The sequence below is a fragment of the Triturus cristatus genome, chromosome 2_1 (genome assembly GCF_964204655.1).
Source record: "Triturus cristatus chromosome 2_1, aTriCri1.1, whole genome shotgun sequence".
NCBI lineage: Eukaryota > Metazoa > Chordata > Amphibia > Caudata > Salamandridae > Triturus > Triturus cristatus.
Window position 1 is genome coordinate 1,006,554,129 of NC_140581.1, and position 72,089 is coordinate 1,006,626,217.

A 72,089-nucleotide genomic window follows, 5' to 3' on the forward strand; every position below is an offset into this window, starting at 1 on the left:
ACTTTTACGCCTAAAAGGTATAATGCGTTCTATAAGTATAAATATATACAAATACAAACTATCTTGTGCCTTTTCTACACCACTTCTGGGGAATGTAGAACAGAATACCGAATAAGGTGCCAGATGCTCTAGGCATTTTATAGGTCACAGACTCTGTAGATCATCGTTTGTGGCCGTAAAGATGCTTTTTCTTATGCACGAATTCCATTTTAGGAGTTGAAAATGTTTTTTCCGACTACTAAAATGGGATTTTGAATGGATACTGATTCTGTATGTGGAAGGGTAGTGTTGTAGCATCTCTTTTTAAATACCAAATCAGTATCTTATGTATCAATGTTTTCCAACCGAAAGCTGGTCACAAAATAATGATATTTTGTCGTCACCTCATAGGAGGTAGCGATGCATTCTAAAAAGGGAAGGGGTTTCCTTGGTGCCCCTTCCCTTTTGTGAATGTAAAAAAACCGTATGTTAATGGGTAGACAGGGGTTACTTTTCTTTTTAAACGCAATCCCTTATCCTTTAAAAAAATGGACTACAGCTAAAAAAAAGGTTTGCTTTATTAAGAAGCAATCACAGACATGGGGGTCTGCTGACCCCAGCAGGCCACCATCCCTATGAGGTCCTGCAATCGTAGTGAGTCGCAATTTTGAACCCACCTCTTTAAGATTCATGAGGTTGGTCAGATTCTGAGCCACTATGATTCGCAAGTTTACGAACCAACCTTTGAGTACATAGGCTAGTCCTTAAAATTCTTTACGGGTTGCAAATTGCGACCAGTAGTTTTGTGACCAGGAAATAGTACATCTGGCTCATGCATCAGAATGCAGCACGCATAGAAAAAGGAAAAACGAGGAGAAATGAAGATATCTCTCCTCGTTGTGCCTCCCTTACGCCTCCCTTGGGGAGGTGTACGTTTTTGGCGCTGCCTCAGAGTTACGATTTCTCGTAAATCTGGGGCAGTGTCAAAAAGCCATGTATGTTGCTGGGAACACCCCCAGCAACACCCACTGCTTACCCCTTTACAGTGGTGGTGCGTCCATTAGGGCGTTGGGGCGTTGACCCACAAGCCGCGCACGCTGACTCCCGAGGCAGTAATTTAGCAGAGGCTCAGCTCCCTCAGTGGCTCTGTCTGAAGGGGGTGGGCGGGGCAGCCAGCAGGTTGACTCCGAGCGTCATGCTGACTAACATGTCATTGTCAGACTCAGCAGACCAGGGGTTGGCGCGGAGTGCACAGCAGGCAGCAGTGCGCATGTTGGGTTTGGGCCGGAAATTTTTTCTGACCAGCCCAGTCATGCACGCTAGTGTTTGCGGTGGCTGGCGGCTGCGCATTAGGAGAGCGAGGATTGATCTCCTAATAGGCGGCGAGCATCCCTGCTAAGCCAATCCTGGCGCTGCTGGAGCAGCGTCTGTATTGGCTGAGAGGGGTTGCCACACTTGCTCCAGCGCCAGCAGCATCAGGATTGGTGTATAGTTGCCGCCGGCGGGAAACGCAAGTACACAGCTCTGGGCCGGGACTGCAGCAGGCAGCGCTGGGGCTTAAAGATCAAGGCTGGTTGACATGGAGCCTTTGGGTCAAAAGAAAGGACTTGGATTCCCTACAAATTCCTTCATTGCCATGAGCCCGAGAGTCTCGACGCGGGTTTGGAGTTTCTGGAGGACCTGATTCCAAGGTGAGGGGGCATTTCTATATAACACTGACAGCTGTGACCATTACGCTAACAACCCTTGTCAGGCAGGCTGCAGAGAGAGTCCTCGAGATCCAGGCATAGTGCATGGGGATTGTGTATGGATAGGACCAGAGTAGGAGCTGCACACATTCACACAGTGCGTGTGTTAAAAAACTGCTTTGTGCTAGTATATTCCATGCAAGCACTTCTATCTCCATACTTTCTCTCTCTTGTCTATTACACTCGTATAGACACTCTTACGCCACACCACTTTAAAATGTCACCAGCCGTCATTGCCCATTTAAAACAGAAAACTGAGTTAAAGGGAATAATATGTACAAGGCAGCATTAAGCAAAAAAAAGTGGTTTAGTGCTGCCTGGTAAATATGGAGCAGGCTTCGGAAAAAGTGATGCACCGGCGGCACAAGGGGCTTATAAATAAGCCCCTATGTTCTTTGTGGGCTACTAATCTACCAAGGTGAAACGTGAGCAAAGTAATTTAGAGTGTAAGAGGTACCGCTGACAATCTGGAAGTGGCAACTTGTGGCTAAACTTCAACCTATTTTATTCACAAGTCTTGAAGCATATATGTGCCACTGTTATAACTTCCCAGTATAAACTCAAAAGTAATCTTATTGCCCATTGGCCAGGGAGCATGCAGGCAAAGAACTGCTGCAGTGAACCAAGCGTGGAGCAATCGCCTGCTATTTTAGGGAGTTGCTAGGAGGCCAAATAGTGCAGGTCCCCCAATCCAATATTACTTTCGTATAGGCACTCTTATGCCCCCACCTCTTTAAAATGTCACCAGCCGCCACTGTTACAGAGGTGTAAGAATTCTCATCCCACGTACTTATGTGTTGCCATCATGAAGAACAGAGAGGGGACCAGGAAAAAACACATGGCCACCATAACAGGTGAGTGTGAGCGTCAAGGGAAATTTAGTGCTCTGTGTGTATATGTGTGTGTGTGTGTGTGTGTGTGCACACGTGCATGTGTGTACATGTGACTGAGAGTGCCTGGTATACGGTATGACGGCCATCCATTGTATTTGGTGGTCAATTCTCATATCTGATGGCATCTTCTGGTACATGACGGGAAATGTCTTGTTTCTGGTCATTAGTCTATGTATAGGGGGCTTCCGTGGCTTGATACAGAAACCTCTGATATCTAATGGTCATCTCTGACCTCTGATGTGCATTCATAGTATAGGGTGCCACCCTAGGTCTGTCGGTCTCCTTGGTATCTGATACCATCCCTTCCGCATTTGGAGGTCATCTATGTCTTATGGGCATATTAGTCAGTGCCTATTTATATTTTGCAGGACTGAAGGTCTGCACTCAATGAAAATGACTAGTTGATATTTACATAAAAATTGTGTCTTTATTCAAAATGAAAAGTTGGTATTTGTGGACAAAGGAGTGTTTTTCCAGACGTTTTTCTTTGGGATAGGTTGATATTGTTTAGCAAAGAATAAGAGCTTATATTTGAGTGCAAAATTAGATTAGTGCATTTTAAATGAAATGCTACGTTTTTATTTTGGGTTGGTGAGGTGAGGGTTTTATTTTTTCAAAAAATAAAAAAGTTTTATTTAAGGACAAAATGGGTTTTTCTTGTAAAAAATTCATGCTTTCATTTGGAGAGGTATTATTTGTTTAACCAAAAATAAAAAGAGGAGTTGCAGTCCTTTATTAGATGGAGGTCAGACAAGAGGCCGCATGGGCTATGCTGAATGATTTCTGCATTCACTAAATAATAAAAATAAAATGATTGTGTCAAAATGTGTTTATCTTCAGAATATGGTGTCTAAGTGAAACTCTATTTCAGATAAAATTAAATACGGTGTATTTGAGGGACAAATTCGAGTATTTTCAGAACATGATACACTAATATTTCGGGGTACATTTACTTCTTGTCAAAAATAGATTTAAAGCTGACTGATATTTGAGTGACAATTTAATGATGATTTGTGACTGTTCACTGTTGATGTTATTTCCCTGGTCCCAGAGGGTACTGGTTGTGATGGTTTTAATTTAACGACTCATGTGAATGCCAAACATTACCTATATTGAAAGCTTTAATGATATCATCACCACTGATATGTGAGACCACACCATTTAAGACTGATGTAAACTAAATGTGGTAACTCTTCTGTTTGGGCTTGTAAGGCCTATGAAATTCAAAGAATAGCTCTGCTTTCTAGAGCTTTATATTGTGAATTCTGAGTAGTGTTTGATTTTGGTATCCTACCATTTTCAAGTAGATTCATAGGGCCTGATTACGACTGCCGCACTCGCGGTGGCGGTCCACGTCTGCCGTATTATGACTTTGAAAGTTGTTGCGGCGGAAGATCGCCAGCTGCACATATGAACAGTCATTCCCTGGCGGTGGCGGAGCTGCACGACAATGTAAGATGATCAACTGAGCATACTACGAGTTCCCCCACCGCCAGCCCTTTCATGGCGGCCGGCGGTAGTGCAACAAAGGGAGACCTACAGAGCGGTGGCGGTGCCTGTTTCTAAGGCACCGCCATGGGAAATGCGAAACACTGTCCGCCATACACTAGTTCAACTTGCAATACGGCGGGAAGTCCTTGCTGCTTCCTACAACTGCGCCAAAGTCGAAATCAGGCCCTTAGTTAGTCATATCTGAGATTCTACCTGGAAGAAAATCTAAAAAGAATTTGAAAGTGGAAGTGAAGGAAGATGTAATTTGAAAAATTAAAGAACACCATGTGAATTTGCAAACCCAGGCAATTTGTACCATCCCTAATCCCTATGGCTTTTAAGCAGTTTATGGAAATTGAACTGAAATTGCAGTTTTTCACAAATCACCCCAGAGGTGAGCAAGCTAGATTTGTACATCATTAAAGTATTGCAAATTTTCATGTGTCCAATCAAGCTTATTGTCCATTTAATTTGCAAATGATGATGTAAACTGTAGGATCTGGTCTTATGTTTGCAAATGTTTTGTAAAAGAATAGCACCTTTAAGGAACCATTGAAGTTGCCAGGCTCCCCTGCAATTCAGGAAGGCCATTTTTGCTCCACGAAATATGAACGCCAAAGCACCACCGTTGTAAACTGGATCCAGTGACTGAATGTATTTTTAACACATTTTTAAATCATTAAAAAACACAGGAATGTGTCCCCTGACACCAAAGAAATACCCGCTTATGTCCAAGGTCACGTGACTGTCAAACACACCCGACTCAGATCGAGGATTCTTCGTCTTTTCTGCCCAGTGTGCTTCCAACATTTCCATGTGATTGTGGCGTGTCTCCAGCTAGCAAGGGCAAGCAATGTTGAACTGCTTTTCCCTGTTTGTTTCTGTAATGGAATATGGCCACAAGTAAAATGTCACTCTGATCCCGCAAATTTAGCTCGCTGCATCCCTCGCCCCCTCCCAAGTGGCTCACTGAATCGAGAGGCTTCTGGCCTTACATTAGAAGGTGTATTATCACCCATGCATAATTAATCGCTTCTCTTAATGGAAAGTGAGTGTCTGTGTTTATGCATATAATGCGTAAGGAGTCACTTTTCAGTGGGAGCTAGAGGGCCTGGGTAAACTGTAAATGGGATTGAGAATGATAGCAAAGTGGAGTAAGTGAGAATGTTTTTATGCATTGTGTGCTTTGTGCTTGTGGTAGGGTTGGATGGACAAGGGGTGTTTCTTCTGGTGATTCTAGCAGGACTCACTTTAACATGACTTCTTAAATCCTTGTTAAAATCAGTAGAATCTGGTAATTCTTTCTGGTGGAAACCTATGTACCAAGAGCCTGCTCTGTATTCACCTTGTGATCCTGCTCTGTAGAGCATGTGCTAAGTTTGCATAGGGTTTGTTTGATAGGGACATGCTTGTAAGCCCATCACTTACATACCATGGATATTGCCGCCCCCTTTTTAGGAGGGAAACTAATTTGCAGTGAATGCTGCAGTCAGTAATTTCTGCCAAAGATATAGGAGGCAACTCTTTACAAGCCATTCGGCCAAATTATAAAAGCGCCACATAATTCAGGAAAGGTCAGTGCCTCATGTTATTTCACTGGCAGTACGCCCTACTTAGGAAATGCCAGTAACATGGCGCTGGAGAGAGCTCTGCAGTGGGGCCGCCAGTCTGTATTTCTTTGCAGAAGGCCACAGGCCATCGAGAGGGGCCATGAAGGGCACCTTAAGGGTGGGTTCAGTAGCAGTTGCACCCAAACTGCTGAGGCACTCATAACCCCCTACAGGGTGTAAGGATGTGCCTGTAAAGACACTGATAGCACTGCCTAACACACCCCTTCGCTGCCTTTGGGTGAGGGTTGGTAGCCCACATGGAGTAAGGAGTGCGGTTACACATGCGAGGTAGATCCTTGGACACCTATGCAGTCTCCCAAAGTGACTCAGAACTACCACTTCAGTGCTGCACATTAAGGATATCTCCTGAGAACCCTTTTAACCCTTTCCACAGGAGCAATATTACTCCAGACATTTACAGGCTTTCAGGTGTCCCTGGCAGGGCCGGACTGGCCATAGCGGGCACCGGGCAATCCCCCGGTGCGCCGCATGGGTGGGGGCCGGTTTTGGGCCCCTGGGGGCCGTTTTTGTTACAGGGCCGTTTTTGCAGCAAAACTAAATCGGCCGAAAACCGGCCCTGGCAAAGAGCTCGGCAGAACACCCAAACCCCCGGTGGGGGGCGGCCGAGCACTTTGCCATGGCCGGTTTTGGTTCCCAGTCCGGCCCTGGTCCCTGGGATTGCAAATTCAGGACCCAGCAATCCTTGACCGGGAGAGCAGCAAAGGCCCAACCCCGGCCCCAGCTCTACCCTCTAGTCTTGGTCTCCCCACGCCCTCCACCAACACCATGAGCTAAAACATTTCCCACTTACTTCAAGGAGGTGTTATATGGATACTGACTTTCGATCATTTTAGTAGCATGTTATTCCCCATTCTGGGGAAAATAACTGGTACTCCCCATATTTTGTTGCTGGGATATCAGCCAGTATCAGAGATTCTGGCCTCCAGTATTTCTGGGAACTTTTAATAAGGGCCCTAAAGATGAGGTCTTTTATTGTACTGCAAACCAAATGAGAAAGCCATGTTGACTGTTGGTAAGCACAAGGGAGAAGAATGCCCATAGCAGAGGTGGTGCGTCAATAAGAGCAGAGGCACCCACCTCCCTTTTTCAAGCATGATGAGTGTCTATCAGACTGAGCAAAGGTAAACCTGACTGACACACATGATGTTCTAGTCAGGTAGTCAGGTACTTTAAATGTGCTAACGCATGGGTGCCTGGTATCCTGAGCCAAGCTTTGCCAGGCTGAAGATTTCACATCCTTGAGGGTGCGACTTATCGGCCCAGCAAAGTCGAGTGCATCCCCTCATGACACACACCCATGCACAGTGTTGTCATTAATGATGTAATGTCAGCTGTTACAGTAATTTTATCAGTGATGTTATAGAACATCGTACTCACTAGAGGGTAACTGTTCCTATAAAAAGAAGATAGGCAACCAATTGTGGTTTGATAGTAGTGTCAGTGTGGTCTCCAAACAAGCAGCCAGTTGGGTCACGGGTGTCTTTTCCTGATTTCCTTTTCCTTCTTTCACTTCACAGTCCTGACGAAGCGCACTAGGATCCATTAGGGACCCACATGATGCGCGAAACATGCTGACCTAACTTGCACTTTTCCACTCACTTTTTTGGATTAAGAGCAGCAGGAACACACTCATCCCTCCGCTATATTTACTTACAGGAGGGGCTCCTATCCACTGTTTTTAAACCTTATCTTCCGGACCCCTGAATTAAACTTATTTCTGGGTACCGTGAGGGTAATTTTTATTCACCAATTCACCTTTTTAGGCCCACACACCCACATGCACAACTGCGGCACCTCCGATCTCCGATAAAGAGCCCTCTTGTAGGGCCCGTGGGGGACAGCAGCACCACCCCCACGAGGAGCTAAGCCCAATGATGAAGCATGACACTCGTATGGTGTGTGAGGGCACTATTTCCAAAAGGAGTAATTTCCCCACTTTCATCTAGACCCAACTGGCTGCTTGTTTGGAGACCACACTGACACTACTATCCAACCAGAATTGGTTGCATATCTTTTTTTTATAGGAACGGTTACCATCTAGTAAGTACAACCTGAATCCTTGGGAGCATCGGTACTGGACCTACTCTTTTCTAATTAGCTCCCCGTCCCCCCCTCTCTACGTTTTGTTGCGATGTTATAGAACATGTCATGAGTGAAGTAATATGTGAGGTCATAAGCAGTGCATGGTGAGGGCACAAGTTATAGTTACTTTAGGGCACAAGTTATAGTTACTTGAGCTAACTGTAATTGGTGATTCTCAGTGGTTTTGTTAGTTTAAAATGGTATGTTTTAACTGACATTTTCACCTAACTATAATGTCTCTTCAAGCTTTGTTTTTTTCAGTGAATTTCTATGTTATCTTTAAAGCAAAGTAACATAATATTACCATACCTAACTATAACGTAACTTTAACCTTTGTTTTTTTCAGTGAATTTTTGATTTTTTTAACTTAAAGTAAGATGTTTATTGCTGTGTGTGGTGTTGAATGCAGGTTTCACAATCAACTGATCTGTGATGTCAGAGCCCCTTGTGCTCTGCACACTCTCTGTAATTCTTGCTATTAAAAAGAGACCCTTTACCAGACTTGACAACTCATTTTATTCCATAGGTTAGGAATATTTGCCTTTTAGGGGACCACTTCTGTACCTCTACTGAGAACCAGTACAACTTCAGGGAACCTGGAGTATTCATCCACCAGCAGAAACAAATCCAATGCACCTGCGAGGTCATATAAAACTGATGGTAACTTTCTCTCATACTCCATGTGACATTTAAAGCAGTTCTTTCTTGAGCTCTTGACAGATATGACAGCCCTCTGACATACTCTCATTGGGATGATCCAGGAGAGGAAACCACACTATCTGGTTTACATCCTTTTTGTGGCCATGTTGCCTTTAGTGGCCTTTATAAGCCAGTTCAATCACTGTCCTATGTAGGACTTTGGGAATGATCGGGTTATACCCCACAGGAGTATTTCAATGTGATGAGTTTCTAACTTACCATGGGTATTGCGGTAAGCTTTGATTTCCTTGAGGGTGCAGTGTTTGTGCAACTTCTTGTTACATGCTACATCCATCCATCCTTGCTGTTCAAGTGTTCTGTCACTGTGATATTTGTGTGTACATTTTGGGTAGCTTTTAAAATATAATTCTTGCTCACGGCATCAGTCTATAAATATTCCCCTAGAATCAAGTGTTGGGCGATGCATTTTTCTAGGAGGAAACACCAAAATAAATCTCGTATGTATACTCATTTTCGGTTTATTATACAAAAATTGTGGTTCTGCAGATGCAACCTACTTTGTTCAATTCTAGGTGACATCTTTGCCTTAGGATTTAAAAATATGGTCATGTGAGCTTCATGTTTAGTGATGATTGTGATTTTTTTCTTTATATTAACAAGTGAAAATGTTCGCACACCAATACCACCAACAGGGTCTCCATCTGAGGTTGTGAATAGGCAGTTTCATGCTTTGTCAGAGTTGACCTGGTATGTCCATTGATCTTGGCAGGAACTTCATGATCATGGTTTGATTGAGTGAAGATGACGGATATCCCCACTGAGCCGGCACCCACTTCAATTTCAGTGCACAGATTATGGCTCAAGGTAGACTTCAGTAGTTCATGTGTGAATTTCCTCAAATCTAGCTTGACACTGCCATGACCATTGAAAATCTCTACCTTTCTTGGTACTTTTCATGGTGGTGCACTTGTGGAGTCAAAGTCTTGGATAGTATTTGCCCAGACACGTTTTTAGGTGCTGGCACTGAGGTGAGAACAACCTTATCTGGATCAGGTTTCATTGCTAGTTTTGAAAAGTTGTGTGGTCTGTCTCACATTTGAGTTAGAAATGCATCTACAAATGCTTGACGGACTTCCATGGATTCATGGTTTCATCATGATAGTGCTGATCTTTGTCTAAGTCCAAGAAATCTGTACTGTAAGTCAAGCAGGTGGTAACACCTGGGATCACTTTTCATATTCATTCGTGAAAAACCCCAGCCACGGACAATATTCCAAGTCGTAGACATTTGAACTGAAAGCAGCAATTACGCTAATCAGGTTGGCTGGCCATTACTTGTGTGGTGCAGCTTGAGTCGTATGGCACACAACCCTGGCACCCACATCTAGGGATACCCATCATACTTAGATTGTCTCACTGAGAAAAACAATAGTGATGAGCAGAATGCTTGACTTAATTGTAGCCATTGGTAGTTGCTCTGGGCTGTAAACCAGTCCATCATTTTTTTCTAATTGTGTCTCTCCAGACATGGAACAAGGCTATGCAAATCAGCCTTGGTCCTGCTCCAAAAAGATCAGTGAGGCTGAATTAGACTAAAGGCAACGCACATCAGGTTTTACTTCTTTGGGCCTCATCAGTGAGATTCAGCCTGAGTCCTTTTTAGGTCTCGCCTCCAAACAGTGCCAGCTGCCTGTTGGCAAACAGACTTTTTGTATCCAATATAGGCTTAGATCGGGCTCTGTCTGCCTTGCTCATGGTTTACTGTCTGTCTCAGTTCACGGCTCATGATTAGATAGATTTCCAGCCTACTCTTATGTTTGTCACTCATGGGGCATTTAAGTCCCACCATCAACTGCTGGAGAATTTTGAGAATCAGAAAAGCAACAAGTTACAAGATAAAATCTTTTATCAGTGTGGCCCCCTAGGCTTACCAAACCCTGCTCTATCATGGTCACACAATCAGTCTGAAATCGCGCCTAGGTCCTGCTTTGCTATATTTAGTCATTCTGTTGCGCTTTGTGTTTTTGTTGATTTTTATCTTAAGATTAAAAAAAACTTTACTCAAGTTCCCCTTATCCATTTTATTTTTACCTTTTGCTTATTAATTCTTTTTTTGTTTTTCTAAATTGATATGGAAATGTTTATAAACAATGTTATTGTGTTGTATTCTCAAATGTAGTATTGTTTGCTTCTGCTTGAACCTAGCATACATTACTCTGAGGAATTTGCTGCTGCTTGTGCCATAGCTACCACAGGTTAAGAAAATATTCACTGAAAATGATTTTCTGGCACAACCATGAAGTACTTGACATAGGTACTCCCTCCTGAATTAATGATCAACTTTCTGACAATCTCACTCCTTCACCCATTACTGGTGTGGCCTGGAGTCTGTGTTGAGTGTCATTTGCTAAAATAGGGCGTGTTTCAATAAGTCCTCAACACATTGTGTACAGTGCATTACAACATGTGTTGATTTATCCCAGTTTTTATGATTTTCTTTAGAGTTCTTGTGAACTTTTCCACTAGTATTTTGGGATTTGTAAGGTGTAAATGTGGCCCCTGGGAATGTGACCCATTGTCAGTCTTCACCTCTTCTATAATGCAATATGTGGGACACGTCTTTTCAGTCTTGGTGACGATATTCTTTACTGATGCTGTGACAGGACGAACTCCGCAGTAAGGTATTTCACACATGCGTGGTCACTACCAGCACTTACCACCTATCAGTGACGCTACAGAAATCCTTTCAATGTTCTCCAATGAGACATCGATTTCCTCCTCCATTATGTTAGGAGATAGCAGTGATTAATTTGTAAAAACAAACAAGTGGCAGGGCTCTCTTCAGGAGGCAACTGCAGCTGCACCACACATTGCCCCTGCCATGTTGCTAATGATATTAACAATACAACTACTAACCATCAAGCACCTTATAAGTGTGAAAATTCTGACTATTTCATGCCTCCAAAGCTTTGAGAATGCAGTGGCAGCTGCTTCTGAATGGAGGTGGTGGGGCGGGGAGTGGGGGTGGGTATGGCAGGTGAAAAAATAAATAAAAAATAAACGTGCCTTCTCTGCCACCGCAGCAGCCGCTGCACTCCTCTCCCGCTGCCGCACGCCTCTCCTCTGTCTTCTGGCAGCATCGTAAGCACCCAGGCTTTCGGACTCTACCATCCAATCACGACGCTGCCTGAGCAGCGTTGTGATTGGTCTAAGTGGCCTGTTTGGCTGCTCAGGCAGTGCCTGGGGAGGCTGGGCATGTTCTCAACGGGGCTGTGCAACACAGCCCAATGAAGAACATGCCAAGTGTACATGCCAGTTTGGCCGGCCCTAGAGGGCCGGCCAAGCCATCATGTGCACATAGGGAGGGAATGCAAACCCCTCCTGCTCCCTCTGCAGCAAGCCAGTCCCGCCCGCCTGACCTGGCTGGAGCAAAGAAAAATAAAATGAAAATAACTTCTTGTTATTAACATTTTCTTTTTCTTTTGCACTGCTCAAGGAGCAGTGGGGCGACGCTCCTCCGCATTAGAGAATGGCTTGAGTGGTAGGTAATAGTAATTTTTAATGTATATTGAATTAATAATTACCTGTTGTTGTGGTCATCTCTAAATTAGCCAGACAGTGCCACCATGTGGCAGACTGTCACAAGTGCTGGTGTTGACAATTGAAAGTGCTGGTGCAGATTACCGAAAACCTCCAGCTCAAATTAAGCACTGGGAGATAGTGGATCAGTGGGCCACATTGCCTGACACATCCGGCACGTAATCACTATCTCCTCTACTTTGGCATCTAGCTGAGGAAACCACACATTTTCCCTGAATCTAGCCTTGGTGCTGACCATGGCTTGATGGCCTTGCTGTGCAAAGTGAAGTGTTCTTTCTACTAAACAAGCAGGTATTACTATGTGCTCCCCATCTCAGCACAATCCCACTGTTGACAATGCACATTCTTTCTTGGTTTTCCACATGACCGTCGCTGCTTCCTGCGCTTTCTGGCTCCTGGGGTGATTTACTTAAAAAAACTGTTCTATTATTGGCATATGGCCACTTCACATGTCACTTATGGACTCTCTTCTGTTTGAGTGGAGTCCTGTATGTGTCTCAAGAGGTGGCCAGTGGGACTGTTGACACAAGGTAGGTAGCCGAAGGTGAGAAACCTACGCTTGCAACTGCCACACCAATTGCTTGATCTGTGGTGCAGTATTAAAATACAGAAATAGGAGTTTGTGACTCGTGATTACATCAAATTGGTTTCCATACAGGTGCAGGTAAAAATAGTGGCATCCTAATTAAATGCCTAATACATCTTTTTCAATTTGCAAATATCTAGTCTCAGTTTTAGTGAGAGTTTGGCTGGTAAACTTGATGGGTGCTGATGAGCCCTTCGCCTGTGCTTGTAGGAGCACAACGCCCACCCCACAGAGGCTGGCATCCACAGCCAGTTCAATGCCCTGTCTGGAATGAAATGCTCCATAGTGGCTTCCCGTGGAAGAGCGTCCTTGAAGAACATCAAGAGGATTTCTGGCTGTGGTTTTTTTGATCTAAGGATTTTCAAATTCAAATGTATAACTTTATTCGACAATAAGTCATAAAAGTATCACAAGAATAGATAAAACATAATACAAGTCATAAAACAATTTGATAAATAATTAAAATTGATAAAAAACAATTAAACTCACATAATTAGTGTCAAATAGGTTTCTTAAAAAGGGGATGTACATAAGGTGATCGTAGTTCAATGATTAGTAACTAGTGCGAATCTCCATCTTAAGATTTTTCGGATTTCCTATACCTAGCAATCTTCGTTGGCTCTTATTACCCATGCCCATTTCAAGAATTTTGCCATAGCCAGTACAATTGGGAGGCTGGGATCAGAACGTAATATTCGTAATGCCTCGTCATGTTTCCGAACCCCAATAAGACGACATATTGGTATGAACCATTTATTTCTTGGGGCTGCATACAATGGACAGAAAAACAAGAAATGGCTCAACGTCTCTTCCTTATCCTTGCATTTACGACATTTATCACCATCTATCCCCACCCAGCTAGACGTAAATGCCCTGATAGGGAGGGATCCAATCCTAAATTGGAAGTAAAGCTTCCGATCTAATGGTTTCTCTATTGAGTCCCAATAGGGTTCCAATAATGGGTGGGATTTGAATTCGAAAAAGCGTTCTGTGAGATGGGCAGAAGCATTTACATAACACTTTTCGGAAAAAATCATTTCCCAATAGATTTTCTTCATTTCTGCCTTAGAGGGAAAAACAGTATTAGTAGGATCATCCCACAGTTCCCTCAACCCCATTCTCCCTAAAAGAGAACCAATTGATTTCAGCCACTTAATTTTATGGAAGCTATCCTTCTCAATAACATCCTTAAGACCCCTAGCATAATGATGCAATTCCTCCGTTGTCCACAACCTACGCCAGTATAATACTGGTCGCAACATGGCAAGATCAGTCACAGACTTCTTGCCGGGGTCATAAAACAGGGGAATTAGGGGGGTACTTTGTGGGACAGAGGTAACTTTCCTAAGGAACTCGTTTTCTAGGGTGGCCAAGTGCTTCAAGTTGGAAAATCCCCACAACTCGGCGCCATAAAGAACTGAACCCAAAACTTTCATCCCATAGATCTCTAAAACAGGCCTAATTGGTTTGGTGAAGGAAGTCTTAAATCTTTTGAGTAAAGCGCCTGCTTGTTGCTTAAACCTCAGTGCACTTGTATCTAACTGCCTATTCCAGCTCATATCGCACTGAAGGTTAACACCTAAATAGGTGAAGGCATTGACCCGCTCTAGCCGGCAATTGCCCATACATATGCTTCCTTTGAACCGTTTGATTTGTTTTAGACGACTCGGTTCAGTAAGTACCATAAATTTTGTTTTAGCGCTATTAATTTAGAGCCCTCGCATATCGCAAAAGTCCATAAAGCGCTGGAGTGCCTTCTGAAGACCACTTGGAGTTTTGGCAAGTATTAGGGTGTCGTCCGCAAACATAAGGACTGGGACTCACTCACCTGCCAACACAGGGGCATCAGTTGGAACCAGGGAGAGGTATTTAGCCACTCCATTTATAAAGAGCGAGAACAGGGTAGGCGCCATAACGCATCCCTGTCTCACTCCCCTCTCTACCGGAAAAGCATCTGTGGTCTCCCCCTGCCTACCCCATCTAACATTTGCATAGGTATCCTCATGAAGGCAAACAATCAAAGATAACAATTCCCGTGGCATTTCCAAATCCTCCAATACCTGCCAAAGCTTCCCTCGCGGGACAAGATCGAATGCTGCCTTCAGGTCCACAAAAACAGCATATAATGTGCCTTTGCCCAATACCACAACACGCCAGTACAAAAGAATAAATCTAAAGACCTGATCAATCGTACTAGTCCTTGAGCGAAACCCGGCTTGCAACGGGCTGAGGATATTCCCCTCCAGTCCTGTAACTTACCCAGGACCAGACGACCCATTAGTTTTTGTAAGGAGTCAATCAAGCTGATAGGCCTGTAGTTACTCGCTAAAGACTTATCACCTTTTTTGTAGATGGGCACAATTTCTGCTCCTTTCCAGGTATGAGGAACGGCCATCCCCTGGGCAATGGCGTTAGCTAAATAACTAATATAAACTCTCCATCTCACTTTGTCACTGAGGAATAAATCCACGGGTATGCGATCCATCCCTGGAGCTCGCCCTGCATTAACAGCATTCAATGCCTTGTCAACATCCCCTAAGCTAAAGAAATTTCCTTCATAAAATTTAAGGGCAAGAGTCATCCCGCAACAATTGCCTTCAGCATTAGCATACTGCGGCTTAAAATATTCAACCCAAGAATTTTGGGGTACATTGTTTTGTGGGCTGGCCACAAGTCCACCGCCTTCCCATTTATAAATGTCCCAAAAAAGTGCCTGATTCTTTGTTGAGCATGCATCGTTAAGGTTCAGCCACACTTGGTTGTCCCACTCTCTTTTTGCCCTACTGGTAATCACACTATAATTACGACGGGCTGCTCTAATTGCCTCTAGATTCCTGGATTTTAATGCTAGACTCAGACCAGCCTGAGCATCCCTACAGGACTTATTATACCATCTATCAGGCTTTTTGCTCACCATGGGCTTGGTAGCAGCAATTTTAGAGAACTTGGCTTTGAGGTTAGTAAATAATTCATTATGATCATACTCAAAACGGCGGAACTTCAACCCAGAATACGCACCATCACCCATCTTATCTAGTACCTTATCAAGCTGGGCGTTAATAGCAATTAGTGTATCAGCTTGTTTGCTCACTATAGACCATTTAAGATGCCGCTCATCATTTGATAAAGTAGTCTGGGGGATAGGTAAATCTTCACTAAGGGAAGCACTACCCTCCAACCCCAGCCTAAATAATGCGGCAAGAGGGTTATGGTCACTTTCCACACGAGACTTGACTTCCATGTCCACCAGAGTGTGCCACAGCTTCAGATGGACAAGTAGATAGTCAATGTTACTAGACCTTAACCCGTTATCATAAGTTTTTGCTCGCTTCTTGTCAGACAAAGTCCGACCATTTGCGGCTCTTAGTTGGTTGCCTAAACAGAATCCATTCAAACACAACGCCGCCTCAGTCCATTTGACTGATGGCCCTGCCTCCAATTCGGGGACACCCCATCTACTGTCCTCCTTTTCCAGTAAGTTTGCACTTCCCAGACCTAGCGGTTCAAAAGTTGAATTAAAATCACCCACAATTAGTGGTAATACCCCATCTGGCTGTGATTCAATCAGAGATTCTAAGGCCAAGAAAACTTCAGATTTTTTCCCTCCTGGAACGCCTCGGGCGTACACATTAATAATAACAATTTTTGGGTAACCCAACACATCAAGCCTAACAGCCAGAATATCACAATGCCCCGACGGGATAGATTGAATACCACAACTAATATGCTGTTTGATCCAAATAATCAATCCTCCCATAGGGCGTCCCCTAGGTCCTCTCACAGCGGGGGCATGAAAATTTAAATAACCTAGTTTATAAACAGGATCAACGGACCAAGTCTCTTGAAAGAGACAAATATCAAAATCGTTTATAAATTCAGACCAACACGGAGAAGCAACCTTAGGCCCAATGACAGCGAGATTCCACGATAACATAGAGGTCAATCCATGTGTAATCTGCTTGCCTTCGTTAATTACAGTCCTATCCACAGTGGGACACGGGACTATCGACAAATATGCAGCAATAGTGAGTGGTTCCTTGCTAGGGGCATTTCGGCCAAAGGTAAGGCGCGGGTATGTCATTGAGCATTCACCTGTGATTTTGGGATCCTCAGAAGGTACATCCCTAGTGAGGATAGTACTACAGTCAAGCAACACGTTCTTAACCATAAATGATAAATTAGCTACCCCGTGTAGGCGTGGGTCTAAGGGGGGGTCTGAACCTAGGCATATAATAGAACTATTATGAACATTTGCACCAGGACTTGGCCCTCCCCAGCTGTAACTAAATCAACAGACAATAGATCCTCACCTAACAATGGAAATAACTCTAAAGAACTATATAAGCTGCTAGGACTAGTAGACTCACCCCCAGCCTCCTTTTGCTGTCAGTCACAATCCTCCAATCCGGATAGGGCCGAGAACCGGTTAAATAAGCTTAAATTCCGTACAACCGGGTGACTAGGACAAACATTCCATAGGGACATTTTTCCACATAAATCTTGCATGAAGGCATAAAAACAGGTCAAGGGAAGTGATTGAATCCGAGATCTAGAATCAGTTTGTGGCCAGTTACAGATGTATTCAACACATCGCCTGTCTCTAAAATTGACAATCACACAATCCCCCTCAACTGTTTTTATACTTCTACCTAACCAATTTACTCTTCTGACGGACAAAATCTCGGCCCTGTTATACGCGGGCAACGGCCTGTTTGCATTTAACCGAAATGAGCACTTATTTTTGAGCTCTGTATGTGTCTCCCTTTTACCCGGTCCCAATGAAGGCACACCTGCCAGTATAACCACATAAGGGACAGATTCAGGGGGGAGATCTACGGTAGGTAGATTAGATGATGCAAACTCTGCGGGTTTAGTTGGTATAGTAGCTGCAATAGATGCCAATTTGCTTTGCCCCACATTTTTACCCTTAGCTCCCTGCTCAGTTTGGCTGGCCTCAGCCACTTTGTCAGGAGGGATAAGAGAAGGGATAGGAGCACCAGAAGACACCGGCTCATTAACAGCAAGAATGCTACCACTATTTGACAACCCATTTCGAGTTTTACCCACATCTTTTTGGCAGTGGGATGACTTCAAAATACTTTGTTGCTCGCTAGTCCGATTACTCAAGGTCTGCTGGACTGATACTAGCGAAAGTTCAAGACTTGAGAGTCTAGACTCAATACGATCCAGTCTTCCGTGAAATGGATGAATCGTCTTTTTAAGCAAGTCTTCCATTTTTTTCCAAAACAAAATTCCCAGCTCCTCTAAAGAGTCTCTGTCAGTACCCATCTTAGGGGAAATTTCTTTATTTGCTACGTATGGTGGACCAGAGCAATCTTTATTTATAATACTTTTCTTAGTTAAAGCATCATTTCCCAACTTCCTTTTTTTACACTTGGGTTTCGTTTGGATAGGTGTTTTATTGCCCGCACTTTTGTTTTCCACAGACATGCCCTTAGCTTGAGTCATCATACCCTTTTTGGCTATGAGTGCTGATCTGGTTTTAATTACGGGAGACATCAAAGGATTCTGAGAAGGGGTCTTTGTATTCTTCCCCAGCGTAGCAGTAACCTGTTTGGACGGAACCGCAATAAGATCCTTAGTAGAGACAAGTGGGCTTTTTGTAGCTTCATCCAAGGAACATAAAGAGTCATCTGGCTCGGTGTCAAGACAGACAGGAGATTTAGCCCCTGCCAGGCTTCCCATAGATGACCGTTTAGCAAATACAGGGTCTAGGGATAGCCTTTTTTCTGACAATTCAATGTCTTTAGCCAGAGCTGACGACACCCGTATGAGGAAATTGTCCAAAGTACCCAACATTGAGCCAGCACTGGTCACACTACTGTCTCGTTGGGTTGTTGTGGTAACAGATGTCATAATTGGTGCTTTCAGCCACTACAATATGCAAAATAAGTCTTATCAAGTTATCCGGGAGGATTTTAACACAGACAGTATAAAAGGGCACAATAATAGTAATGATGATGTTCCTTACTTTAAATGGGGCGTAAGAGGGATGGTCCTTCCCGTCCTTGTCCGGTCTTGAACGGGCTTAAACGGGCCCGCCCTTGGCCCGGGCTTCGCCCGGAGCGCGACCCGCGCGCGTCCCGCGATGCGGGCCTCCGCGATGCTTTTAATGCGCCTCCGGGCGCTGGCTTGACGTTAGCAAAGCGCGCCGCCGCTGAGAATGACGGGAATTGCAGTCCCGTGGCGGCGGCGCTGTTGGCGGTAAGTAATGACTCCTGGCAGTGTCGGCGTGTATGCATTGATGACCCCCGCTCCGCCGGCCTTCGCGATGCTTTTAATGCGCCTCCGGGCGCTGGCGTGACGTTAGCAAAGCGCGCCGCCGCTGAGAATGACGGGAATTGCAGTCCCGTGGCGGCGGCGCTGTTGGCGGTAAGTAATGACTCCTGGCAGTGTCGGCGTGTATGCAGTGATGACCCCCAAGGATTTTCTTTGTCACGAAACACACAATGTGGAGGAAGTGAATTTAATCCCATAGACATATTAAAGTGCTGTTTTAAGTAAGCTTCTGATGCAGTTCTAGCTGCAGCTATTGTCTCCTTTTCATAACATTGTCAAATGCTCCATTTTTAATGAGGCAGACCACCTCTAGAACACACATCATGCTTTCGTGCTTGAATTGGAATGATTTGGGGCTTTTGTCCCCTACACAAACCATATCAGGAATATATGTTTGTCTTCTTACACATGTTCACTCCTTTGCTGTTACTATTACTTTTAGAAGCTAGGATTTTCCCTGTGTTTTTCCTCCATTTGCTGAACTTGCTGCAATACATATTAATTCCTATTTGTAAAGCGCTAACATATCACCCCCTAAGGTTTTCAAGGCGCTGGGGAGTTTAAGTGAGCTATTGCCCAGAATCACATGATGCTGAGCTGAGCTGCCGCCAGCGATCGAACTGATACCCCCGCGCTCCGGAGTCAGCTGCTCTGGTTGCTGCGCCACACCTCACCCCTTCACATAGCATTCATAGTAAGTATGTAACGGGATGTTAAAAAGAGAGCCCAACACATCCATCCCTTTTTCATTATTGTTCTTATTTCAAGTGATGAGTTTCTGAAAAAGTGAAAAAGTTCTTTGTTGGAATAATGTGATAACAAATATCTCTTGATTCTGTCTGACTCTCTGATTAACTTAAAAAATACATCCGCGGCCTGTCAACGTTTTCCATCTGTGGGCTGCAGAGGAAGTGGCTGCTAGTTAACTAAATAGGTGGATCAATTATGATTCAACACTGACTGTTTTTAGATATTGGTTGTCCTCTCTTTTCAGTGCACACTGACTCATTTTGTTTCTCCCACACATTTGCTCCCTCAGCGGTTGTCTTTCTTACTCGTGTCATTTCTGGGATTCAATCCCTCCTTGCCACTGTTTGATCCTGCTCTTGGACCCAGGGTGGGTGTGGCTCAGTGCTTAATTTTTTTAAATAATATATGCTGGAGCCTAAGCTATTGCTGAGAACCTGCCTCTAGTGCTGCAGAAGGTTGTGGTGCTGAATACCAACGCTGAGTAAACTTGCATCTTTAATCCATCACCAGACACTCCCTGCCTCTCAAACTCACTCCTACACATTCTTTTTAGTACTTGCTTTCTCCCTTTGTCACCCTTTTTCCGCCATTCTCTTTCTCCTTTTCCCCCCTTTTGTAATTTTCTCCCTTTGTTTTGGTTGAGAAAAAATAAGTAGCAGTGACCACAAAAAGGTACCGCTGGCCTCTCCTGCACCCACCGGCTCAAATTAAGAACTGTGTGGCCTAGACGCTGTGATATGTGCCAGTTGCTAAAGCATGCATAAATAGTAGGCCTCTTACTTAGCTAACCGGTTCAGAAATGCGTATGATGCTCACCCGAATCCCTTTTATTTAGGCCCAGCTGCAAATGAACAAGCTACTTACTGGTAATTTTCATTACTCTGACCCATAGCCCTCCCCGTCACTGTGCCTACTGTGTGAGGCCGACCCCTCCTCCCTCAAGGTAGATTAGTTGTAAGCTGTGAGACATGTTTTCAATTTTAATGAAAATATCTTCCTTTTTGGTCGCAAATGGCCAATCCCGCCTCTATCTCCTCTTGCTAAATTGCCAAGCCATATTGAGTGATAAAGAAAGTTTGGATGGAACAAGCGAGGCAAGTAGGACTGTGACAAGGAGGACTAAGGATCAGAATGGTGACACTAGACCCGCCTGCCTCCAGACTGGGGCCTCTTCTGGACCTGTTGTGTCCCTTCTATGCTCTTCCCACTCAGCCACCTCAACAGTACCTTGACCGAGGAGGATCTCCAATGGTAAGCCAGAGGAAGGAAAGCAGAGAAGGCGACAAGCAGTGAGGGACTGCCAAGGAACAGTAAGGGCCGCCTCCTCCGCCTACTGTCCACTCTCAGGGGCTTCCCCCACCTCACAGGCTGCTGCAGGGACTGGGCACCACACTTCTAGGCTGCTGGGGTTTTGTGTAGCACGATGGACGCTTCCCACCTACAGTCCCATGCAGCGCACTTTGTCAGGTCATTCTGCCAGGAGCCCTCTCCCACGTGGTGCTGCCAGTGGGCTCCCCATGGGGTCAGGAGCTTGTCGTGTGTGGATCTCTCGGAGACAGTCCACCCATCAGGGAGTGCCGCCCTCCATCTTACTTTTTCCACTCTGTGGCTGGACAGCAAAAACCAACCTCCTCAGGATTCAGGCCGCCGGCCGTCTGGTACTGGTCACCTTGTCAACCGACCACGCCAGCAGCTGAGGCCCTGGTGACCCAAGCATTCCCCAGGGACACAGGAATGCACCGACCTGCGGAGTCAGCCAACTCCCTCCATTTTGGCAGCGTAGTGCGGCCGACTAGCTCGTCCTGTGAGTTGCAGCTGCGCCCCTCGGCCCAACCGCGGGGTGTCACTGCTTTGCTTCTCGTCCTCAAGTGTTGCAGCTCCAAGTCCGGCTGTCGATGGCACTGGACCAGGTGTGATTAGGGGTGGATTAGGGAAGGATGCAGGAGCCCCACAGCTACGCATCCACCATGCACGGGTGTTGGCCATGCCACCCCCACGTTGTGTATCCGAAAAACCACTTCCTCGATGGAAACACCACATAATTACAATAATCAATAACAGCAAAATGAAGAAATAAGCCTAACCAATACTCCGGGAAACGCTCCAAGGAGACGGGCCAAAACAGGAGGGGTGGGGAAGTGGCCATTTATAACCTTAGGGGAGCAGTTTTTTATTAAAATAGAAAAGTTACTTCACAAAGCTTGCAGTTAAGCTGTCTTTATTGGGCAGGGTTGCCTCACATGGTGAAGACTGTGACGGAGAGGACGGGTAAAGGGGTAATGACCGTGTTTCTGTGTCATGTGTATCATATGTCAGATGACTATGGTGACTCAAGCACAACACACTCCAGCAGTTGTTTTGGGAACAATGATATTCAACTTTTATTTTTTCATATGTCAAAATAAATGGTACTTACATGGTACTTTATTCTTTATTTGGTTTTTTTACAACCATAAAGCATGACACTAAGAATTATTAAAATATAAATTGAAAACAGTTTCACAATAAAGTGCATCATTATGTCTGGGTATATACAAGATTTTCCAACTCATTAGTAACCGTATTCGCAGGTTCAATGTCCGCTTATTTTAAAAGTGAGTCAATCAGAGTTAAAAACTTTACCCCTCGACAAACTAAGATGTTTGATGATGCCCCCGCCCAGCGGGTAATAGTCTGCCTACAGGTACGGATGTTAAGTTCTTTCAAAATTGGTTTTAAAAGCGTCCTTCTAGCTTCGTTGACTATGGGACAGACACACATCATGTGGCATAGGGATTCATTATGATATCCACATAGTCGACAAGTTGCGTTTTGAAATTTCCCTTTCCAAGTTGGTTGCAAATCCTTGGTTTCGTGTGCTCCAAACTGATACAGTATATACTTCTTTTTTAGTAACAATCTGAAGTGAGCTGCTAGGTAATCTTGCGGTTTGAGTTTTACATAACACTATCACTATCCAAGAATGTCGCCGTTTTGCCACTGTATTTTTATCGTCTAAAAAAGATAATTTCTTTGTGGCTCCATTGCACACTCTGTTGAACGCCACCCTCTCCATTTTACCGTCCCATGCCTCTTGGATGTCCAGTTTCACCAGTGCTGATCTTAGATGTTCTCCCCATGAATGCAGGGTTTTTTGATCAAACTGGGCCTTTTTTCTGTCCAGCATAGATTGTTCAAGGTGCCGGGTTCCGAGGAGAGATGTTTCCAGCATAGTTTCACAAAAACAGATTGTCTCTGGAATTTCTGTTTTGAAGTCCAAATTCCAGGCCGATCTGTGCTGGTGACACTGCTCTGGGAAGGCTAAAAACAGCTTTATACACCTTTGTCTGTAAATCATTTAAAATTCCAAATTCCCGGTCATGCCATATTTCCAATCCGTATGCCAGCGCTGAGAGTAATTGTGCTGCCATTGTTTTTAAAAGATGGCTATATACAGGGCAGCTCAATTTCAATTGTAGCTGTTTGTATGCATAGGTTAGGGTTTGAGCCTTTGCTCTTATTGCACATTTTTGATCAGTAAAGGACATGCATCGCCCTAAATTGATGCCCAAATACTTATAAGAGCCAACTTCCTCTATTTGTTTGCCCTTGGTGAACCACCTGAATATTTGGGGTCTTGGGCCCACTAGTCGCACCACCTTTGTTTTTTTCCTGTTTATCTCCAGCCCTTGATGGTCGAAGTAGTTTGTCAGGTGGTCAATAACTCTTTGTAAGCCAATTGGGGTTTGGTTCAAGAACACTATGTCAACCACGTATTGCAGATACTGTATGTGGTCTTCTGCCAATTTCGGAGGATGGCCGTTTACTTTTGACAAATGGATGTGCAGGTCAGCAAGGTACAATTTAAAAAGGCTTGGAGCCAGAACGCACCCCTGTTTCAGTCCATTATTTATATTGATCTTAGATGATACTATGCTGCCATCTCCCAGCTTCACCCGAGCCCAGGTTTTGCTATGGAGGGCTACTATGGAGTTAATTAGTTGTTGTGGTACACCCCATACTTTCAATTTTGTCCAAAGTCGATCATGTGGGACTGTGTCGAAAGCCGATTTTAAATCGATATAACATGCAACTAGACCTGATTTCTTTGAAATTGCTTTTTCCGTAAGGATTGCTATTGTTGCCAAGTTCGTACTTGTACCCATTCCTTGCCTAAAACTGGTTTGATATTTGGGAATTATACCTTTCTCCTCCATCCATTCTTGTAGATCTAATAATAAACAGGAAGCATCAAGTTTTGCATCAACGTCCGTCAGGGCTATAAGCCTGTAATTACTAGGCTCATTACGATTACCGTCAAAATAAATGATCCAATCCAATCCAATCCCAGCATTTGTATAGCGCACTACTCACCCGGAAGGGTCTCAAGGCGCTGGGGGGAGGGGTCCGCTACTGCTCGAATAGCCAGATCTTGAGTTGCTTCCTGAAGGAGAGATGGTCCTGGGTCAGTCGAAGGCGGATGGGGAGGGAGTTCCATGTCAATGATATGAGGCAATGCTCTCTTCTTCATATGTAAATGTTAGGGTCCTACAGCTTCTGAGTCAGAGGTCCCCATTAAAAACCTTGCAGTAGCATAAACAAAGATGGCTGCTTTGCTAACGTACAGAGGTGTAGTTTCTCCTTATGATGATGGGCCGGGAACGAATTTCGGGAATGTGTTGCAGACTTCTTATGTGCAGAGTAGACAGCTTTATCTGTGCGGTCAGGAACAGCAAAGGCATGGCTTCTGTTGTTGTGCCCACTGCCTTTACGCATGACTGCCGTGGTTCTGTAGCACAACATAAAACCTGCTTCGTTTGCATAAATATACTCCAGTAAAACTGAATCCTGAACACGTCACCTTTCTGCATAATATTTGACGCTGAGTTTAAGGGCCTTAGGAAAACTAAACTTCTTCTTTTTTTTTTTTTTTTGGATGAGCACCGACCTTTTTTTAAAACCGTTTGGAACTCAAAAAATATGCCTGACGGTGCAAATTGTTACATTTGTAGACGCATTGAACAAAAAAAAAATGAAAACAAAATTCAGGTTAACCAACCTAAAGGAAGCCAGCCTCTGTTGAGGCATGCTGCTATCATTCTCTGTAATGAAATGCCATGGATGTGTTAATGCACTCCTGCTTGGTAGCCAAGCATAATTATGCTCCTTTCATCTGTCACAACACATATATAATTGGCATGAACCACCTCGAACGGTTTTTTCCTTTTGCATAAAGATCACATTTTCAGAGAGGATGCTAGCAGACACCCATACACAGACGGCTTTTGGCACCGCATCGCGAGGCTGCCTGGTCGCGAGCCAGGCAGCCACCGGGGCAGCTGAACGCCGGCTGCACGCGCGTTCGCTCTCCACATGTTGACAACGTGATGGCGGATTAAGTGCCACTAATTTAATAAAGCAACTCATACAAGGATATTGATCGATTGGGGAAAGGAAGGAAAAAAGACACTTGGACTGCCTAGAGCAAGGCTGAAAAAAACACAGAGCCACTATTGATCGCGTGAGGTGCAGTTATTTTTAGTCACATGACTCAAGCTCATCCAATCTTTACCAATATTCATCTGAGACCGCATAATGAGCATACGCATTGATTGGCGCGAGGGCCCGCAGCCTGGGAGATGTCCACACGGTGCTCCTTTGCAGTGATAGGTCTCCGTTGAGAATGCATGTGTCCCTCTAACATGACTTATCATGTTCTAGGCCCTGACATTGATTTTGTTTGGGGGGAGAAAACACAACGTTGCTCCCTTGACCTTTCAGCTCAGTCCTTTTGCAGCTGAAAAGACATTTTCATGACAGGGCAAGCGCTAAAACCCATCGTTAAGTGAAAAAGTGTGCAGCAGGTCAGTGTGGGCGGTCGTACGTCATAATAACGCGGTGAAAATATCGACCTACAGCCATATGTTGACTATAATATTGGCTATCCATATATTGTTAAGGTAACTGAACATCTACTATGTCGGTTGCCAGATTATTGTTATGACAATATTGTGTGGTATAAGTATTGTGTCTTTAATATTGTCTACAAATATATTGCCCACTGGAATTTATATTAAAAAAAACCTGCACCCACTGGGGCGATATCTTTGCTAAAAGTATTTGTTTCAGACACTTTTTCTGTACATCTGACAGACAACTGATTTACCATTAATAACTTCATTACGAAGATTTGTTTGGCGTATTCAATGTTACGGTCAAACTTTGTATATATGTGCATCTTTCAACCACATAATTGTGGTAAAACGCAATGTACTTCGAATAGAATACAAACATGGGGTCTTCTGCAGGGGTAGGATCGAATAGTGTGGGTAGGTGGTCGACGCGGTCCAAACATGCCTTAGATGAGGCCTCTGCATTGTTGAAGAAATCCACGGCGTGCACACTCACCAAGAGGCCGCATAATTGGCCTGGGAGTCTGCTATGCTGTGCCCAGATGCGCTGCGGGAATAAAATGTCAAATTGGTGTGCACCATTGCAATGTTCTTTTATGTTTTCCTGGTCTAAGGGGGATGACACTGCTGTACTGCTTGAATATTTAAATCAGAAAGCTTCATCTGTGTGGGGAATGGGGCTCTAATTAGGAGCCGTGACAGACTTGCACATTAGGCCATCAAAGCATAATTTTTTTTTTTTCTGGGAATCTCCTAGATCCTAAATGTTTAGCCATTTCCTCCGGTGCCACCCGTGCCTTAAATGGGAAAAAAATACGTGCAGGTACTCATTAAAATAGAGGTGTGGCAAGTGGGCGGGGCTGGGGGCGGGGCTCAGGGCAAGATATGACTTCTGTACCAGTTGCAGCACATATCAAAACACACGAGAAATGGAGGAGGAGCCTAGCGCGCAACCAAGATGGCCGCGTAGGTGCGAGGCTCCCGAGGACCTCCGCGACCTCCTGAATTAATCCTGGCGATATCCTGTCCTTGTTGAGGGGACTGTGTTGGGGAACCGGAGCTGAGGCGCCACCCGTTTTTTGGGCTCGAATCGGACCCCGGACGCCGGTGGGAGCATCGATCGAAGGTTGTGGCCTTCTCCTCGCCGGCCCCCCGGATTGGAGTAGTGGGGCGATCCGGGGACAAAGTGAATAACAGCGGCGAACGGGGCTGGGCGACTGGCGTACCCCGCACTTTCACTTTCGCTTTTGCGCCCTCCTAGCTCTCAAGCGGGGTCGGACTGCGGAGCGGGGTGTGGTGGTGTGGCCTTGTCCAGGAGCCCGGCTGACCCGCCGGCGGTGGGTTGACCCGCGGTTCGGTGGTCGCCCCTGCCCCCCCCTGGCACCCGTGACTTGGTATAGCGGCCCGTTTGGGGTGCTTGGCACGACGGTGGAAGAGCCAGCATGTCCACCAAACAAGATGGCGACCGGGCGAAGGTGAAGACGACCCGCCGTGGCACGGCACACCAGGCCAACAGTATGGACCGCTACACGCTCCAGAAGGGTTCTCCGGAGACATCGCGTGCATCCCCGGTGGGCCCGACGGAGGCACCCGCTCATCCGGTGGATCTGACCCTCCGGGACGTCATGGGCGCCATCGCAGAGATGAAGGCCTCGGTGGACCAGCGTTTCGACACCTTAGCGCAAAAAATAGACTCGGTCCTGGTGGATGTGAGCCTTGTGAGGGCAGACTTGTCCAAAACAAACGACCGAGTCGACTCCCTGGCCCACACCACAACGAGCCTCACGACAGACGTGGTGGCCCTCCAGAAGGAGGTGCGCCGGCTTGGCCAGGCGAGCGCCCTGATGGACCGGCGACTGGAGGACTCCGAGGGTCGGGCCCGGAGGAATAATGTCCGTATTGTGGGGGTGCCGGAGGGACGAGAGGCGGAGGCGGCGGATCTTTTCGTGGAAGAGTTGATCCTGACCCATCTCCAGCCCCGGGGGCTGAGTAAGCTTTTTGCGGTGGAGCGTGCTCACCGGGTCCCCGGGGGCAGACCTAAGACTGGTGCCCCGCCGCGGCCTCTCATTGCCCGGATTTTTAATTTCCGGGACAGAGATGCTATCCTCCAGACCTCCAGACAACAGGGACCGGTCAAGCTTGACAACATGGAGGTACATTTCTACCCAGACTTTACCCCGGCGGTCCAGAAGCAGCGGCAGAGCTTTCTTGGTGTTAAACGTCGCCTAAGGGACCTGAACCTCAAGTACTCAATGCTCTTTCCAGCTAAGCTGAGGGTAGAGGTGGATGGTCGCACGCACTTCTTCGACCGGCCCGAGGCGGCTGGGGACTGGCTGGACACTCTGCCTGGAGATCGGGGCCGGGGGGGCGGGGGGGGCGCGGCTGGCGAGGAGGGCCCGCCGGAGCAGAATTGAGGGGTGACTGCATAGGCCGTGCTCTGGACGTTGTTCCTTCACCATTTATTGATTGCATATTTTCCCCTCCTATGGAGGTCGTGCGGGGTCTGTTGGGGGCTTCCCTCCTCCTCTGGGGGACTAGTTAGTATTTTAGCTATGGGGCGACAGGCACACTGCACTTTGGGGGGGCTGTCTGGGCTCATGCAGGGGTGCAGGGAGGGGGGAGTTTTGTTGGGACCGGGGGGTGGGGGGGGTGTGTTGTTTGTTAGCACCGCAGGGCAAACCCGCTACTATGTTGTTGTTTTTAGGATGCTCGATGGGGGACGAGCGATTGTTTCGACGTATGATGGGGGGTAGGGATTTGGCTGTGTTGTCATGGAATGTTAACGGCCTGGGGGATAGGATTAAGCGTGGTGTGGTCCTGCAGTACTTAAAACGTATTTCACCAGATGTTGTCTTCCTGCAGGAGACGCACCTTATAGGTAACTCCTTTCATGCAATGAACCGGCGGGGATATCGTTTGGCGGCCCATTCTGGCTTCACCTCGGGCTCGCGGGGGGTGGGTATTATGATCAAGAACTCGCTCCCGTTGGAGATTGATGAGGTGCGCCATGATGAGAGGGGACGTTACACGGTTCTGGTGGGAAGAATGGAGGGTAGAGTGTTTATCTTTATATCAGTGTACGTCCCGCCTGGGTTACAAGCCACCACATTTGCTGACCTGGGGCGCCTCCTTCTGGACCTTCCGAGTGGCCTGCTGGTGGTTGGAGGGGATTTTAATGCGGTAGCCTCTGGGTCTATGGATCGCCATCCCCCTAGGGACCTCCCCCGGGCACAGGCGTGGCTGCCCGGCCTTCTGGACACGCTGGGCCTGGTGGATTGCTGGCGATTAAAGCATCCTGCATTGCGACAGTACACCTTCCACTCGGGTGCCCATGGTAGCCTCTCGCGGCTTGATTACATCCTTGTCCCGGCGGCCCACGCAGGGAGGGTGGGGGAGGTGCGCCATCTGGCGCGGGGTATCTCAGACCACTCCCCATTGTTGTTGCATCTCGATGTCTTCCCGAGGGGGGATGGCAGGGTGGCCCCAATCAATGCATGGTATTTGCGCGACCCCACCATTCGTGCTGATTTGATCAAATCCCTACAGCGATATTTCGATGAGAATGTGGGGTCGGTCTCTTCGGCCATCTCCCTGTGGGAGGCTTTCAAGGTAGTCCTTAGAGGGGAGGCCCTCTCCTTTATCTCCCATGCCCGGCGGCGCGAGCGGGAGGAGGTGACCCGGGTAGAGGCCGAGATTGCAGAACTGGAGGGTGACCTGGGAAGCGGGGTAACAGACGACAAGTTGCATGTTCTACACCTAAAGCAGGCGGCCTATCGGGCCCTCGTCACGGAGGCGGCCAGGGGCCTCAGTAGAGAGCAGCAGGGGCGATTGTATGATGTGGGTGATAAGGCTGGCAAATTGATTGCGTGGTTGGATAAGAGGGAGAGAGCGAGCCGTGTGGTGCCTTTGATTGAGAGTGTTGATGGTGCGTGTGTCACTGAGCCGGAAGCCATTGTCTCCTGCTTCGCGGATTATTTCCGCGAAGTTTACTCCCCGGTTTCTCCCTGCTCGGAGGCAGACTCCCATGCCCTGCTTCGGGACATCGCACTGCCCTCCCTAACGGTGGAGGACAGGGATTCGCTGGACGCCCCTCCCACCTCGGACGAAATTGCCTTGGCTATTCGCTCGGTTGCATCCGGCAAGGCCATGGGCCCCAATGGTATTCCCATCGAGCTCTACAAGCTACGCCCGGATGTGTTGGCGCCCCACCTGCGCGCGATGTTCCTGGCGGCCCACTCGCGGGGTTCCCTCCCGCCGGACCAGCGTCTAGCCACAATTGTGGTGATCCACAAGGAGGGGAGGCCCCGTGAACGGGTCACATCCTATAGGCCGATTTCGCTTTTGAACGCGGAGCCCAAAATCCTCGCCAAGGTGTTGGCCAACAGGTTGGTTGGCGTGGTGGGCGATTTGGTCCACCAAGACCAATCTGGCTTTATACCGCACCGCAACACGGCGCTCAATCTGCGGCGCTTGCACGGGGTGCTCGCGCGTGTCCCATTTGTGCGGGAGCCGGCCATCTTGGCGTCCTTGGACGCCACCATGGCGTTTGATACGCTTGAATGGCCATACATCTGGGCGATGCTGGCAAAATTCGGGTTTGGCCCGGGTTTCATTAGCTGGGTCAAATTGCTATATTCGGGCCCATTGGCGCAGGTGGTAGTGAATGGGCGAGTCTCGGCCCCATTCGCGCTGGGGAGGGGTACGCGACAGGGCTGCCCCCTGTCGCCTCTCCTGTTTGCCCTGGCCCTGGAGCCCCTGGCGGAGTGGCTGCGGTGGCACCCTTCTATCCGTGGTCTCCGCTGGACCCCCGAGCATGAGGACCGTGTGTCCCTCTATGCTGACGATATCCTTCTGTATCTCGCCTCCCCGCGTAAATCACTGATCGTCCTGGTTGATGTTTTGCGTTCATTCGGTCGCAACTCAGGCCTGGTCATCAACTGGGCGAAATCCTGTGTATATGTGCTTTCCGGGGAGGCTCCGGCCCTACCACGGGACTGTCCGATCCAGATTGCCTCCCAAGGTTTTCGGTACCTGGGTATCTATATCACTCTTGACCCGGAGGCCCGCTACGAGCGGAATTTGTTACCCCCCCTCCGGCGTTTGAGGGAGGACGTGGTGCGCTGGCGGCGTCTGCCGCTCTCGCCGCTCGGCCGAGCGGCCTTGTTTAAAATGATGTCCCTGCCACGCTTCCTCTACGCCCTCCAGAATACTATGGACTTGGTCCCGGCACGCTATTTCCGTGAGGTAGAGGGCCTCCAGCGGCGCCTGTTCTGGGACGGGAGGCCGCGCATTGCTCTGGCTAAATTGACGCTCCCGTGGTATGATGGGGGGGTCGCCCTCCCTGACATTAAACGGTATTACTGGGCCTCCCAACTAGCTGCAATTAATCATGGCCTTTACGGGCCCGCCTTGAACCCGGCATTCGAGATGGATAAGATGCTCCTGCCCGGTGGCGATTACAATCGAGCGCTCTACGCTGGCGCGCCCGACTCCCGTTTGACGGGACCGACGCGTGTCATGGTGCGTGTCTGGCACGCGGCTAATGCAGCTATGGGGTGGTAGGACCGTTTGACCCGGGCGTCACCGCTGTATGCGTCTGAGAGGTTGGGCTCCCTGTGGACGTCGAAGGGCTTCGAGAAGTGGGACACGATCGGAATCAGCACGGTGGGAGATCTCTGGACGAGGGGGGGATTCAAAACTTTTGAGACGCTGCAAGCGGAGTTCCAGCTGCAGGGCAGTGAGTACTTTCGGTACTTACAGGTCCGCCATGCGCTGGGCTCCGTCTTCCCGGATGTCGCATCCATTCCGGAGTCTTCCCCCCTGGAGGACAGAGTCCTAGATGGCCATGTCCCGGACAGCACGATCTCCCTCATATACAAAAAACTGATCAACGATAGATCGTGCCTGCTGACTAGTCTCCGCGAGGCTTGGGTTGCCGACGGGCTGGAGCTGGACGATGAGGATTGGATTTCCGCGGTGGCCTCTCCGAAAGAGGTGGCCATCCCGGCTCGCCTTCGTTTCGTCCAGCTCAAGATCCTTCACCGGGTTTACGTGACGGGGCCAAGGCTTCTGCGTATGGGTTTTGCTGGTGACGGAATGTGTAAGCGTGGCTGTGGTGCGTTGGCGACTTTCATGCATATACTGTGGGAGTGCCCGAAGGTGGAGCGATTCTGGCGTGGTGTGCATGAGGTCCTGCGTGTGGTGACGCGTGTTGCGCTGCTGCCTGAAGCGAGGAGATGCTTGCTGAATGTATGGGAACCGAATGACTATTCGGTCCCGCAGACGCGGTGGGTGACTCTGGGATACATGATAGCCAAGCGCGACATTGCTCAATTGTGGGGATCCCAGAGGCCCCCTGCGGTGTCGGCCTGGAAAGAGCATATGGATTGGTGTATGTTTCGTGAAAAGGTGGTGTATGTGGCGAGAGGTAAGCCTGGGGCGTGGGTGAAAATCTGGGGCCCCTGGAACGCCTACCGCGGGGGTATTTGTGAGCCACCACTGCTACCGGCTGCCTCGCCTGCTCCGTCTCCCTAGACGGCCCCCCTCCCTCAGCCGCGGGCGCGCGGTCCCCCAGTCCCTGATCTATTCCCATTCCCCTCTCCAGAGTTCTGCTGCTGGTTTGGATCCCCCACTTATGGAGCACGTGCTGTTATTTTGGATCGCGGGTTGCCTTGCGGGTGTGGTTTTTTGGTGTTGTTTTGTTTCAAGAAAAGGGAACCGTACTGTGGGCTTGGAGCTGTGTGGCCTGCACCATTGATTACTCCTGTTTCACTGCTCTACACTGCCTAGAGACTTTTACTGTATGTGTGCAATATGTTTTTGTCATTCTAGCGGCCGGCCGGATGGTTGTAGGCCCATACCTGTAACTTTTACGAACTGCAATAAACGGTTTCAAAAAAAAAAAAAAAAAAAAAAAACACACGAGAAATGCCTTTATGTCAATAAAACAGATGACCTCATTACACATAATGAAAGACATGATGGCACTTTCACCCGAATGGTCGCTGCGCACCTGGTTGACAGTGCAGGGTCTGTCTAGAGACGCTGTGCTGATGATCACAGCGTGACACAAGCCCTCTCAAACCCCTGCAGTTTGTGGAAATTCAAATGGGCGCTGCAGGAATCTTCACCAGCAGCTCTGTAAAAGGCTAATTCACAGCTCGGTCAATTACATGCTCCTCGGAAGCAGAGTGGCATCTGCCCTGCACTGGAGGAGAAACCTAACCTGCGCGTGCCGTGCCGTGGATCAGGGTACTGGTACTCTCCCTGGCTACAGAGAAGTGCCGGTACTGACGGCAAAAAAATTCGGAAGTGCCGGTACTCAGTACCAGTGAGTACCGGCCCATTTAAAGCACTGGGTGCCACCAGTGTTTAACTATACTAGGCTATTTATTATCCTCCAAACTAATTAAACAGGGAAGAATTAAGGGAACCTTACAGTTAATTGTAGCTACACCTGCAAAAATGGAGCAATGCACACCCTCTCTTTTCTGTCTGTAGTGTTTTTTAAGCACGAGTGATTGAGCACACCTTAGTTTAATAGAATATTGATGACCATTCTCATTTATTCTATCTCGATAGTCGCACATTTTTGCAACACCACTGATTTTCTTACCAAAGGGTTTCTGGAAGCTAAAGGCTAGAAGAAATGAAATACAGATACCCTAAGAATGTGGTAACATTTCTTCTGCAAACTTTTGTAGGATCCTACGAGTGGCGGTGAAACAGAAAACTTTGATGTTAGGAGAGACATAGTTGCTGTCTTCACGGGTTTGAATCCCTCTCTCTGGCTAGGAAAAAAGAGCAATTGACAATCAAGTAGGCATGGGCGGAGTTCGCAGAGTTCTGCTATCGAAGTGACCAAAAAACTCTGCCGCACTATGCGGAACTCCGCATAAGGTCCGACTGTTCACGCTGATTTTTAGCGCCGGGTGTTTATCCCGCACTGGCAAATCAGCGCAAATGGCACCATGCGCAGCCCAAAGGTGCTTTTTTTCTGCCACTCGAGTAGCTGTTTTACTCGAGCGGCAGCTTCCTCAATGCAAACAGATGGTTTCTCAATGTGAGTGGTTGCGACCATTAGTGACCACCCACATTGACAAATCTCACTGGGAGGTTGTCTAGCGTTGGATTTTCCTCACTCGTGCTCGCCAATTTAACGTTGACAAGCACGAGCGAGGGAAAAACTCCCTTCTATGGAACTCTAAGTGCTCCGCGGAGTGTAAAAAACTCAGCAAACTTCGCAAATGGAGCAGAGTTCACCGCCTAGGCCTATAATCAAGGAAGATGTGCTGCTGAAGGGTTGGCAATAATCTTTGTTCTACTCGGGGGCCGATTCCGATAGCCGGTCGGACAGCTGTCCGTAGCCTTACCGTGCGACCGACACGTACCCGGAGCCGGTCCGTCCTGTAGAGTAAGTACGATGCGCATCACTGCCAAAAACACGACCGACACGTAGGCTGTGAATCAAGCCTCATTCTCCGTCCGAGCCGTAACTCCCAAAGAGGAACCGTGTTGCCCGGAAGCAGTATCCATAGCAGTTTCCGGCATGACAAGTACGATACGTACTTCCAACGCAAAGGACGGGTCGTCACGTACGGCACGTCACAGCATCCAGAAAACAAGCATATCAGCTACGATTCGCACCACAAATCAATACACGGCTACGAGACGGACCAGCTTGCAGCGGGTACAAGACGGAGCAGCAAGCAGCGTGTACGACACAAACACATCATGAATCCCATCGTGCAGGTCATACCAGTACTCTACATCTATGACCGGCTCAGGGACCGACGCCGACAGCGCAGGTTGTAAGTCAGACACCTACCACATAAACAAACGACACGTACCCACAAAATGGCACACACACACAGGGGATCCATATCCTGGCCACTAACAACAGCCCACCATAGGGCTTGCATTGCCAGCACCACTAACACCCCCACCCATAGGGGGCCTGTTGCCCATCACTACTGCCACCCCCACCCCCACCCATAGGGACTATGTTGCCCATCACCCCTGCCACCCCCACTCACAGGGGACCTGTTGCACATCACCCCTGCCACCCCCACTCACAGGAGACCTGTTGCTCATCACCCCTGCCACCCCCACCCATAGGGACGATGTTGCCCATCACCCCTGCCACCCCCACTCACAGGGGACCTGTTGCACATCACCCCTGCCACCCACACCCATAGGGGACCTGTTGCTCATCACCCCTGCCACCCCCACCCATAGGGACTATGTTGCACATCACCCCTGCCACCCCCACTCACAGGGGGCCTGTTGCCCATCACTACTGCCACCCCACCCATAGGGACTATGTTGCCCATCACCCATGCCACCCCCACTCACAGGGGACCTGTTGCACATCACCCCTGCCACCCCCACCCACAGGGGACCTGTTGCTCATCACCCCTGACACCCCCACCCATAGGGACTATGTTTCCCATCACCCCTGCCACCCCCACTCACAGGGGACCTGTTGCACATCACCCCTGCCACCCCCACTCACAGGGGGCCTGTTGCCCATCACTACTGCCACCCCCACCCATAGGGACTATGTTTCCCATCACCCCTGCCACCCTCACTCACAGGGGACCTGTTGCACATCACCCCTGCCACCCCCACTCACAGGGGGCCTGTTGCCCATCACTACTGCCACCCCCACCCATAGGGACTATGTTGCTCGTCACCCCTGCCACTCCTACCCATAGGGACTATGTTGCCCATCACCCCTGCCACCCCCACCCATAGGGACTATGTTGCCCATCACCCCTGCCACCCCCACTCACAGGGGACCTGTTGCACATCAACCCTGCCACCCCCACTCACAGGGGACCTTTTGCTCATCACCCCTGCCACCCCCACCCATAGGGACTATGTTGCCCATCACCCCTGCCACCCACACCCCTAGTGCTTATGTTGCCCATCACCCCTGCCACCCCCACTCACAGGGCTTATGTTGCCCATCATCCCTGCCACACCCACTCACAGGGCTTATGTTGCCCATCACCCCTGCCACCCCCACTCACAGGGGACCTGTCGCCCATCACTCCTGCCACCCCCACTCACAGGGGACCTGTCGCCCATCACCCCTGCCACCCCCACTCACTTGGGACCTGTTGCTCATCACCCCTGCCACCCCCACCCATAGGGACTATGTTGCCTATCACCCCTGCCACCCACACCCCTAGTGCTTATGTTGCCCATCACCCCTGCCACCCACACCCATAGGATGGGTGATGCGCAACACATCCAGCATACGCAAACATCAGGTATGACTGCAAAATACATCCCCCATGACATCATGACAACAGTGTGTAGTCTGTGACAAATGCCCACAACAATGATTATGGCTACGAGCATACAATGTATGTAACAGCACATGTGTGACCAACACATGAGTGTGACATACACAAGGCAACCATCACCATAGCACTGTGGCAATGAAAAAAGAACACCCCCTCACTGTGTAGAACAAAAGTTAAGTGTGGGCTTCAAAACTGCAGCAGATGTTGAGCATTGTGGTGATGGGGTCTTAACACCCTCCTCACAGTGACCAAAAGGTAAGTGTCATCATGGTCAAAGCTGCAAATAACAAACAGCATGTATGAACCCTGCTCCCAACACAGTAAACACTTCTGGGGTGAAGTAGTGTTTGTGTCCCATTCCTACAGAGATGTGGTGAGGCTAACAGTGCTGTGAAAACATAACACACTCTCGGCCATGTGCAGACAGACAGACACATGGGGGCTGACAATGCATACAGTGTACAATGACACAAGAGCAGAAGTGACTATCACAAAGCATACACACATCTCGAAAATAGACACACTAATCAAAACAACCTGTGTAGACTGTAGGTGTCAGCTCACAAACTCCCATTCCATGCCAGCAGTGGCACCTAACAACCAGAATGAATGTGCACAATGATGTGATATGACTCACAGGGAGAGCAGGGAAAATCACAGAAACAGCATCCAGACAAAGGTCCTCAGCAGCAATACCAATGCACTGGTGCAGATGTAGGGATGTGGACACACACACATGCACATACAACACACACCATGGGCCCAGGCCATGTCACTGGACAACACACTAACTTGAGGGGACACAACTCCTGTGGGAGCCCAGCTGTGCCAAACATATTCACCTCAAATCCCACTCATGTCTGCATAACACTTGGTCAGTCAGCCATCAGTTACCACACAATGAAGGCTCTGGTCACAACAGCCTGGGTATGGGAGTCTCCCCTAACTCAGCTGCACATACCCAAAACATATGTCTAGCAAGTTGCACAGAGGACTCAGTTGCTACTATTACAATGATGCCCACACCTGTAGGGCCTGTAGTGATGAGCTCGAAGTATGTGGAAGTGACAATTTGGACAATGGGAAGCACATCATATGTGCAGGGGTGAAAGCCACAGATGTGACCATGCCAATGAAATGCTCACAGAGAGATGTACACAAATAGTTGATCCAGACACACCCAGGTAGCTGCAAAGGATGACATGGATACCCACCAGAATAGGATACATATCTCATGGACCACAGGGAGTATCTCACATCAACACATCAGTATGCAACATTGTAAACCAAGCATTACAGGTGCAAGGGCATGTAAAACAACATCAACATGATGTACAGCTAAATCAAGTTCACAGGGACAAAGTAAAAAGCTTTATTCAGCATATGAAAAGTGAAACGTCTGTTCCAACAAAAGGCCAATGGCCAGTCCATGTCCAAATGGCAAGGAGTTAACTAGAGTGACAAATTCAGTATATGAAATTCTAAACGTCTGTGCAACCAAAAGGCCAATGGCCAGTTAATGTCCAAATGGCAAGGAGTGAACTAGAGTGACAAATTCAGTACATGAAATGCTAAACGTCTGTGCAACCAAAAGGCCAATGGCCAGTCCATGTCAAAATGCCAAGGAGTGAACTAGAGTGACAACTGTCACATCTTGCTTGCCTGCACTGCTAAGGACCGGGGTCATCCCCTCGGAGGGGCATACATGGGGGCAGGCCAGGCACTGCAGGGACAGGATCAGGGCGCAGCAGAAGGAGGCAGTGAAGAGGTGGGGGATGCAGGCGAGACACTTGCAACTGCAGTGGAGCTGACTGAAGTGGTGGGTGCTGTCACAATTGTGGCGCACAAGTCAGATGGGGTGGGTGCCGGCACAACTCCAGTGGGCAGGTCAGATGGAGTGGGTTGGCTCACCACTGCAGTGCCCAAGTCAGACGGGGTGGTCGTGGACTCCAAAGCAGTGCCTACATCCATGGTAGCGGAATGGGGGACAGGTGAGGTTGGCAGGGCGGGGGGGGGACACGGTCCCCACATCAGTGGCACCAACTGTCTGACCAGGTGTGGAGGAGCAAGTGCTGGGGGGGATGGCCTTAGCATTTTGGGGATGGTGTATCTGTGTGTGGGGGAACCCGGGGCAGGGAGTGGCGGGGGAACCTCTGGAGTGGTGGCCTGGGGGATGGAGGATGGAGACTTTGCCTTGGAGCTGCGTGGTGGCGGGGTTCTTGCTCTTCTTGCGCCGGGGGGACTTGCGGGTGGGCGTCTCGGTCTGACTGCGCCTGGGGGAGGGTGTCCGGGTGTGAGGGGCACTCCCTTCTGTGTGTGGGGGCTTCCTCTTTCCCTTGCAATCAGGATCTGCAGCGTCAGTGGGGAAGAAGCCAAGGTCACAGAGGAAGAGCTTCTGGCGGATGGAGTTGCAGGTGAGGCAAGGGAAGGGGGCTGGGAGGGAGAGGTCTCGGAGGACTGTGGAGTTGTTGTGGATGACTGTGTGTGTGTCAGCAAACCAGCCCCTGTGAGTGTGGAATCAGTCCCCTGCGCTTGCTTGTGTGCACGTCTAGCCCTTGGTTTGGGGGTTTCTGTGCTTGGGACAGGTAGGGTGCTTGGAATCGTGGGTGGTGCAGGGGTAGGAGGGGTGTGGGACTGTTGGAGGAGGGACACTGCTGCCGTCAGGGAGGAGGCCACGGACTGGTTGGTCCTCTGTAGGGCAGAAATGCCAGAGGAAATGCCCTCCATGAATGACACCAGTTGTGTCAACAGACCTGTGTGTGCATGGAGGACCTTCAGCATCGACGTCTGCCCTACATGGATCTGTCTAAGTAAGTCCACAGACTCCTCACTCAGGGCAGCAGGGGACACAGGGGCAGGGGGTGCGCTGCCTGGCACAAAGGAGACATGCTCACGAACACGGGAGCCCACAGGGACCTCTGGGATGGGAGCCGATGGGAGGGGGGTGGTGGTGGTGGCGGAGACACCCTCAGTAGCTGGTGTTTGGTGGCTGCTGACACCCGCCTGCACAGGGGAGTCATCCTCAGAGCTGCTGTGGCCTTCAGCTGGGGGGGATGGTTCTGACGACTCCTCTGTGTGGCTCAACTCGCCCTCCATGCCACTGGGTCCACCTTAAGGCTCTGTGGCTCCTCCTGGTCCATGGAGCTGTCCCCTCCTGTGGCCGTGGATGTATCTGGATAGGAATAGGAAGTAACAGAACAACATCAGTCACCTGCACCAACTGCACACACCACAGTGAGTACATCACATCACAGGGCAAGCCCTGGCATCATCAGCTGAACACAGCTCAAAGAGCCAACACTGTTTAGGATGAGACAAATGTCATTCTCAACATCAACAATGGCACACATATCCCTCCTTGACTTTCACACATATTTCCGTTGCATGTTGGATGCTAACACACCAATGTGCCAACATGCACCACCCACACATTAGTTGTACATGCAAGTGAACATGTAGGAGTATGTCACTAGACACACAGCACATCTCTTGCTACTGACTCAGTACAGGTGTCCGGATGAAGGGATGGGCAGAGACTAATTTCACATGCTTGGGATGCATGCCAGCAACACACACTATGATGTACTCATGTCCTGATGGGCAAGGCCACAATGGGGTGCATGGTGCACACTTGAACACAACGCAGGCTCACTCATAGCAAGTTCAATGCCATGGCACTGGGATGCCCTGAAAGTCAGTCAACACTGTCTCCTGTCACAGGGGCAGGGCATCCAGACAACAACAATATGCACTGACTCACAATCCTAGCTCAGGGGTAAAGCTGACTCTGCAGATGACCGGCGCACTTGCCCATCCCATGCAAACAACATATCCAGGACCCAGAAGACCCCACATCATGCAAATCATTCATATGAGTCTCAGCAAACACAAATCCCTGTACATTAACACATCATAGTCTGCCATGCATGTAACCCAGCTGCATGAGGGACACAGTTGCATACACCATTGTGTGCTGTCAGATGATCACACACATATATGTCACACAGGTCTTGTCTCCAACAGTCACATTGCAGATGTCATGCTGACCCTCTGAATCATGGACACCCCAGTTGTACGTAGCAACAAGCCACACCCTAATGACACAGAGGCAGACACCTGAGGGCACATGTCACTAAGCACAACCTGCAATTTCATACACAGGAGTGGGATTACAGAGTGTTTCTGAATGCCCTTGAGGGGGCATGACTGGGCAGGACTAAGTGAAACAGTGTTATGCCCCGGACAGTAGTCAGTTGGCTAAGCAATTGTGACATACTTGATATACATACTCCTGATGCCCAAAAATTGGAGTCCCCAGCTGCATGGTTTTGTTTTGTATATCCCAGAAACATGTTGCGAGTCAGACCAGCAATTGGTACACATCTCAAGGGCATACACAGTGCACATGTCAGATCTCAGGCATTGTGTAAACAATTGAACCACCCATGAAACATACAACAGAGTCACGGGAACTGATGCTGACTGGTACCTGAAACATAACTGACTGCAGGGACACAGTGCCTTAGTGACACAAGCAACAGACTGTAGGGGCCACACCTGTGGAACAGATGAGGAGGGTGTATCACACAGATGAGGGACCTGATTTTGGGACTACAAGACCTACGTAATGTGGAAGTGTGACCCGGACAAAAGACTGCTATTTGCATGTCAGACATAGTACACAGATCAGGCATGGACTTACCCCCTTCCTGCTGCTGTCTGGCCTTCAGCTACCTATCCAGGTCCGGGAAGACCACCGCCAGTATCCGGAGCATGTGGGGAGTCAGGGTCCGATGTCCGCCCCTCCTGCATGGAGGTGACAGCTGCAGCTGGACTCTAGCTATCCTCTGGGTCCAGCCCAGAAGGTCCTGCCACCTCTTCTGGCAGTTGCGGATGCGGCGCTTGTAGACCCCCACAGAACGAACAGCCCGGGCGATGGTCAGCCAGATCTCCTGCTTCTGGTGGGCATCAACCTGTGAGGATGAAAAAGTGAAAAGTACATTAACACACATGCCCCACATTTGTGCAGCACACAATTGGATATACATGTCATCATCACCAAGGGAAATAAATTACACAGGTAGTGCAACCATGGGGAATGAAATCTCACATGCATGTCTGACATGTTAACAATGCCTGGATAGTTTAAGCTTGCAACAATGCACTTTAGCAGCAGGAAAACTATTCATTACATGTACCTACACACTTTGGTGGATTAAAGTAGTCAGTGAGAATGCTTGCCACTGGTGTACACACTGCTAGTACTGCTAATCAGACAACATGCATAATTAGGAAGGCAGTGGACAGCACACTCACCTGCTCCCCTGGTGTCCCATAGAGCTTTCTGTACTCTGGAAAGAGCCCGTCCAGCAGGGCCTGGATCTTCTCTTCAGTGAAGGCTGGGGCCCTCTCCAGTGTACGTGCCATAGCAGGAGCCAGAGGATGCATAGACAGAAGCAGTGGTAGCAGGGATGTGGTCCATAGCATGTAGTGCAGGCAAGTGAGCTCCCTGGGGGCCAGCCAGCCTTATATCTGTGCTGCAGAGGCAGACTCTGTGCCATGTGTCCCAAGTCATAGGTCCAACACGGTTGCATCCTATGAATCTGGCCAATCCATTTAAAAGTACAACTCATTCACACCTTCCGCATCGTTCAAATCTTCACCTTCATGGAACACTTGAAATTGCAACATTGTTGTAGGCATCCAACTGAATTTCCAGTGCACAACTCGTACAAGTTTTGAATCCGCATCTGTCTCCATGACAGTCCTGAGCCAATGGGTGCGCCCGGCTCGTTCAACTGACTGTACAACGCGTATTTTGAATATACACATGCACCCGTCTCCATACGATTCAATGGCCAAGGCGTACGCCTGTCTCAGACCATGCCTGTCCAACGCGTATGCATGATAGTCACCCGCGTCGGACCTCATTGCATTCAATGACAAGGCACACGCACGGCTCGGTCATGACCCGTGCAATGCGTACGCATTGTCACCCGCGTCGGACCTCATTGCATTCAATGACAAGGCGTACGCACGGCTTGGTCATGACCCGTACAATGCGTACGCATTGTCACCCACGTCGGACCTCATTGCATTCAATGACAAGGCGTACGCACGGCTCGGTCATGACCCGTGCAATGCGTACGCATTGTCACCCGCGTCGGACCTCATTGCATTCAATGACAAGGCGTACGCACGGCTCGGTCATGACCCGTGCAATGAGTACGCATTGTCACCCGCGTCGAACCCCATTGCATTCAATGACAAGGCGTACGCACGGCTCGGTCATGACCCGTGCTATGCGTACGCGTTGTCACCCGCGTCGGACCCCATTGCATTCAATGACAAGGCGTACGCACGGCTCGGTCATGACCCGTGCAATGCGTACGCATTGTCATCCGCGTCGGACCCCATTGCATTCAATGACAAGGCATACGCACGGCTCGGTCATGACCCGTGCAATGCGTACGCATTGTCACCCGCGTCGGACCTCATTAGTGTGACTATTAGACGGATGCAACACACATATACTGGCCATGGACGCATGCACACACCTGCCACACTATAGCATTGGTTACACAGTGTCCCATGGCATGTGAGGCTGCATTCCCTGGGTGTTTGAGGGCGCCACATCTGTTTTTTTGTCTGGCACTTTGTGCAGCCATTCCCAGGCTGTTATCTTGTACATGGGGGCAGTGTCCTTTGTGTGTTGTGCACATTAGCACTGTGATGTGCAATTGGACAGTAATGGGCATGAGTGAAGGCCACAGTGTCACGTTGGATATGTTTAAGAAATGTCACATACACCCTGAGTCCTGGGGGTGATGGCATGTGCGTCACAGTGAGACCTGTAGCCCCAATACTGCAATACTGATGTGCACCCACAGTCTGTGTGCATGTTGTGTCTCAGATGTGTCTGATCACATGTTACCAATGGGTGACAGTCTCCACATCCATGTGGTATATGCATCAACCTTGATGGGGTGTGTGTCTAAGAGACGTACATGTAGGGCCGGCATGAACAACAGTGGCCACTACCTGTGGGACTTACGCTTGTCTTGTGGTGTGTACGTGCTACGCCGTGTCCATTGCTGTGTTGATGTGGCAATACAGGGAGCCTGGGTTTCTGTATGGCAAAGATCTGTGATGCCTGGGAGACATGATTCCTCATTTGTCACTGGGGTGGATTTTTTGAACATTGCAGCAGCACATAGGTTGGGTGACACAGCCAGATGATTAGCCCATTGCACTACATGGCACTCATGTGGACATGTGGAATTGAGATGTGAGGTGGTGGTCTTGTATGTGACATATGTGTCCATGCCCAACAGCACACACCTCAGTACATTGTGTAATGTCATGAACTAGCATGTGATAGTGATCGTGGTCATGGCCACATGGGTGGATGTACTGACAATCTTCCTTTGTGCATCTCTGTACTGCAGGGCACCAGCTGTCCATCGGCCGTTCCCAGACCTTGCAACCATGCAGGAACGCGACAGCATCAGACGGTACCGCTTCACCAGGCCACTGATTGAGGAGTTGGCGGAGCAGTTGTCGCCACATCTGCTACCTGGCCGAACACACCCTACAGCACTGACCCCAGAGGTGAAGGTGATGGCAGCCCTGCACTTTGCTACGGGTACCTTCCAGTACACTGTGGCTACTGCTGGTGGTATGTCGTGCTACGCGATGTCTTGGAGGGGATGTTGCAATTCCTCAACCTGTATATCAAGTTCCCGAGCCAAGATGAACTCCCTGAAATTAAGGATGCCTTTTATACACTGGGGAGGATGCAAAACGTAATTGGATCCATTGAGAGGACACATGTTGTCCTGATACCACCACAGGCACATGAGCAGGAATACCGGAACAGGAAGCACTACCATTTGATCAATGCTCTGGTGGTCTGTCTTGCTGACATGTTGATCACACATGTGTGTGCACGGTTCCCTGGTTCAGCGCACGATGCCTACATTATGAGGAGTAGTCACATTGCAAGGCTGATGTCACAGATGCCAGCTCGGCGTGCCTGGTTTGTCGGTGTGTACTGGCTGTTTCTCATTGTGTGTGTTTGTCAGTGTTGTATTCCGCACTCCTACAAAACTCAGCTACCTGTTCATTTTTGTGTGTGTAGGTGACTCTGGATACCCCAACATGCCGTGGTTGCTGACACCCCTCCGGAACCCTGTGACACCAGCCGAACTGCGCTACAATGAGGCACATGGTCGGAGCAGGAGGGTGATTGAGGCGACATTTGGCCTCCTGAAAAGCCGCTTTCACTGCCTGGACAAGACCGGAGGGGCCCTCCCATATGAGCCTGCAAAGGTGTGCAAAATAATACTGGTCTGCTGCATGCTACACAACATGGCGGTGCGGAAGGAGGTGCCTCTCATCCAGGATGACGATGACGACGCCCAACGTCCGGCACCTGTGGAGGATCCCGGCCTGGGCCAAGATGCCAGTGATGATGAAGATGATGGTGACGTCCGCTCCCAGCTCATCAACAACTTCTTCACCTGAATGTGAGTTTCAGTGTTGTAATGTGAATGTATGGAGGTAGCCTGGAATGTGTTGTGGCAGCTCTGTTGCTGTCTGAGTGTGTCTGTGTGCCACTTGACTGGATGCGTGCTGTGATGTGTCCATTCAGGTGGTGTGTACTCCACAATAGGGTAGTACTGCTAACTAGTGTTTGTGTAGGTGTTTTGCAACATGTTTTGTGCATGTGTATTGCATTTCTCTCCTGTTCGTCTGTGCTTTTGACTGTATCTTGTCTGTCCTTCCCAGGGTCCTTTGCCTGTTGTGTGTTCAACACTGACCCCCAACACCCAGAAGCCAACACCAGTGTGGAAGTTGACAATTCCCATCAACTGATATTCCACACATCCCTGGACTTCCATTCTCCAACACATTGTGAGCTTGTGTCCACTGTTACGTAGAATTACCGTGCAACTAGTGTGGAATAAACGTGTTGCTGATGTGTAATGAACCTGTGCTACGCTTTGTTATGTGCGCTGTCTGTCTTCCCACATCTGAGTGACATCTGCTTACTCACCTGTGGACTTGTTACCACTGACTGGGGTTGGTGTTGTGTCTGTGCATGCCAATGTGTTTTAGGTCAACATCATTGTGTGTGATGAGTAACATGGCCATGGTGAGTATGTTTTGTGTTGCCATAGTGGTGTGTCTCCCTCACATGTGTCACATCCCCATGACTCACCTTACGTTGGTCACATTGTTGCAGTATTTGGCATGCACTGTGTTGTGTAGCAGATCGACTTCGCCCTGAACATGACAAGTTGGAATCACAACAGAGGCAAGTATGGTGTACTGGTGAGTTTATTTACAAACATGTGGGAGTGAAGTGCACAGGATGGTGGGTGCTGTACAGTGGTTTGGGAATCCAAAGTTCACATTGGAGTTGGAAGTGCTGGTAGATGAAATGTCCACAGTAAAGTCCACAGTCGTCTGCTACATTGGCCCAACATGAACCCTCCATGTAATGTGGGCGAGTTGTGTGCGATTGGACAAGGTGAACGGGTTGCGCACAAAGAACATTGTCCAGAACAGGTTTGTAGGCCCTGGGGGATGTGCTGGGACATTTGCCTCTCACATGTCCTTCTTCGGACGACCCCTTTTCTTCCGGGGAGGGGGATCCTCATGTGCAGGCCTCTGCGGTACAGGGGACTCTCCGCCAAAGTCCTCCTCCCTCCCTGTGGCGCTGGCAGATGGTGTTGCGACAGATGTTGTGGGCACACAGGGGGGTGGGGACAGGTTGGTGTTGATCTGGCGGAGGCATTGTAGTATGTCCCGATGCACCGCAGTTAGGGCATCCCACTTTGCCTCCATGCGGGCATGGTGGGCGACCTACTCGTGTTGCATGTCCTTGAGGATCCCCACTACCTGGCCAAATCCTCCGGTGCTATCCTGGTATGCATCTAAGATGCTTGCCAGTTGGGGGTCATCTTGCAGTCCAGACCCCTCTGCAAGGCGTGCCCTGTGCCTCCCACCCCTCCCAGCACCCCTCTCCACACGGGCAGGACCAGCGACGGTACGCACAGGTGACATTGGTACCCCTTGGGTGGTGTTGCTGGTGGTGTTGGCTGTAGCTTCTGGGGGGTCCTGTGTCCCTGTGCTGTGGGTGTTGATTGTCCTTGGTCTGTCCGGGTTGGTGGGGGTGCCCTGTCGGTGTCCAGATGCTGGAGGCGTGGGTACGGGGGGGGGCAGATGTTGCTGCTGCTGGTGCTGCATGATGGCTCGCACCGGGGGGGGGGGCAGGTTGGTCGTCGTCATCCGAAGAGGACAGTGAGAGAGTCAGACCAGAGAGCTCAGTGTCCACCAGAGTCTGGGACTGGGTATCCACGTCATTTTGCACTGGGTGCCCAGCACGACCTGTGTTTGGAAGAGACACACAATGTGATTTATGTTTCTACATGCATCGTTGGTTCACAAACATGACATTTTCTACTTTTCATACAGATGCCTGCCTCTGCACTGCATTTTCCCAGCTTGTCACAGACAGAGTTTGACCTTGTTGTTGGCCATTTGCAAGCATGGCCTTGTGCTCCTCACAACAGAGCCCAGTGTCAGACATCTTGTCAGTCCCTTCCCACTCCCTGTGAGGCGAGTATGGTTCAGGTTGATCTTGCAGGGCCATGTGGGTGGGTGTAGGTTGTCTGTGACTGCGAGGAGTACCATCATACTCTTGGCTACACCCCCTTCCCAGCATGCCCATGCTTCCTCCCTCTTGACTCTGCTTCCCTGTGAGGGGGTGTGACATCAATGGCAAGATGGCTGACTGTGAAATCCTGGTGTTTGTTTGGCTACCAGTCCCAGCATGGCCTTGTGCTCCCCACAACAGAGCCCAGTGTCAGACATCTTGTCAGTCTCTTCCCACTCCCTGTGAGGCGAGTATGGTTCAGGTTGATCTTGCAGGGCCATGTGGGTGGGTGTAGGTTGTCTGTGACTGCGAGTCCCATCATACTCTTGGCTACACCCCCCTTCCCAGCATGCCCTTGCTTCCTCCCTCTTGACTCTGCTTTCCTGTGAGGGGGTGTGACATCAATGGCAAGATGGCTGAATGTGAAATCCTGGTGTTTGTTTGGCTACAAGTCCCAAGTGAGCCCCTGTGTTTCACACAGCAGCACCCAGTACGGGGTATCGTTTGCTGATATTTCAATGAGGTGTGTGTCAATGCATTGTACCCAGTGAGTTGTGTGTAGTTTGTGTTGGGGGGGTGTCTCCCCATGCTGATTAGTATGGTCAGGGCTGTCAGTCCTCCTTCCCATCATGAAACGTGCTTCCATTGTAGGGCGTGCAAGTTGTCTTTCAGGATGTCAGTCAGTGGTGTCCTGCTTCTGATTTGCACACAAGGCCTAGCAGGGCCTTGTGCTCCCCACAGCAGGAGCCAGTGTCAGACATCTTGTCAGTCATTTTCCACTCCCTGTGATGTGGGCATGTTTCAGAGGGGTCTTGATGGGCCAATCAGGAGGGGGAGCATTATCTGTGACTACAGGCCCCATCATGCTTTTGGATACACTCACTTCACCTGCACCCCCACTATTCCTTCCTGCCAGTCAGCTGCACTGTGAGGTGGTGTGTTTGTGGTGGCAAACTGTCTGGCTGGGTGTATTTGGCTTAGTGCCACTGGCTTGCTCTATTTGTTTGTAGGTTGGTGCATGTCATGACACAGTCCCCAGTCACTATGAGATGGCAGGTATTGTGTTTGTGTGACTGGCATACACATCTTGGGTTGATTATCTATTGGTTAGTGTAGCTTCGCTTGGGGTGCATGTCAAGGCGTGATCTTTCTCGATGAGTTTCTTGACCCTCCTGCGCACGTCATACCACCGGTTCTGGATATCATCCTTTGTGCGCAACGTTGGTGCTTGTGCGTTCACCTATGTCCACAATCCTCGCCCACATCTTAGTTTTCTGTGAGATGGGGGTCCTTTGAACCAGTGTACCAAACAAATGTGTCTCTACTCTGATGATCTCAAGCAAAGCTACACTAACCAATAGATTATCAACCCACGATGTGTATGCCAGTCAGACAAACACAATACCTGCCATCTCATAGTGACTTGCAACTGTGTCATGACATGCACCGACCTACAAAAAAATAGAGCAAAATGAGTGTATCCAAAAGCATGATGGGGCCTGTAGTCACAGATAATGCCCCCTCTCCTGATTGGCCCATCAAGACCTCTCTGAAACATGCCCACATCACAGGGAGTGGAAAATGACTTACAAGATGGCTGACACTGGCTCCTGCTGTGGGGAGCACAAGGCCCTGCTAAGGGTTGTGTGCAAATTAGAAGCAGGACACCACTGACTGACATCTTGAAAGACAACTTGCACGCCCTACAATGGAAGCACGTTTCATGATGGGAAGGAGGACTGATAGCCCTGAGCATACTTACCAGCATGTGGAGACCCCCCCCCAACACAAACTCCACACAACTCACTGGGTAGAATGCATTGACACACACCTCAGTGAAATATCAGCAAAAGATACCCCATACTGGGTGCTGCTGTGTGAAGCACAGGGGCTCTCTTTGGACTTGTAGCCAAACAAACACCAGGATTTCACAGTCAGCCATCTTGCCATTGCTGTCACACTCCCTCACAGGGAAGCAGAGTCAAGAGGAAGGAAGTATGTGCATGCTGGGAAGGGGGGTGTAGCCAAGAGTATTATTGGAGTTGCAGTCACAGACAATCTACACCTACCCACATGGCCCAGGAAGCTCACACTGAACCATACTTGCCCCACAGGGAGTGGGAAGGGACTGACAGGATGTCTGACACTGGGCTCTGTTGTGGGGAGCACACGGCCCTGCTGGGAAATGGGCAACAACAAACACCAGGACTTCACAGTCAGCCATCTTGCCATTGCTTTCACACCCCCTCACAGGGAAGCAGAGTCAAGAGGAAGGATGTATGGGAATGCTGGGAAGGGGGGTGTAGCCAAGAGGAAGGATGGGAGTTGCAGTCACAGACAGTCTACACCCACCCACATGGGCCAGCAAGTTCTAACTGAACCATACTTGCCCCACAGGGAGTGTGAAGGGACTGACAAGATGTCTGACACTGGGCTCTGCTGTGGGGAGCACAAGGCCATGCTGGGAAATGGCCAACAACAATATCGAACTCTGTCCGTGACAAGCTGGGAAAAAGCCATGTACAGGCAGGCTTCTGTTTGAAAAGTAGAAAATGTCATGTTTGTGAACCATCGATGCATGTAGAAACATAACTCCCATCGTGTGTCTCTTCCAAACACAGGTGGTGCTGGGCACCCACCACCAAATGATGAGGATTCCCAGTCCCAGACTCTGGCGGACACTGAGCTCTCTGGTCTGACTCTGTTTCTGTCCTCTCCGGATGACGACGACCAACCTGGCCCTTCCGGTGTGAGGCTTCATGCAGCACCAGCAGCATCAACATCCCCTGTACCCACACCTCCAGCATCTGGAAACCAACAGGGCACCCCTCCAACATGGACAGACCAAGGCCAATGAACACCCACAGCACAGGGACACAGGAGCCCCCGGAAGCTACAGCAAACACCACCAGCAACACCACCCAAGGGGTCTCAGTGTCACCTGTGCGTCCCGCCACTGGTCCTGCCCATGCGGATAGGGGTGCCGGGAGGGGTGGGAGGAAGAGGGCACGCCTTGCAGAGGGGTCTGGACTGCATGATGACCCCCATGTGGCACGCATCATAGATGCGTACCAGGATAGCACCGGAGAATTTGGCCAGGTAGTGGGGATCCTTAAGGACATGCAACAGGAGCAGGTCGCCCACCATGCCCGCATGGAGGCCAAGTGGGATGCCCTTACTGCGGTGCATCGGGACATACTCCAATGCCTTCGCCAGATCAACACAAACCTGTCCACACCTCCCTGTGTGGCCACAACATCTGTCGCAACACCATCTGCCAGCGCCACAGGGCGGGAGGAGGACTCTGGCGGAGAGTCCCCTGCACTGCAGAGGCCTGCACCTGAGGATCCCCCTTGGAAGAAGAGGGGTCGTCCGAAGAAGGACATGTGAGAGGCAGATGTCCCAGCACATCCCCCAGGGCCTCTAAACCTGTTCTGGACAATGTTCTTTGTGCACAACCCGTTCACCTTGTCCAATTGCACACAACTCACCCACATGACACGGAGGGTTCATGGTGGGCCAATGTAGCAGATGACTGTGGACTTTACATCTACCAGCACTTCCAACTCAACTGTGAACTTTGGATTCCAAAACCAATGTACAGCACCCACCGTCCTGTGCACTTCCCTCACACATGTTTGAAAATAAACTCACCAGTACACCACACTTGCCTCTGTTGTGATTCCAACTTGTCATGTGTCAGGGAGATGTTGATCTGCTACACAACACAGTGCATGCCAAATACTGCAACAATGTGACCAACGTAAGGTGAGTCATGGTGATGTGAAGGAGACACACCACTATGGCACCACAACACATACTCACCATGGCCATGTTACTCATCCCACACAATGATGTTGACCTGAGACACATTGGCATGCACAGACACAACACCAACCCCAGTCAGTGGTAACAAGTCCACAGGTGAGGTAAGCAGATGTCAGTCAGATGTGGGAAGACAGACAACGCACATTACAAGGCGTAGCACAGGTTCATTAAACATCAGCAACACGTTTATTCCACAATAGTTGCACGGTAATTCTACGTAACAGTGGACACACGCTCACAAAGTTTTGGAGAATTGATGTCCAGGGATGTGTAGTACATCAGTTGATGGGAATTGACAACTTCCACACTGGTGTTGGATTCTGGGTGTTGGGGGTTAGTGTTGACCAAACAACAGGCAAAGTACCCTGGGAAGGACAGACACAAGACACAGTCAAAAGCACAGCAGAACAGGAGAGAAATGCAATACACATGTACAAAACATGTTGCAAGAAACCTACACAAAAACAAGTTAGCAGTACTACACTAATGTGGAGTACACACCACATGAATGGACACATCACTGCACGCATCCAGTCAAGTGGCACACAGACACACTCAGACAGCAACAGAGCTGCCACAACACATTCCAGGCTACCTCCATACATTGACATAACAACCCTTGAAACTCACATTCAGGTGAAGAAGTTGTTGATGAGCTGTGAGTGGACGTCACCCTCATCCTCATCATCACTGGCATCTTGGCCCAGGCCAGGATCCTCCACAGGTGCCGGAGGTTGGTCATCGTCATTGTCGTCCTGGATGAGAGGCACCTCCTTCCGCACTGCCATGTTGTGTAGCATGCAGCAGACAAGGATTATTTTGCACACCTTTGCAGGCTCTTATGGGAGGGCCCCTCTGGTCTTGTCCAGGCAGCGAAAGCGGCTTTTCAGGAGGCTGAATGCCCGCTCCTGCTCCGACCATGTGCCTCATTGTAACGCAGCTCGGCTGGTGTCACAGGGTTCCTGAGGGGTGTCAGCAACCACGGCATGTTGGGATATTCGGAGTCACCTACACACACAAAAATGAACAAGTAGCTGAGTTTTGTAGGAGTGCGGAATACAACATTGACAAACACAAACAATGAGAAACAGTCAGTACACACCGACAAGCCAGACATGCTGAGCTGACATCTGTGACATCAGCGTTGCGATGCGACTACTCCTCATAATGTAGGCATCATGTGCAGAACCAGTGAACCGTGCACACACATGTGTGATAGACATGTCAGCAAGACAGACCACCAGAGCATTGATGGAGTGGTAGTGCTTCCTGTTCCGGTATGCCTGCTCATGTGCCTGTGGTGGTATCAGGATCAATAGATCCGATGACGTTCAGCATCCTCCCCAGTGTATAAAAGGCATCCTTTATTTCAGGGAGTTCAGCTGGGCTAGGGAACTTTATGTACAGGTCTAGGAAATGCAACATCCCCTCCAAGACATCGCGTAGCACCCCACTAAACATTGTTTGCGACATACCACCAGCAGTAGCTACAGTGTACTGGAAGGTACCAGTAGCAAAGAAGTGCAGGGCTGCCATCACCTTCACCTCTGAGGTCAGTGCTGTAGGGTATGTCTGGCCAGGTAGCAGATGTGGCACCAACTGCTCCGCCAACTCCTCAATCAGTGGCCTTGTGAAGCTGTACCGTCTGATGCAGTCACGTTCCTGCATTGTTGCACGGTCTGGGAACGTTCTATGGACAGCTGGTGCCCTGCAGTACAGAGATGCACAAAGGAAGATTGTCAGTTCATCCACCCATGTGGCCATGACCAGGCTCAATATCACATGATAGATCATGACATTACACAATGTACTGAGGTGTGTGCTGTTGGGCATGGACACATATGTCACCTACATGACCACCACCTCACATCTCAATTCCACATGTGCACATGAGTCCCATGTAGTGCAATGGCCAATCATTTGGCTGTGTCACCCAACCTATGTACTGCTGCGACGTTCCAAACACACACCACAGTGACAAGTGAGGCCTGATGTCTCCCAGGCATCACAGATCTTTGCCATGCAGAAACCCAGGGTCCCTGTATTGCCACATAGACACTGGCAGGGAGATAGCGTATCACGTACACACTGCAAGGCAAGCGTAAGCCCCACAGGTAGTGGCCACTGTTGTTCCTGCCAGCCCTACATGTACGTCTCTTAGACACACACACCATCAAGGTTGATGCATATACCACATGGATGTGGAGACTGTCACCCATTGGGCATATTTGGTCAGACACATCTGAGACACAACATGCACACAGACTGTGGTTGCACATCAGTATTGTGGCTACAGGTCTCACTGTGACGTACATGCCATCACCCCCTGGACTCAGGGTGTATGTGACATGCCCAAAACATATCCAACATGAAACTCATGCCCATTACTGTACAATTGCACATCACAGTGGTAATGTGCACAACACACAAAGGATTCTGCCCCCATGTACACGTGCACAGCCTGGGAGTGGCTGCACAAAAGTGCCACCCAAAAAACCAGATGTGGCCCCCCAAACACCCAGGGAATGCAGTCTTTCATGCCATGGGACACTGTGTGGGCAATGGTGTAGTGTGGTAGGTGTGCACAGATTTCCCTGGCTAGTAAATGTGTGTTGAGTCTGTAGAATAGTCACACCAATGTGGGCCGACACGGGTGACAATGCGTACGCATTTCACGGTTCATGACCGAGCCGTGCGTACGCTTTGTCATTGAATGCAATGTGGTCCGACGCGGGTGACAATGCATACGCATTGCACGGTCCATGACCGAGCCGTGCGTACGCTTTGCCATTGAATGCAATGAGGTCCGACGCGGGTGACAATGCGTATGCATTGCACGGTTCATGACAGAGCCGTGCGTACACTTTGTCATTGAATGCAATGGGGTCCGACGCGGGTGACAATGCATATGCATTGCACGGTTCATGACAGAGCCGTGCGTACGCTTTGTCATTGAATGCAATGGGGTCCGACGCGGGTGACAATGCGTACGCATTGCACGGTTCATGACCGAGCCGTGCGTACGCCTTGCCATTGAATGCAATGGGGTCCGACGCGGGTGACTATCATGCATACGCGTCGGGCAGGCATGGTCCGAGACAGGCGTACGCCTTGGCCTTTGAATCGTATGGAGACGGGTGCATGTGTATTTTCAAAATACGCGTTGTACAGTCAGTTGACCGAGCTGGGCGCACCCATTGGCTCCGGACTGTCATGGAGACGGATGCAGATTCAAAACTTGTACGAGTTGTGCACTGGAAATTCAGTTGGATGCCTACAGCAATGTTGCAATTTCAAGTGTTTCATGAAGGTGAAGATTTGAACGATGCGGAAGGCGTGTACGAGTCGTACATTTAAATGGATTGGCCAGATTCATAGAATGCAACCATGTTGGACCTATCACTTGGGACACATGGCACAGATTCTGCCCCTGCAGCACAGATATAAGGCTGGCTGGCCCCCAGGGAGCTCACTTGCCTGCACTACATGCTACTGGACCACATCCCTGCTACCACTGCTGCTGTCTCTGCATCCTCTGGCTCCTGCTATGGCATGTACTCTGGAGAGGGCCCCAGCCTTCACTGAGGAGGAGAACCAGGCCCTGCTGGACGGGTTCCTTCCACAGTACAGCAAGCTCTATGGGAAACCAGGGGAGCAGGTGAGTGTGCAGTCCACTGCCTTCCTAATTATGCATGTTGTCTGACTAGCAGTACTAGCAGTGTGTACACCAGTGGCAAGCATTCTCACTGAGTACTTCATCCGCCAAAGTGTGTAGTTACATGTAATGAACAGGTGTCCTGCTGCTAAAGTGCATTAGTGCAAGCTTAAACTATCCAGGCATTGTTAACATGTCAGACATGCAGGTGATGTGTCCTTCCCCATGGTTGCACTACCTGTGTAACTCTTTTCCCTTTGTGATGATGACATGTATATCCAAATGTGTGCTGCACAAATATGGGGCATGTGTGTTAATGTACTTTTCTTTTCACTTTGTCATCCTCACAGGTTGATGCCCACCAGAAGCAGGAGATATGGCTGACCCTCGCCCGGGCTGTTAGTTCGGTGGGGACCTACTTGCGCCGGATCCGCAACTGCCAGAAGAGGTGGCAGGACCTTCGGGGCTGGACCCGGAGGATAGCTAGAGTCCAGCTGAAGCTGTCACCTCTGCGCAGGAGTGGCGGACACCAGACCCTGACCCCCCACATGCTCCGGATACTGGCAGTGGTCTTCCCGGACCTGGATAGGCAGCTGAAGGCCAGACAGCAGCAGGAAGGGGGTAAGTCCATGCCTAATCTGTGTACTATGTCTGACATGCTAATTGCAGTCTCTTGGCCTGGTCATACTTCCACATTACATAGGTCCTGTAGTCCAGTACTCATGTCCCTCAATTGTGTGATGCACCCTCCTCATCTGTTCCACAGGTGTGGCCCCTACAGTCTGTTGCTTGTGTCACTAGGGCACTGTGTCCCTGCAGTCAGATATGCTTCAGCTACCGGACAGCATCTGTTCCCGTGACTCTGTTGTGTGTTTCATGGGTGGGTCAATTGTTTGCACAATGCCTGAGATCTGACATGTGATCTGTGTGTGCCCTTGAGATGTGTTCCAATTGCTGGTCTGACTCGCCACATGTGGCTGGGGTATTCCGAACAAACAAATGCAGCAGGGGACTCCAATTTTGGGGCCTCAGGAGTATGTATATCAAGTATGTCACACTTGCTTAGCCACCTGACTACTGTCCACGGCCAAACACTGTTTCATGTAGACCTGGCCAGTCATGCCTCCACAAGGGCATTTAGAAACACTCTGTAATCCCACTCCTGTGTATCAAATCACAGGTTGTGCTTAGTGACATGTGCCCTCAGGTGTCTGCCTCTGTGTCATTAGGGAGTGGCTTGTTGTTACGTACAACTGGGGTGTCCATGATTCAGAGGGTCAGCATGACATCTGAGATGTGACTGTGAGAGACAAGACCTGTGTGACATATAGCTGTGTGATCATCTGACAGCGCACAATGGTGTATGCAACTGTGTCCTTCATGCAGCTGGGTTACATGCATGGCAGACTGTGATGTGTTAATGTACAGGGAGTTGTGTTTGCAGAGACTCATATGTCTGATTTGCATGATGTGGGGTCTTCTGGGTCCTGTATATGTTGTTTGCAGGGGATGGGCAAGTGCGCAGGCCATCTGCAGAGTTAGCTTTACCCCTGAGCTAGGATTGTGAGTCAGTGCATATTGTTGTTATCTGAATGCCCTGCCCCTGTGACAGGAGACAGTGTTGACTGACTTTCAGGGCATGCCAGTGCCATGGCATTTAACTTGCTATGAGTGATCCTGCATTGTGTACAAGTGTGCACCACGCACCCTATCAGGACATGAGAACATCATAGTGTGTTTTGCTGGCATGCATCACAAGTGTGACAGTTGTCACTCTAGTTCACTCCTTGGTATTTGGACATGGACTGCTTTTGGAAAGCTTTTTTCTTTATCCCTTTGAACTTGATTTAGCTGTACATTATGTTGATGATGTTTAACATGCCCTTGCACCTGTAATGCTTGGTTTCCAATGTTGAATACTGAGGTTGCCGTGAGGTACTCCATGTGGTCTGTGAGATATGTATTCTATTCTTGTGGGTATCCATGTCATCCTTTGCAGCTACCTGGGTGTGTCATGCTCAACTATGTGTTGACATCTCTGTGACCATTTCATTTTGCATGGTCACATCTCTGGCTTGCACACATGCACATATGATGTGCTTCCCATTGTCCAATTTGTCTATTCCACAGACTTTGTGTGCATCACCACTGGACCTACAGGTGTGGGCATCATTGGTATAGGAGGAACTGGGTCCACTGTGCAACTAGCTAGCCATATGTTTTGAGTATGTGCAGATGACTTAGGGGAGACACACATACCCAGGCTGTTGTGACCAGAGCCTTCATTGTGTGGTAACTGATGGCTGACTGCCCAAGTGTTCTGCAGACATGAGTGAGACTTGCTGTGAATTTGTTTGGCACAGCTGGGCTTCCACAGGAGTTGGGTCCCCCCAAGTAAGTGTGTTGACGCGTGACATAGCCTGGGCCCATGGTGTGTGTTGTATGAGCATGTGTGTGTGTCCACATCCCAGTTCATACACAGGCAGTGTTCCCTTGATATGTTCTTGTTGTTGATGCTTGCTGAGTGGTACTGGGTTCATCCTACAACTTTGCCATGGGCTACCAGATGTGTGGGTGCATGACACACTACTGTTAATTGGTGCATCATCATTGGGATTTGTCAGTTCTGAGTGGTGATGATGTTGTCAGACACAGATGGGACACAGTCAGGGTTCCCCAAGGCACTTGTTTATTTGCAAAAACATGTAGTTGTCTCTAGGTGGTACCTTTCAGTGATTGAGACATTTATATGTGTGTGTGACTGCTCCCACTTGTCGGGTTCATGGCTGCAATGTTGGCAGGTGTCAGCATGTGTGCCTTGTGGTTCTCCTTGGCTTCTGCATTGTCCTGGGACTGTGGCAGGGATTCTGAAGGTTACGGGAGCTTTGACGTCATGGCCATGTACCGCATACTATGCAGTATGTCTGTCATTCCCCAGGGTTGTAAACTGTCCTTGTGTGATGTGTCTGTGCACCTTAGTCCCTCCCAACATTCCTGTGTTTGTCATGGGTGCATGTGCAATGTCACCTGTCCATGTGGGCTTCACAGATGCACATTGTTGCAGTTCAGGGTGTGTGGTGTTGAGGCTGGACTGGTGTAAATGTTTGCATGGATGGTCCCCTAGGTCCCGTTTGTCCATGGATGAGGGGCCATGGTGAGTGATTTGTGTTTGTGTATGTGTGATGTATGTTTGTGGAACAGGACACACGTCTGGGTTTCTCAGTTTATACAACATCTGCCTTTTTCATCACAGTGGAGGTCTCATGCATGCTTGTGTCACCCCAATGTCTGGTCCCTGGGGGTAGTGCTGTTGTGTGTCAGTCTCTTGCTGTGTTAGTTGGTGTTCGTTCCAGCTTGTGTCCCATGTGTCTGTTGTCCTCCCTCTCATCTCACATTGCCTGATTGCCCACTAAGGGTGTCCCAATGATGGTTTACTTTTGTATGGCACTGTGTCCACATCCGTGTTACTGTGGTTCAGCCCCCCTCATGTGTTATGTAGTTGCCTGGGGATACTGAGACACACGCACACACACACACACACACACACACTGTGTCAGATGTGCAGTGTGAGGTTGCCTGTTTGTATTTGTGCATCTGCACCAGTGCATTGGTATTGCTGCTGTGGACCTTTGTCTGGATGCTGTTTCTGTGATTTTCCCTGCTCTCCCTGTGAGTCATATCACATCATTGTGCACATTCATTCTGGTTGTTAGGTGCCATTGCTGGCATGGAATGGGAGTTTGTGAGCTGACACCTACAGTCTACACAGGTTGTTTTGATTAGTGTGTCTATTTTCGAGATGTGTGTATGCTTGGTGATGGTCACTTCTGCTCTTGTGTCATTGTACACTGTATGCATTGTCAGCCCCCATGTGTGGTGCTTGTCTGCACATGGCCGAGAGTGTGTTAGGTTTTCACAGCACTGTTAGCCTCACCACATCTCTGTGGGAATGGAACACAACCACTAGTTTGCCCTAGAAGTGTTTAATGTGTTGGGAGCAGGGATCATACATTCTGTTTGTTTTTTGCAGCTTTGCCCCTGATGACACTTACCTTTTGGTCACTGTGATGAGGGGGTTTTAGACCCCATCACCACAATGCTCAACATCTGCTGCAGTTTGAAATCCCACACTTAACTTTTGTTCTACACAGTGAGGGGGTGTTCTTTCTGCTATAGTGATGCTTGCCTTGTGTAGGGCACACTCATTTGTTGGTCACACATGTGCTGTTAGTTACATTGTATGTTCAAAGTCATAATCACTGTTGTGGCCATTTGTCACAGACTACACACTGTTGTCATGATGTTAGGGGGGATGTATTTTGCTGACATGCCTAATGTTGGAGTATGATGGATGTGTGGCGCATCATCCATCCTATGAGTGGGGGTGGCAGGGGTGATGTGCAACAGGTCCCCTGTGGGTGGGGGTGGTAGTAGTGATAGGCAACAGGTCCCCTATGGCTGGGGGTGGCAGGAGTGCTGGGGAACATAAGCCCTATGAGTTGGGGTGGCAGTAGTGATGGGCAACAGGTCCCCTATGGCTGGGGGTGGCAGGAGTGCTGGGGAACATAAGCCCTATGGGTGGGGGTGGTAGTGGTGCTGGCCATACAACCCCTATGATGGCCTGTTGTTTGTGGCCAGGATCTGGATCCCCTGTGTGTGTGTGCCATTTTGCAGGTACGTGTCGTTTGTTTGAGTGGTAGGTGTCTGACTTACCGCCTGCGCCGTCTGCGTCGGTTCCTGATCCGGTCATAGATGTAGAGTACTGGTATGACCTGCGCGATGGGATTCATGATGCGTTCGTGTCGTACACGCTGCTTGTTGCTCCGTCTCGTACCCGCTGCAAGCTGGTCCGTCTCATAGCCGTGGATTGAGTTGTGGTGCGAATCGTAGCTGATATGCTTGTTTTCCGGATGCTGTGACGTGCTGTACGTGGCGACCCGTTCAGCGCCTAGGAAGTACGCATCGTACTTGTCAGGCCGGAAACTGCTATGGATACTGCTTCCGGGCGACTCGGTTGAGCGTTAGGAGTTACGGCTCGGGCGGAGAATGTAGCTTGACTCACAGCCTACGTGTCGGTCGTGTTTTTGGCAGTTATGCGCATCTTACTTCCTCTGTAGGACGGACCGACTACGGGTACGTGTCGGTCGCACGTTAAAGCTACGGACAGCTCTCGGGAGCTGTCCGACCCGGTATCGGAATCGACCCCTAAGTAGAAATGCGGCGTTGAACGCTATTTCAAGGCCTCCTAAAGAACAAAGTGACCAAAGTGAGAAAAGTGAAAGAATAAAAATTAATAGATACAGGATCTTAACTGGAATGGACCCACAGGAAGAGGAAGAAAAGGGTAGGGAGGCCAGATCGGATGAGACAGTCCGCAGGCGGTGAGTCCCTTCCTTTCCACCTGTGTAAAGAGAAAATAGAAAAAGTGATGTTAAAATCAGATCTGAATTACTATTAAACTCATAGTAAGACGTGCATATTAAAATACAACATTTAGCATGTATCAGAATCAGCAAATGAGAAATAGAACACATGAGCAAATACAGTTGATACAGGTGTCATTCATCTCGTAAGTGTGTGCTCAATTCCTCGTCCACATTATGGCCCTTTGGATTTTTCGTTTCGAGTTCTATTATCCATTTGGATTTGCGTTTGCAAAGTTGTAGAACTCTGTTTCAACCTCTGGGGCCTATATGCACTTGTTCAAGAACAAAGTAGCTTAAAAGGGAACAGTTTGAAAGATGGAATCTTTCAAAATGTCTGGCAATAGGGTAGTGGATGTCTTTTTTTGTTAATTGCACGCATGTGCTCAAGCACCCTCTTTTTAGCCATAAATGTGGTACTGCCTACATACCATAACTTGCAAGGACATTCCAATACATATACACAGTAGGTGGTACTACAAGTTAAAAATTATTGGTCAATGATCCTAGGTTTTTTCTGACCTGGGATGTTGGTGGACTTAGTCATGTAGCTGTTGAGACAGGCTTTACAGTGTCCGCAGGGATAGAAACCTCTAAGACTGTGTTCACTTGAGGAGGACATTTGGGTTATGTCGTTGTGTATGAGAATGTCCCTGAGACTGTGGCCTTTTCTATATGTGATTCTAGGTCTGTGGTGCAAGGTTTGACCAATAATGGGATCACTAGTAAGCACCCACTTGTCTACAAGGATTTTTGTAAGTCATGATGACTCTGTTTTCTCCCTGTATCGATGCTTTGTTGTCTTCGCTGTCCTGTAACGGAGTACTGAGTGTTTGGGCACGGTCGATTTTATTGACCCTATTTAATGCCCGTTTGAGAACCCACATGGGGTATCCTCTATCTAGAAACCTCTTGACCATGATGTCTTGTTCTTTACTAAATGTTATTGCTGTGCTACAGTTTCTCCTCGCTCTCAGCAGTTTGCCGTAGGGGATACTCCACTTGAGAGTATCCGGGTGACTGCTGAGGGCATGGAGAAGAGTATTACCAGCTGTGGTCTTTCTAAATAAGCTGGTATGGAGAGTATTATCTTGCGCTGTTATTAGTAAGTCCAAGAACTCAATTTTGTTTCTACTCATGTTACTGGTAAGGTTTATGTTGTAGTTGTTGATGTTTAATCTTTCTACAAATTTGGTGGCTTCCTCCTCAGTTCCTGTCCAAATTAAGAAAACATCGTCGATATAGCGAAGCCAGAGTTTGACTTTGCTGAAGTCAGAGTTCAGGGTAACGTCAGGCCAAACTAGGGGCAAAACAAGTGCCCATCGCTGTACCAGGGATCTGTTTTAAAATGGTGCCATTAAACTTAAAGATGTTATTCGTCAGGCATAGGTACATCATCTCTAAGATCATTTCTGTATGTTCTAGAATCTAGATATTCTATGGGTCTGTTTTTTAGATAGTGGTGGCAGGCTGAATACCCTGTGTGTGATCGATTATGGTATAGAGGGAGTTGACGTCTAATGTGATCATAAGGTCATTAGTGGCCCATGAGATGCCCTCAAGTTTAGAAAGAAAATCCTTTGAGTCTTAAACATGCGACGGGAGAGAAATAACATACTCCCGAAGAAAATGGTCAACATACCTAGATACGTTCTCTAGTACGCTGGCAATAGTCGATACTATTGGCCTACCGGGTAGTACAGTAGGGTCCTTATGTATCTTAGGCAAAAGGTACAGTATAGACAGTTTGGGATAATCTCGTTTTAGAAAACAGTACTCTTCCCAAGTGATGTAACATTTTTGTTCCCATTCTTTGAGTTTATTCCAGGTTTCGAAAATACTAGTGTTGTAGGTGTCCATGTTGACCCTCGTGTAGAATCTATGGACATTCAATTGCATAGTAGCTTCAATGATGTACATGCCCCAGGGCAACCCCAGCACCAGGGCTAGGAGTCAGGGTATTTCTACCCTGCCCTCTTTTCATTATTTTTTACTTTTGATTTTATGAATCAGCTGAGGCTGAGTCCCAAAATGGCTGCCAACACTTCCCATTTGAAGTGTGGGCAGCCAATTAGCTCTCTCCATGAGATCAGGAGTATTGCTGAACTATTAGTGACCCTAGATATACAACATTTTTCTTTAAATATCTCAAAAAGTATTAAGCGGATTTGCACCAAATAACAAAAAGAGCTCTTTTTGGACCAAGAGCTACCTTTCTGCCAAATTTGGTGTAATTCTGTCCAGGGTTCAGGCTGTAGTTGTGTTCAAAATCCCTATGGGTATAAACATGGGAAAGAGAGATTTTTTTACCACCCCTCCCTTTTTTTCGGCCCCCACTGAGAAAAAGGTTGTTTATGGTTGTTTATGTGCAGTAAGGGACACCTTCCTGCACATGAACAATCTTCCCTTGCAACGCAGACACCCTTGCACTATGGTGCAAGGGTGACTGCGTTTGTACTAGGCAGCTAAATTAGCGCCAACACAGGGGGAAACGCAGGGCTGCACCATATTGTTGTAAATATGGTGCAGCCCTGCATTTCAGAAGTGGCGGAGCACGGCGTTAAGCCAAGGAGGCTAACGCCGCGCTCCGCCACTTCCTTGTAAATATGCCCCTAAAGCCTGTTCACTCTCCACACCTTTGCATCCATGCCATAACACTATTTAAAGTACTTTATGATTATGGGCATCTCGCTGTAAAAGTTATATATATTCTTTAATTTCAATTTACACATTTTGAAATACTGCCAGGAAATCTGGAAGGCTAAATTGACCACACAATTTTTTTTTTTTAAATACTTACCTTTGTCTCTGCATTACATTGTTTCTTCATCTTTTGCTGCTTTCATCCTTATTTTCATTGTTTTGTTTCTTTCTCTCCCTTGTGTTGATTATAACTCTCCTTTCTTCACTTCTGTGTTCTTCTTTTTCCGCCTTTATCCTAGATTTTCTATTATTATACTGTCTTTACTCATTTTGACTCTTATTTATTGAATCTTTTTTTTTCATTTTCTTCATTTTTGTTGTTCGTCTTTTCTACACTCAGAGGCCAGTCAGTAGACTAAGCATCTACTCAGCTGACCTGCACTTCATCTGGTAGTCACAAGATGGAATGCTAGGAGGGCCAATCAGACTTTCACCCTTACGGGGTCACTCAAATGAGTGCCGTCAGTCGTATGATGTTACAAGTTTGTATAGTACTTTATAAATGAGCACCACAGATTCACTTTCTCCCTTATCCATTCTCTCGCTCCCCGCATCGCCCAATATTTCTCTCCATGGCTCTTCTGTCACCCATTCTCCTGCCTCTCTCCTTTTATTTCCTCCATCTCTCCATTCCTCCTCCACCCCATCTCACATGATCAAACTTTTTCACTCTACCAAAACACCCCCCTTTCTACCTCTCCCAATCTCCCTGGAATCCCTTCCCTCACCTCTTTCTGTTCATTATCCCTGATTTCTCTCCCCACTCCTAATCCCTCATGGATCTCTCTTTCTTCACATTTCCCAATTTCTTGCCTCTCCGTGTCTCTCTGTCTTCTCTCTCCTCTACATCTCTCTAGTTGTCTTGTTCGATCTCTCGACTCACAATCTCTCCTCTACATTTCCCAATCTCACTCGTCTCCCTTCTAAAGTCACCATCACCTCCCTTAATCAGCTCTCTCCTCTCATTATCTATCTTTCCTTTCCCTTGCTAGTCCCTCTCCTCTCCCCTCTCACTATTCTGATCTCTGTCTTTTTTTCTCTCTCACCCCTCTCACCACACATTATCTCTTTCCACCCTCACTTCTCCATCTCCTCACCTTTCTGGTCTGACCACCCTTTTCACTTATGGCCCTCTTGCTTCCTCCATCTTTCCATCTATGTCTTGTTCTTTCTTTCATTATCTCCATAGCCCACCCATTGCTCAATCTCTTGCAATCTGTCTCTCAACCCCACTGTCTAATTCATCCTTCTTTCTTTCACTTACACAAAGCACCACGTTCCCGGCATAGCCTATTGATGTGAATGGATGTTAGTTGGCAGCTGTAGGGGTAGTACTTGTAGTAGTAGAAAGGTTAGTAGTCAGGAGGGGATGGTGGACATAACCACTCACACACTCACTCTCACACCTGCAAAGACACTCACACACCCACTCACAGACCCACACAGACACTAACACACCCACTCACAGATCCACACAGGCACTCACACAGCCACTCACATACTCATACAGGCACTCACACACCCATACAGCTAGTCACACAGCCACTCACACACGCACATGCTCCCCCATACAACCAGCTACACACTCACACACAAATCCATACAACCACTCACACACCCACTCACAGACCCACACACTCACACACCCTTTCATAGACCCACACAGGTACTCACTCACAGACCCACAGTTTCACTCACACCCATTCACAGACCAATGCAGGCACTCAGACATCCTCTCACACATGGATACACACATTCACACAGTCACTCACATAGCATATGTTAAAAATAGTATCACTCATTACTAGTAAACAAAGTGTACTAATTTAAGTATGTAGTGGCTGTATGGGTGAGTGACGGGGTGCGTGAGTTCCCCTATGGATGAGTGAGTGGATGTGTGAGTTGTTGTATTGGTGTGTAAATGGATATGTGAGTGATGTGGGTGTGTCAGTGATTCTGTGGATCGTGTCATATATATATATATTACCTACTGGCGGTCGCCAGTAGGTAGTTATAGTTAGGACCTATTATCCATAGGAAATACGCAACATTCTATTTGGAATAACTTTGGCGCCGGTTAACGAATCTTCGCAAAATGTTCAAAACTCGTGGCCCGCTCCGGTCCACTCCGCTCCTATCCTGAAAATCTCGGGGGGATTCGTCAAGCGGGGGCCGAGACAAAAGGGGGTCCCAAAACATGCTTTCTCCATGCAATTTTCCATAAGGACCTTTAGTCGCAGCTACAGCCCAAACTGCTGAACAGAATTACACCAAATGTGGCAGAAAGGTAGACCTTGGTTCAGAGTCGTGCCTTTTGCTTAAATGGTGTAAATCCATTCAGTAGTTCCTGAGAAAATCAAAATCAAAATCACATATATATCTGGGTGGAGCCTAACCACACATCTCATCGTGAGATCTGATTGGCTGTCAGCACTTCATCCAAGAAGTGTTGGCAGCCATCTTAGGACCAATATACATGATAGCACCTCATTAAAAAGCATTGCAGTTAATAGAAGGTTTTAAGACTTTAGTTACATTATAAATCATTTGTTGATTGTACCATACTCGTTTTAGGAATTGTGGTGAGTTCTAAGGTGATTTTACCATGTGAAAAAGGCTTCTGCTGGGATATCATGAATCATGTTTGAGAGAAAAATATTTTCTCATGCTTTTCCCACAGAGGTTTGGAAGGTGATCTATAAGCTAAACTGAGAGCATGTTTTCTGTAAATTCACATTATCTTTCTCAGTCATGTGAGAATGAAGTCTGACATTCTCAGTAAAACATGTACATCCAACAAGGGCAGAGACTGTCAGTTGATTCCTTTGTGTTCTACTGCAGCTTCCCAGAGTGTTCTAAAGAACAACTAGAGCGCTAACAGTCCTACTTATGACAAACGTATGGGACACCTGAAGCCATCTTGATTGGAATAATGTGGTAACTCTTAAAACCTTTATTTTAAAAAGGAACAAAATGAGGGGGTTCATTTTGCCATAGAAAGTATGATTAGTGCTGCAGAAAGAAAAATTAGGGCACATTTTGAGTGACTTCTCAAATCCTCTTCTATTTCATTAAAAAATTCTGACATGCAGACTGAAACATGCACTTTCAATACCAGCAGCAGACTTCCCTGGTGAGCAGTAGCTTTACTACAGTGATCTAATAAGCAACTAGAGTGCTAACATTACGAATTTATGGCAAATGTGTGACACATCTGAATGCCTTCTTAATGGAATCAAAGTAAAAAATGGAAAGTATTTCCTACTGAGGAGACTGTAGTAAATGAGGAAATTAGGAAACTTCATAACAAATAAGTCTCCCAAGATGGCCACCAGAGACAAAAGAGCCCAAATGTATCACAAATATCACCCAGATGTAGCCCAAGTATAGCCCAATGACAGAATGTCCCAGAGTGTTCTAAAGAACAACTAGAGCGCTAACAGTCTTACTTATGACAAAAGTATGGCACACCTGAAGCCATCTTGATTGGAATAAAGTGGTAACATTTCAAACATTTAATTTGCAAAGGAACAAAATGAGGAGGTTCATTTTGCCATAGAAATTATGATATTAATGCTGCAGAAAGAAAAATTAGGGCACATTTTGACTTCTCAAATCCTCTTCTAGTTCATTAAAAAATTCTGACATGCAGACCTAAACATGCACTTTGAATACCAGCAGCAGACTTCCCTGGTGAGCATTAGCTTTACTACAGTGATCTAATGAGCAACTAGAGTGCTACCATTCTTGATGGAACAAAAGTAAACAAGCATTGAAAAAGTAATAAGTCTCACACTCGTTTAAGTTAAAGCAATTCTGTTTGTAATTAGGTGGCTTTTTAGCTTTGCTTGTATTAGTGTTTTTCAAATTTTCATGCACATAACATGAATATGTATGCATATATGTATTTGTATATGTATGCATGCATTTATATTTGTATTTATATAGATATGCAGATTATATATAGGTTTATATAAGTATGTATATATATATACATATACATATATATAAATGCATATGCATATATATATATTCACTGAAAAAACCATAGGTTTCACACATGTTATAGTTAGCTGTACATTTTACTGATAAAAAACCAATGAAATTCCCCCGTTATAGTTACTGTAGGCAACTATAACTCACGCGACCGTAATCCTCTGCTGATGCTAATACTGTATTTAGACACTTATTTGCCCATGTCTTCTTCCATTAAATTTTAGCTATACATATATTACAAATATTTTTTTTTCATAAAGACACATATGTCATCAGCAGAGGATTACGGTCGCGTGAGTTATAGTTGCCTACAGTAACTATAACGGGGGAATTTCATTGGTTTTTTATCAGTAAAATGTACAGCTAACTATAACATGTGTGAAACCTATGGTTTTTTCAGTGAATTTGCAAGGTTTTTTAAATGCTAATTCCTAACTATAACGTGTGTGAAACCTATGTTTTTTTCAGTGAATTTGTACGGTTTTTTAAATGCTAACTTACTTTACGCCATTCGTGGCGTGCGCGCCCAGTTAACGCAGTTCGTTCCGTGCGCGCACGGTGCGCTTCGCGCACTGTGCGCGCACAGTGAGCACGCGGTGCGCTTCGCGCACCGCGCGCCCACTTTACGCAGTTAGTGCCATGCACGCACGGTGGTCACGCGGTGCGCTGCGCGCACCGCGTGCCCACATTATGCGGGATGGGCCATGTACGCACGACGCGCTTCGCGCACCGTGCGCACATGGGGGACATATTATGCGCATCGTTGTGAAATGTTTTGTTTATTATTTTCATTTGTTTGATATGCCATGCACAAATGGTGCCCTTAGGGCACCATTTGCACTTGGGGTGGGGAGAGTGTGGATAATTTATTTTTTGTTTAAACCAATTTTTACCGTACGCGTACGGTAAGCGTAATCGGCGATTTTTCAAAAAAAAAAAAAAAATTTTTTTGGGCCTTGGGGGTTGTTTGGGGGCCCGTATATCACTGCTGGGTGAATATTATCTCAATAAACTGCCCCTTTACACATTTTTGGGCTTCATTTATGCTGCCCCACTCAGAGTGCGAGAGAGAAAATGGCGGCCGCCGCTTCCTGGTTTCGGCCGAATCGAATGTTTACTAAGATCTAAGAGCCAATCAGAATAGCGCTCGCGCACATCACCGTACGCGTACGGTAAGCGCACGGTAAGCGCACCGTAAGCTGGCTCAGATATATATATTGATTTAAAGGCTATTTTCTCAGAATCTACTGAACAGATTTACACCAAACCTACAAAAGGCACTTCCTTGACCTGAGGACTACCTCTCTGCCAAATTTCAAGTAATTCTGTTCAGCCGTTCGGGCTGTAGCTGTGTCTAAAGGTCCTATGGAAAAATGCATGGGAAAAACGCGTTTTGGGACCCCCTTTTTATCTCAGCCCCCGCTTGACGAATCCCCCTGAGACTTTCAGGGTAGGAGCGGAGCGTAGCGCCCCACCTATTTTGAAAAATTCGCGAGGATTCGTCGACCGGCGCAAAAGTTATTCAAAATAGAATGTTGCAGATTTCCTATGGAAACGTGGTCCTAACTATAACTACCTACTGGCGACCGCCAGTAGGTAATATATATATATATATGCATATCTGTGTGTGTAGAGAGAGGTGGAGAGGTAGATGTGTAGAAGTAGAGGTGTAGAGGTAGAGAGGTAGAGGTAGAGAGTTAGAGGTAGAGAGGTAGAGAGTAGTAGAGAGAGAGGTAGAGTGAGGTAGAGAGGTAGAGAGTAGAGGGTGAGTAATAGAGAGTAGAGAGTGAGTAGTAGAGAATAGTAGGGAGTAGTAGAGTGAGTAGTAGAGAGTGAGTAGTAGAGATTGAGAAGTAGAGAGTAGTAGAGAGTGAGTAGTAGAGAGTAGTAGAGAGTGAGTAGTAGAGTAGTAGAGAGTAGTAGAGTGAGTAGTAGAGATTAGTAGAGAGTGAGTAGTAGAGAGTAGTAGTAGAGATTAGTAGTGAGTAGTAGAGAGTAGTAGAGAGTGAGTAGTAGAGAGTAGTAGTGAGTGAGTAGTAGAGAGTAAGTAGTAGAGAGAGTAGTAGAGAGCAGTAGAGAGTGAGTAGTAGAGAGTGAATAGTAGAGAGTGAGTAGTAGAGAGTAGTAGTAGAGATTAGTAGTGAGTAGTAGAGAGTAGTAGAGAGTGAGTAGTAGAGAGTAGTAGTGAGTGAGTAGTAGAGAGTGAGTAGTAGAGAGAGAGTAGTAGAGAGCAGTAGAGAGTGAGTAGTAGAGAGTGAATAGTAGAGAGTGAGTAGTAGAGAGTAGTTGAAAGTGAGTAGTAGAGAGTGAGTAGTAGAGAGTGAGCAGTAGAAAGTGTGTAGTAGAGTAGTAGAGAGTGAGTAATAGAGAGTAGTAGAGAGTGAGTAGTCGAGAGTGAGTAGTAGATCGAGAATAGTAGAGAGTAGTAGAGAGTGAGTAGTAGAGTATTAGAGAGTAGTCAGTCAGTGTCAGTCAGTGTCAGTCAGTCAGTGTCAGTCAATCAGTCAGTCAGTGAGTCAGTGTCAGTCATTGTCAGTCAGTCAGTGTCAGTCAATCAGTGTCAGTCAATCAGTGTCAGTCAGTGTCAATCTGTCAGTGTCAGTCAGTCAGTCAGTGTCAGTCAGTCAGTGTCAGTTAGAGCAGCTCTGCTGACCTGGCTCTCTGGCTCTAAAGCAGCTCTGCTGACCTGGTTCTCTCCCTCTAAAGCAGCTCTGCTGACCTGGTTTCTCTGGCTCTACAGCAGGTCTGCTGACCTGGGTCTCTGGCTCTAGAGCACCTCTGCTGACCTAGTTCTTAGGCTACAGAGCAGCTCTGCTGATCTGGTTCTCTGGCTCTACAACAACTCTGCTGACCTGGTTCTCTGGCTCTAAAGCAGCTCTGCTGACCCGGTTCTATGGCACTAAAGCAGTTCTGCTGACATGGTTCTCTGGCTCTAGAGCAGCTCTGCTGACCTGGTTCTCTCACTCTAGAGCAGCTCTGCTGACCTGGTTCTCTCCCTCTAAAGCAGCTCTATTGACCTGGTTTCTCTGGCTCTACAGCCGCTCTGCTGACCTGGTTCTCTGGTTCTAAAGCAGCTCTGCTGACCTGGTTCTCTGGCTCTAAAGCAGCTCTGCTGGCCTTGTTCTCTGGCTCTACAACAGCTCTGCTGACCTGGTTCTCTCCCTCTAAAGCAGCTCTTCTGACCTGGTTTCTCTGGCTCTACAGCAGCTCTGCTGACCTGGTTCTCTGGCTCTAGAGCAGCTCTGCTGACCTAGTTCTTAGGCCCTAGAGCAGTTCTGCTGACCTGGTTCTCTGGCTCTACAACAGCTCTGCTGACCTGGTTCTCTGGCTCCAAAGCAGCTCTGCTGACCCGGTTCTATGACTCTAAAGCAGTTCTGCTGACCTGGTTCTCTGGCTCTAGAGCAGCTCCGCTGATCTGGTTCTCTCCCTCTAAAGCAGCTCTTCTGACCTGGTTTCTCTGGCTCTACAGCAGCTCTGCTGACCTGGTTCTCTGGCTCTAGAGCAGCTCTGCTGACCTAGTTATTAGGCTCTAGAGCAGCTTTGCTGACCTGGTTCTCTGGCTCTACAACAGCTCTGCTGACCTGGTTCTCTGGCTCTAAAGCAGCTCTGCTGACCCGGTTCTATGGCTCTAAAGCAGTTCTGCTGACCTGGTTCTCTGGCTGTAGAGCAGCTCCGCTGATCTGGTCCCTTGGCTCTAAAGCAGCTCTGCTGACCTGGTTCTCTCCCTCTAAAGCAGCTCTGCTGACCTGGTTCTCTTGCTCTAAAGCAGCTCTACTGACCTGGTTTCTCTGCCTCTACAGCAGCTCTGCTGACCTGGTTCTCGGCCTCTAGAGGAGCTCTGCTGACCTGTGTCTCTGGCTCTATAGCAGCTCTGCTGACCTGGTTCTCTGGCTCTAGAGCGGCTCTGCTGACCTGCTTCTCTGGCTCTAAAGCAGCTCTGCTGATCTGGTTCTCTGCCTCTAGAGCAGCTCTACTGACCTGGTTCTATGGCTCTAAAGCAGCTCTGCTGACCTGGTTCTCTGGCTCTAGAGCAGCTCTGCTGACCTGGTTCTGTGCCTCTAGAGCAGCTCTGCTGACCTGGTTCTCTGGCTCTAAAGCAGCTCTGCTGACCTGGTTCTATGGCTCTAAAGCAGCTCTGCTGACCTGGTTCTCTGGCTCTAGAGCAGCTCTGCTGACCTGGTGTTCTGGCTCTAAAGCAGCTCTGCTGACCTGGTTCTCTCCCTCTAAAGAGCTCTGCTGACCTGGTTCTCTGGCTCTAAGGCAGTTCTGCTGACCTGGTTCTCTACCTCTAGAGCAGCTCTGCTGACCTGGTTCTATGGCTCTAAAGCAGCTCTGTTGACCTGGTTCTCTGGCTCTATAGCAGCTCTGCTGACCTGGTTCTCTCCCTCTAAAGCAGCTCTGCTGACCTGTGTTCTCTGGCTCTACAGCAGCTCTGCTGACCTGGTTCTCGGCCTCTAGATTAGCTCTGCTGACCTGGGTCTCTGGCTCTAGAGCAGCTCTGCTGACCTGGGTCTCTGGTTCTAGAGCAGCTCTGCTGACCTGCTTCTTGGGCTCTAGAGCAGCTCTGCTGACCTGGTTCTCTACCTCTAGAGCAACTCTGCTGACCTGGTTCTATGGCTCTAAAGCAGCTCTGTTGACCTGGTTCTCTGGCTCTATAGCAGCTCTGCTGACCTGGTTCTCTCCCTCTAAAGCAGCTCTGCTGACCAGTTTTCTCTGGCTCTACAGCAGCTCTGCTGACCTGGTTCTCGGCCTCTAGATTAGCTCTGATGACCTGGGTCTCTGGCTCTACAACGGCTCTGCTGACCTGGTTTCTCTGGCTCTACAGCACCCCTGCTGACCTGGTTCTCTGCACTCAAGATGCACGCACCCGAATTCGCGAAAATATATGTAAAAATAATATAAGTTTATTATAAGTACAAATATGTTATTTTTATGACTATCTTAGATAATCTCTTGCCCTAATATGTATATTAAAGACACATACATATCATTTTGGAACATAATTTTTTTTTTGCGAGTCGAGCACCCAGCGCGCCCCAGCACGTATATGACATCACGCGGGACCCGCCACTGCGCAAGCATCTCATACCGTAATGTGCATGTGTCGCGAATGCGTGGGAGCAGGAGTCGCGGACTGGTCGCATACCAATCGCGCATAGTAAAATATAATATTAATATTAAATGTATATGATGTAACTGAAAAACACGCAGCCGTCGCACACCATACGCGGATCCTTCACGACTTTTCTAAAATAGCAGCTAGAATCCGCGCACCCACCGTGATGTGTACGCTTTGAGTGCGCGACCCCGAAAAAAATTGGAGACATTTTTTTTTAAAGAAAATAATATAAATATATTAAAATAAAAACAAAAAAATTAATCAATATTTCATTTAGATTTTTTTTTTACATTTTTTGTTGCAATTTTCAGAAAACTAATGTTATTTAATGAATAAAATATTTATAAATAACAGTTAAAAATCAGTATAAAAATAGGTATAACTACTATCACACTTAAAAATTATGATTTAAAAAACCTTTGAAACTTACTGAAAAAAACCAGTGGTTTCAGAGACGTTATAGTTTGTAATAAGCATTCAAAAAAGCTTTGAAATTCACTGAAAAAACATAGGTTTCAGAGACATTATAGTTAGAAATTAGCATTTAAAAAACCTTAGGAATTCACAGAAAAAACCATAGGTTTCAGGGGTGTTATAGTTAGCTGGCCATTTCACTCGTACAAAACCATAGAAATTCCTCTGTTATAGTTAGTTCTTCTAACTATAACTCGCGCGCCCGCAATGCACTGCTGATGATGTCACATATTGCATCATTCATGACATGATCAGTGGCATCACTGATGACATCTCAAATGACATCACTGATGACATCACTGAT